This window comes from Pongo pygmaeus, chromosome X (assembly GCF_028885625.2).
Source record: "Pongo pygmaeus isolate AG05252 chromosome X, NHGRI_mPonPyg2-v2.0_pri, whole genome shotgun sequence".
Lineage (NCBI taxonomy): Eukaryota > Metazoa > Chordata > Mammalia > Primates > Hominidae > Pongo > Pongo pygmaeus.
Window position 1 is genome coordinate 58,589,504 of NC_072396.2, and position 72,089 is coordinate 58,661,592.

Sequence of the window (72,089 nt, forward strand, 5' to 3'; positions counted from 1 at the left end):
TTGGGCAACAGAGACTCCTTCTCCCTTCCCAAAAAAAAAAAAAAAAAAAAAAAAAAATGTTTTTGAGCGCTACTGCCATCTCGTGGTCATGTCTTCTTCATTGGTCAGCCCAGAAATCTTGGAACTCACCACAAGTGTTGAAGAGGATGGGATTTTCGTGAACAAGAAATTGGCATAGCGTCTACCCAATCAGTAGGACAATCAATTGAGGAATCAGTCCTAGGCAGCCTTAAGTGTTTAGACTCTACATTTAGAATGCCTCTGTAGCAGTTTTGCGCAGCATCGCTCATTGCTGTACTGCAACAATATACTTTTTGCAGTCTCCTTCTATACCTCATTGACCTGGCCCAGAGGTAGTACCAGTAGTTGAGTGAACCCATACCACTAGAACTGGCTTTTGGGGTCTGAGATGCCAAGGTTCTTGGGAAGGAGGTCAGCCCACTTACCTGGGTCCCCCCCTCAGTTGACATTGGACATTGTGCACCTGTGCACCTGAATAGAAAAAGAGGGAGTGCATGCCTCTGGAATAAGGGTGAACCACCCTGGACTGCATAACAAGCTATGGTGGGAAGTGTTCTCTTTGGCTGGGTTGAGGATTTGGGGTAGTCTGAGATGTGAGGATGTCCTCCTTCCTGGAGACAGCTAGGCAAGCAAATGAGCCAATAAGGCAGAGACATCAGGCCAAGGCTGGTCTCCTAAGGGCAGCTGGTGGAGAGGCCTTTGAAAGCAGGTAGCATGCCTCTACTGTTGTTATACTCAATGATGATGTTGCAGTTGTCATCATGCTGTCCCCTCTCCAGAGGGATATTAATATCTCCACCTTTGGGCTGAGCTAGCTAGAGTGTTACTTAAAGTGACTGAAGGCAAAAAAGTTTATATTCCTGCCCCTCCTGGAACTCTACAGGAGGTTGCTGTCAGGTCGAACAGGCATTCCTAACCATGAGGCATGTGCTGACATTGCTGGCAGCAATTTATCACCAGGATGCCACCTGGAGAAGAGGTAAGAGCCCAAACTCTTGGGAGAGACAGTTTGGACAAGAGATCCCTGGAGAGGAGAATAGGTGCTCTCCAGAAGAAAAGGCAGCACAGTGTCACCACGGTAGGGACTGGGGAAACTTAACCTCTGCTTTGCCTGTAGCCACCCAGAAAGTAATAAAAATGGAAAAGACAAAAAGGGAGAGCCAAGAAGGAAGGGTCTGTTCCTCCTCGGAGGAGGAGTCCCATCCTCTTTCTTACCCAAGCCCCAGTCTCTCCTTAAGTACCCAGGCCAAGAACCAAATAAACAAGGGGCTGCTTGGCTCTATAGAATGCATCTGGCAAGGAACAGATTCCACCTAATGGGGAATGAAATTAAACAATTAGGAGCGATAGTACATGATGGAAAAATTGTGTCCCCACTAAAGGAACCTGTATAATTAGAGCAGAATTTGGGAAGAAGCCACACAGAGGCATTGGACCTCTGTTCACATCTTTATTGCTGATGTGTATTTTTGTGGATTAGAAGGCTGCCCACCATTAGACCTCATAATGGCCTGGGAAGACTGTCCAGAGAAAAGGTTAGCCAAGGCTAAACATCTCCTCCACCAGTTGGACATGTTGGAGTGGAGGCAACAAATGAGGTGGGGCAGGATGACTTGACAAGACTGGAGGAGTCTGAATCGAGTCCTGAGTCCACTCAATTATTCCACAGGGGGCGGAGCTCCTGGGAAAATCTTCTTTACTGGGCATGGTGGCTACTGCTAAAACAATTCAAGAGGCCATAGCTGCACTGGATTTAATAGAAACTCATGAAAGACAAACTCAGAGTCAGGTGCTGCCTGCTAACACTATAATACCCTACCTGGCCTAAATCAAAGTTACTATCACCACTCAGGCTGCCCCCTCCTGGGCCAAACAAACCACCTGTGGCCAGGCTCCCATGTATGCATCAACCATGAGATGAAGAAAAGAGGTTATGTTAGACCCTAAGGCACAAGAAGGTCCCAAATTGGATGATCTCTGGTGAATGTTTGGAGCAATTGCAATACTTACTAGGATTAGATTACGACCCCCTCCCACCCCAGCTGGCTTTCCCTTTGGAGGTAACCTTATCTTCCACACCTGTCTCTGATGCCTGCCAAATGGCTAAGAATCTTCTCTCACACAGGGATCCTGCAGTGTCGGAAGGCCCCTTCTGACGGACAGTTGCCCTTTTACCATATTAACTGTGGCTTGGGCACTGACAAACAACACTGGCTAACTCTGTCAGTCAGGGGTGCCCAAATCTCCCTAATGCCAACACACACACATGCTTTAAAAGGAACCCCCTCCCGGCAAGTAGGTTACCTGCTTGGGAGGGGGTTAATTAAAGGAATTAATTAAAGGGATAATTCCCCTCTTAACTATTAAAATTGGCTCAGTTTTGCTAAAAATATGCTTCTGTCCTACTTGCCTCGCCTCCAAGATTATCCATTTCCCCATTATTGGAACAGACCTCCTCAGGCCTCAGATAAACTCATGACATAAGACTAAGGTTTTTACGCTACTGGTGGCACTTCCTGGTGGGAACAAGTTAACCTGCCCCTCCTGGTTCAGGTGGTTCATATACCACAGCAGAAACTGAAGCAGGATACTGAAGGATTATGGCCTGTCACAGGTGACATAGATTAACAAGGAGCACTGACTCCTACTACCTCACCTATCAATTCCCCATATGGCCTGCACTAAGAGACACTACTAATCAGTGGAGACGATAGACCATACAGAGTTCCACAGGGCTGTTTCCTTTATTAGAGCACCTCTATAGGACATTGTTGCCTTAATGGGTGTCATTCAAAACATCAGTGGTAAGTTTATATTAATACAGGGCATCTAAGGCCCCCAGAATTTGAATCTGGAGTTGTAGACTTGGCTAACATGTTCTGTTTAGTAAAAATTTCACAGTTGAGTCAAACACATTTCACTTCCACCTTTGAGAGTCAATAGTACACCTTTACCCACTTGCTTTTGGGGTATTCATTTCCCCTCATCTTCATTGTGATGCTAGCTTTTTGGGGGATACTTAATAGCCCTCCAATTGCACAGTCATTGCCAACAGGACATAGACACCTGCCCCTCAATTTCAGCAGAAACTATGCTTTGGCATTACATTGATGACATCCTCCTCGCAGAACCTGACCAAGACTCTGTTTCACAGTTGATCACAACCCTCAGTAAACCACCTCTCACTGAGAGTGGATTGGCAATTACACCACGTAAGGTATAAGTCTGTAAAATTTGAAGGCTACACTAGGAACTCGGAAGGGTGTTTTTCCACTCCTGCCTGTTCAGACCTCAGAATACTACACTTTCCTCCTGCCTGTTCCCAAGCCAAGGACCGAGGACTACAGGCCAGTACAGGACTTGTGCTTGGTTAATCAAGCTACAGTGACTTTATATCCAACAGTGCCTAACCGTACATGTTTTTAGGGTTGCTGTCAGCTGAGGACAGCTGGTTCACCTGCTTGGACCTGAAAGACTCTTTCTTTAGCATCAGACTAGCCCCTGAGAGCCAGAAACTGTTTGTCTTTCAGTGGGAAGATCCGGGGTCAGGTGTCACCACTCAGTACACTTGAACCCGGCTTCCCCAAAGGTTCAAGAACTCCCCTACCATCTTCGAGGAAGCATTGTTTCGGGACTTCCAGAAGTTTCCTGCCAGAGACCCAGGGTGCATGTTGCTCCAGTACATCGAGGACCTTCTGCTAGGACACCCCACAGCAGTCGGGTTTGCCAAGGGAATGGATGCCCTACTTCGGCACCTGGAGGACTGTGGGTATAATGTGTCCAAGAAGAAAGCCTAGATCTGCTGACAGCAGGTACATCACCTGGGATTTACTATCTGACAGGGGGAGCACAGCCTGAGTTATCCGGTCTTGGTCTTGCCTCCTAAGTTTCAGGCGCTGCAGGTTTTACACGGGTGTGGTGGATCCAGGCCGGGATTCCTTCTACCTTCACAGCAGTGAGAGTGGTCAGGATGATGGGCTGGGGTCCTTCCCACCGTGCATGCAAAGGGGCTATGTTTCAGTCCTTGATCCACACTCGGTCACCTTTCCAAAACTTTGCGGTCGGTAGGCAGCATGCAGTTTCCATGTGATCCTCAATACCTTTGCTGTTTTCTGTACCAAGTCAGCCACAAACTGAGCCGATTCGTAAGGGCAGTCTAAATCTAGGAATAAGATCTCTACGCTTTGACAGGACAGAAATAGTGTTCAGACTATTTCCAATCTGATAAAAGACAAGCTCCTCATGCTTAAACTGCCCACATCAGTAAAGAACCCCCAACATTCATTAGGAATGATAGCACAATGCATTCCTCACCTCCAATATTTGCTGACCCTTGCTGAATTGTCTATTGAGACACCTGTAAAGCTTCCCTTTTTCAGTAGGGACCTGAACAACTACAGGCACTGGGTGAGCTACAGGAGGCTAGTACTTTGGCTCTCCCTCTAGTGCTCCCAAGGACAAGACTTGCAATTATAAGTTTCCATTGCTCCAAAATTTGCTTCCTGGAGCCTCTGGAACAAATGGACAAGTAAATGCCTACCCATGGGCTTTTGGTGTAAGTAGCTCTCAGCCTCAGCCTAAAGTATTCACTAGACAGACACCCACTGGCAGCATACGGGGCACTTATCAAAACTGAAGCCCTGGTGGGGCAGAGAAAATTACCCTGTGGACCGAGATTCCTATTATGCCCTGGGTAATGGGCAGAGCTGCCCGTAAAATTGGATCAGCAACAGAAGCTTCTTTATTAAAATGAAAATGGTATCTACAGGATTGAACTACACCTGGCCCTCCTGGAGTGTCACTACTGTGTGAGGAAATGGCCACATACTCTGTCAATGAGGTTAACTTGCCAAAACCCCTGGAAATGCCCCTGGCTCTTGCTCATTGGGGAATGGAGGGAGGACGGCCAGCACTCTCACAACAAGAAAATTAATGTTTTTCTTTACCAATGGAGTGAGCACAGGGTATAAGGGAGTCAGATAAAGGACAGCAACAGCCTACTACCCTTATTCAAATACTCCAACTTCCATATGGGGACGGGCCAAAGTGCCCAATGGGCCAGGCTGTGTGCAACATCCCTAGAAATAAAGAAGGCCTTCGACAAACATTTTATTAAGCTTCACATTTTTGGCAACTCCTGGTCAGTGGCTAATGGGCTATTGGGTTGGGACTTGGACAAAATCAGGGCTGGAACATACAAGGCTGACACATTTGGGGTAAGGAGATGTGGGGGAAAATATCAGCACATTGGCCTCCACTCTGCGCATCTTTGTACAACATACCTCAGCTCACAGCAAACAATACAACCTGGAAGCTGACAAACTAGCTAAACTACCAAAGTAGTTAATCCTTTTGAAAAGAAGGGAGACAGCAGAACTTTGGTAAGAGCTACCCTACACCCTACACAGGAGAGGTCAGGGCATTTGGGCATCATGAGACCATGAAAATCAATCTGTTAATGAGAAATAGACCCAGCAGAGAGACATTTACACGAAGCAGATAGACCATAAATCTGGAGACTTGGACCTACTGCACAGGAGGAGAAGGGCTATATTAGAGCTGGCAAATCCAGTCAATTTCATTGGGCCTCTCTCTGAAGCAGCAGGAACTATTACATATGCCACAACAATGTAGTAATTCCTACACAGGCTTACTCTTGGCTTACCCACGAAAGGCACCAAGCTCTGCTAATGTTATTGAGGAACTGATAAAATAGTTTGTATGGCCTTTGGGAGTACAAAAGTTACACAAAGTTATCCAGTCAGATCAAGACTCTCACTTCTCTGCAAAGAAGATTCAACCGTAGGCGTTACCAAAGAACACTGGTTGGATTTCTCATTTATTCTCTGGTCCTACAGTAGTAGGTGTCACAGAATGACACAATGGGCTTTTTAAAACAAGGGATATTGAAAGAACATGCAGGACAATAGCATTCCCAGTAGCCAAAAATACTGCCCATAGTCATGCTTACATTAAATCCATACCTCTCTGGCATAACTACACTATATTTTAATTCACAGCAAATGAGGAGACCACCAACAGAGATGCTGCAACCTCTGGTGATGTATGTACCCACTGGACACAACGTGATTTACCAGTATTCACAAACATGGGGGCCCCGAAGTGACAGCCCACAGCAAAGGAACTTGGCTCTTTCACCTCTTCCTTCTTCCTTATAGAAAATCCAGAGTCTGGTCATTTCTTTTCCCCTCAATCCTGAAAAGGATCTGGCATGGACCACTCATTCTGGGTGCATTCTCAGTCTTAGTCTGTTCATTACCCAGAATAAACCTAGTAAACCACCCACCACTATCTGGAGAGGGAAGCATCCTCATTTTCTGCCCATGTACTTTGCTTCACTAAGGGCACTATGGAACAAACCTTGACCTGCTCTGGACACCCAGGAGATTGAACCAACAACCCTTGTATCCGGTAACACCATTTGGGTGACTCCCAGAGGACAATCAGATTCCCTACTGCTGGCTGCAAATGACCTCCAACATTTATGCCTATGCTGATGTTCCGCCCTTCCTTACCTGAGAAAGTTCCTACCCTTATCAATGTCAATTATACCTCAATTGGTGGATCACCCTATCCCTGGTAATCCACACCCTACTGCTGTCAGAGTATGTATGGAAACAGCATGCCACATACACACCACAGGGAGACCCAACATAGGTCAGAGTGGGAACAAAGGGAACCATGCTCCCATTTCACTGGGTCAGTCCACAGACATCAGCACTGAGGTTAGGACTTCTCCTTCTCTCTCTACTACCACTTAGTAACATCCTTCCAGCTAAGTCAGATTGTACAATTTCACTTGTGACTCATAGATGCCTTCTAAGCTCTGTGGGCTGCCTTTTCCTTCACATCAGATGAAACCCACTATTATTAACTCATGTGCCATTAAACAAATGGAGCAATGGACCACTATCTATGGAGCCTCATTTAAGGAATGCCCAGAGATAGTATGCACCAAATATTACAACCAGGATGCTTGTGATTGGTGTTGTTATTAATGCTATAATCCAGATACAATACCCACAAGCCTTACGGGATTGCATAGATAAAACGATAGCTTTTTCTTATCCCTGGAATTATAATAAGTGCAATCGACACCCACAGTGTATACCTTTACAATTATTGGCTTCTAAGGCAATGCATACTACACGACATTACCTGGGCCAAGACATTTCTTAAAAAAAAAAAATCACACACACACACACACACACACACACACACACACACACACTACAACCAGCTTGGGAATCCTTCCCTAACCTAATTTCAATATACTAACTGCAAGTTTTACATAACACTCAATGGAAGTGAACTCTACAGCAATTGCAATGCTGGCTACCCACAGTGAACAAATCATAGCTTGTGGCGTCACAGCACAGGCAGTTCTTACAAAAAACATATTTGATCTCAGGGAGAAATCTAACTACTGTTTGCATGGGAGTTTCTCCACCCACACTGATAACTCTTTGCTTATAGCTATTGTGAAATTTGTCCAAAACCACAGTTATTAAAAACTTAGAAAATGTTTGAGGGCAGTTGTTGCCCAATGTTACTTTTCTGAGGGCTCCTTAAAAATCCATACACACTCCAAACCTACAGAAGATATAAACGATAATGAGAAGACATGTAATGAAACTAACTTAGGAGGAATGTTTTCATCTTCATTAAAACATTTTTATGCCTTGTCATTTATTTTTCAACTTTTATTTTAGATTCAGTCGGCACATGTGCAGGTTTGTTACCTGGGTATATTGCATGATGCTGAGGTTTGGGATACAAATGATCCCATCACCCAGGTATTGAGCATAGTACCCAACAGTTTGTTTTTCAACCCTTGCTCCCCCTCCCCCAGTCCCCCTCTAGTCATCTCCAGTGTCTCAGTAGACACTTTATGTCCATGAGTACTTGGGAGGAAATTTATTGGTGTAGTCACACTGCCACCTCCCAAGGGGCCACTCCTGAGGTTATTAAAGGTATACAAACCTCTTCCCTATGAAAGTTTCCCCTAAAATGGAGTCCATAAAGCATTTGGTCCCCCACTGAAACACAATAATGTTGCAATACAATGGAACATAAGAGGGACCTATGTCTTGATACAACTGATATCTTTTTTTTTCTTTTGAGACAGAGTCTGGATCTGTCGCCCAGGCTGGAGTGCAGTAACGCGATCTCGGCTCACTGAAACCTCTGCCTCCTGGGTTCAAGTGATTCTCCTGCCTCAGCCTCCCAAGTAGCTGGGACTACAGGAGCATGCGACCACACCCGGGTAATCTTTTTTTTTTTTTCGTATTTTTAGTAGAGACGGGGTTTCACCATATTGGCCAGGCTGGTATGGAACTCCTGACCTCGTGATCTGCCCACTTCGGCCTCCCAAAGTGCTGGGATTTCAGGCATGAGCCACCGTGCCCGGCCGATATCTATTTAAAAAAAAAAATACTTGGTTCACCTGTTTTGTTCACTCATATGCGAGTGCCTCATAATTCAGGATCTAATTTGGTGTGTGGCTAGACTAACAACGTTCTTCTTGGACTGCCAATAACACCTGCAAAACCTATCCCACACTCATGGGAACACATCAATGCTATTTACTATTTGCAATCAGCAGGAAACTCAAGCACAATGCACAACAGTCACAGCAAGGAGGAACATACAATTGCCGACTACACCAAACGTGCCTATAGCCTTAGCCACAGCAACATATAAAATGGTAAATCTAACCTAATGCAGGGCTTGCTTCTGCCAACCTGATTTTAGAAAATATAGTGTAATACTTCTTCCCTGGCAATGCTGCATCATATACCTCACTTATTTAGATGAGCCGATTCCCCTAACCATTGACATTCAACAACCTTATCCAGAGGCTTATCTCACGTAAATGTATAGACAATGGTAGGCTGAACCCACAACAAATTTAGTTTACCCAGGTGCTGAATGCAAGGTGGATAACACAAGCTTGTTTGACTATACCACTTTCTGCTCCTATTAACACAACCTGGAACTTCTGGAACTTCATGAAGCCATGTGAACTTCCCTTCAGTGGAACACAGAGAATTCAGGCAGCAGAGGGAGCCTGGTGGTCCTGTAAAGGAATCAAATGGCTTCCCTATCATAATCTTCTCCTCATCCAACCCTGAAGGATATTTCCTGCACTTGGGATTGGTGCAAAATTCCAGTAGAATTTTATTCAACAGTGGAACCCCCTCCCCCAAGTACTTGCCGCCACCAAACCACACTAGCTGCGACTCCCCAATGTCACAAGTGAGTTTTCCAAATAGTTCCTCATGGTACTAACTTCCCTAGGATCACTAATTTTGGAGGCAGTAGGAATAGCATATGTGTGGAACAGCACACCACAATTAAGAGAAACACATAGCCATGTTGCAGGAATTACCCACAGAAATTAGATAAACAGCCCAAGGACCGAAACTCTTTGCTGAATCTCACTGTACTTTAGGGGCCATGGTGTGAGATAACTGCATAGCCCTAGGTCAGGCTGCTGGAGGGGTCGCAGGGCACAGGGGCTGTGTGCTTGCTAAAATTATCTTGCTGCATGTGCGTAGATAACACCAAGTTTTACAGATAGCTGGGGTCATGTACCAAAGGGGATATAAATGCCACTCTATTGACTAAATGGATTTGTCAAAACAAAATTGTCTCCTTTCAAATTTATTCTACTGGCTGCCCAAGTGGGCAGACTGGCTGAGAACTGGCTTTAAAATCCTAATTTGTAGCCTTATAGCATTCTGGGTCTTGAGGATGCTTCATCGCTGGCTCCCAACTGAGACTCCATGAAATAGCATACAACTTAGATTGTAAAACAACATGGGGCCAAGGCATGGACTGTTAAATAAGTGGGTTAATATCTTTAGATAGTGCCTTGTATCTTGTTCCCTATATTCAGAGATGGCTAAGACCATTAGCTCAAAGCTCATTGGAACTAAAATCAAATGTTTACACACCCAATTGCTTTAAATATGGCCCCCAATAAGCACATTTTTGGCCCTTTAGAACCCACCCACATTGCACCCTCTGTAAAACTAGACTCAACATCTGCTACCCATAGATAGAACATACTCTGGGGCTGGACAAAAGCCCCAAGCCTCTGATGCCCATGGGAACTCTCTGACACAGAGACTCCACACCTGGCTGCTTAGTAACATCCCATAGACACATAAGCCTCCTGTCCAATTCTTCTGTCCCTTGGAAGTTGCCTTGAACTCTTCCTCTTCTGGGTGGTGGCCTCTTGCTGCTGCCTCTGGAAGGTCTCCTGCTGTGAGGGAAGTTCCACTCTCCTGAAACCTTTCAAAGGGCCACCCAAATAAAGCACGTTGTGTGCTACTGCCATCTCATGGTCATGACTTTTTCCTTGCTCAGCCCTGATATCCAGAAAATCACCACACATACTTAATGGCAAACTTTGTCAGAAGCCAAGATAGTGGAGAAACAATGGTCAGATATTGTTGAGATAATTGTCCATGGCCTTTCTACATTTATTGTAACAGCTTTTGTCTCTAACTGTAGTTTGAAGAATACTTGTATGTCAACATTTGACTGGCTGCTCCTCATTTCTCCTGTGGGATTTGGGGCAGGGGGCAAGGGGAACTAATGCAAACATGAACCAAAACAAACTCTGACCCAAGAATCTCATATATTCTTCCAACATCTGTGAAACTGAGGTATGCTAGTTTGTGAGCTTACAAGTAGGGTACAGTCTCAAACTCTTCACATTTCTTGCCAATTTTGGTAATGAAGATGAAACATAGCGTTCTGGAAAGTGATAAAACAAGGGTGCTTCACTGGCCTGGTTAGGGGATATGAGAAGACTCCTCGGGATTGGAGAGCAAATGCTTTTTCCCAAATGGATTGGCACTAAGTGCATTAAGGGCCCTTCCCCGCTCACTCTCCTACCTATTAATGAAGCTGAGGGGCAGGATGCAGAATTAAACCAAGCTGTTTGAATCATGGTTTGGTTGTTGTTCACTCTCCTGTGGGTGGGAGGAAGAAGGGATGATGTCATGGTGCTGAGTCAATGACTTGCCAAACCTGAATAAGTGGTGTCAGCAGTGAAGATATAGAGTTTTCAGTGGAACAAAACCATCTGAAGTTTGTTTGGTTGAACCACACTGCTGGCTACTGTAAACCAAATGCAAACATGCCTTGCTTACTAGTATAGACAGAGTTTTCTCTCTCTCTCTCTCTGCATTTCCTAACTCCTGGTTCTCTTCCTTTTCTCACTTCAGGTGCTATAAGAAGAAAGACAATTAGTGGTGAGCCAGAAGTCTCTCTGTCCTCAAGACAGACTAAAAGGCATATGCATGGTAGGGTACTTCAGGAAAGGGAGGTACTCACATGTTCACAGAACTGTTAGATATAAGCTCCCATGACACTATCTTGTCTGATTTTCTGGGTAGTGGAGGGAAGGGGTAATAGATATGAGGTAGATGAAAGCACCAAGACTGTGGAGCAGAGCTGCTGGGGAAATCAAGGGACAGAATGGAAGACTACCTGAGCCGTTACAGTTCTGCACAAATATAGGTACACAGGAGAGGATTTAGCATACAAGCTGGGGCAAAGAGCCAGAGGGATTACAAAAAAGGCTTACAGTCCTCCCCCACTGCCTCATCCCAAGACTCCCCTGCAATCCCTACATTCTGGCCTGGACATAGGGAAATCTCCTAACAGCTCTTGCTGTAACCCCTGAAATTCCTGTAGTGAACTCTAGGTCTGAGTTCATTTAAGGGAAAAAAGTCCAGAAAAGCAATTGTTGGGGTTTGGGCATGGTTCACAGTGGGGTTTGGAAGCCAATATGACTTTGTATGGGGGCGCCCTTGGGAAAGTTGAATAAACTGTTCTTGTTGCTTCTACCTATAAATGGCAGGACTTGATGGGTCATATGCTGGTAATTTCTCATTCTACAGGTCTCATATAAAGTCATCCCCATTGCAGAGAGACAGAGGTAGAGGGAAGTGTTAGTGGAACAAACTCCAACGAGATTTGTCACCAGTGGTTGGCTCAGGATTTAGCATTAGTGTCTCTACCTTCTAATGTTCAACATTTTCACTATATAAATAATAATTGTGTCAGCTGGCCGGCTAGAAGTCTCAGTCTCAAGGGTCCTCAATGCAGTGTTATTACTTATCTGTCAGCAAGGGTGGCTGATTTATGCTCCCAAATACAGGGGCCTGCTTGCCAAGTAATCTCTTGGGACTAAGTAGGCAAATTCACAACATTAGATCCCTCTAACAGGAAAAATTTGATGTCTCTTCATACAACCTGCCACCGAAAAAGAGGCTCAGAACCTCAATCAACTCCTTGGATATTACATACAGGACAAATCTGTGTAACTGATGATTTTGCCGATGGGGGCAGCTGGCAAGGGTAAGCAGTCAACACCCAGAGAGATCCCTCGGGGAACTGGACTTGTTGCCTCCCTGATATGGCTACAGGGTACATCCCTTTTGAAAAGCAGCTAATGGCTTGCAATTTGGATTCTGTCAAAACTGAACAATTGATTCATGGAGAATTTTTTACCATCTGGCTCGATATTTCCATCTTTGAGTTGGTCAACTCAGACTCAATGACTAGCAGATAGGAAGGGGTCAATAAGCTTGGCTTATGAAATGGAAACAGTAAAATCAAGTACAGTCATCTGATCCCACAGACATTTCTTTTTTATTTTATTATATTTATTTTCTGCATATTTGGGAAATATTTTATGTCAAGATGTCCCAGAAGGCAACATTTTAAAATTGGGCAATCAATAATACAAAATTTCAGATAAACTTGCCTTTCAAAATAAATCAGACCCTTGAAACAGAAGAAGCACCCAAGGGTTTCTTTTTTTTCTTTTACAAAACAGTTAACTCCACTTTGCAAAATGCGTACAAAAATACAATATATTAAAAAGACTACCCCAACATAATACCCAACAGCAGCTTATAAAACCAAGCTATTCATGTAAGACATTAGTAACCTACACCTGGTCTGTTCTCCCTCCATAGACAGTTCCAGAAGTCAGTTGGTTCCTGTAAACTACCATGCTCCTGAAGGGTAGAGAGGCTATTTCAAAACATCCTCTGGGATTCTCTGAGGCCACGAAGCAACCTCAGAAAGAAACCATTATGGAAAATAGATCTGAATGTAGCAGCTGGTTTTCCAGAGCCACAGATAGTACTTATCACCCCCTATCCCTTTCCAAATTCAGGACCATCAAGCACCTGCTATTTTGGGCAGAGTTCTGGAGGGGCTTGTCCTTTTTCCAGGACAGGGTTAGGGGTTCCTGAGGTTACCCACATGACAACTGCTGGGCTGGATGTCTTTCCCAGAATGGAGGCTGCACCTGGATTCTCCTTGGACATGCAGAGTCCATCTGGGGCAAAAATCCATCATGGTTGGCTAAGCAGAGCTTCTGCAGGCTCCTTTAAAACATACCAGGAAGCAAGTCCACCTTCTGGAAAAGAAATATGACTCATGGCAGGCTGGTAGGGAGCCAAGTATGCTGCAGACCCCACAGGTTCCTTGGAGATGCACAAGGTGGACGTGTTTGCATGGTTCTGGTAGAATTTCACACTCATCAGTAAAAGATTGAGACGAGAGCTTCATGGAAAAGAGGAAGTGGTACAGTTCTCCCTTCAGAGGTGCCTTACATCTGCCTTGAGAAGAGATTATAAGATGAGTGGCCTCAAGTGCCACTTGGACAGGGAACAAGTTCAGGAGCCAGGACTCCAAGATTTCCTCAGGCCCCAGGCTAGGATCCCCACTTCCCTGTAACTTGGGGAAATATTTCTAACCTGTGGGAAAGGATGCTGTAAAGCCCATTGCACAACAAAGGCAAAATGAAACAAAAGTCTCTCATGAGGATAGAAAGGTCCCTTCATCAGAGAAGGCCCAGAGAGTTCTGAGACAACGAACCTGGAGTGCAAGCTCTTTAAATGTTCTCAGGGTCTCAGCATTGAAACTGGAAGGAGAGGTGTCAGCTAATATCACAATGTATACGTTAAAGGTTTCCAACTCCTCAGATACTGTAAAGTGTCTGACAGTGAAGCAATGGTCATGTTGATCAAATCTTCAAGCTTGTCATCACCCTAGACAGCTTATGTGTCTCCTGGAAAAAAAAGCCACAGGGAGAGCGCTGTCCAGGCCCAGCTGTCCTTGCATGACTCCAGAGATAACAGGGAGCATTCTTGCATCACCCCAGAGATACCAGGGAGCATTCTTTCCTAGCCTAAGGCTCACGCAGAGTGTGAGATTTCATGCAGACTGGAGCCCCCGACAACATACACCAACCTGTTGCATAGTATCTGTCAGCCTTTTCTTCGGAGCTAGTGAGGTAAACAGACCCCAAATCTCCTCAGTCAGCTACCTGCTGAGAAGCCAAAGGCGCCAGAGAAGACACAGCATGAGTCAGGAGAGAAAAAGCTGGGTTTCAAGGTTTCCAAGAATGCAAGCCCTTATACTGTGTGTACCGGCTGCAATGCATTCTGGGACCTACTGCAGAGACTGTCCCGTCATAACCAAAATGTGAAAATTACTAAAGGGGAGGGGGAGGTCAAAAAATAAACTTGTGTCTTTGTAAGATGGAACAGTCAGGCTTTTTGGTCAGTTAGTAGCCACTGAGGTACGCAATTCATTTCTGCAATTGCTGTTGCTGGCCTCCGAGCTGCCTTTTCTCCATAGACATCTTTTTCTCGGTTCACGCCAGGTCTTGCAAGTATCCCAAGGCCTTGCTTAGGATCACTACCGTGGGGACCTTAGAGCAGCTGGCCAAGGTGGGTAGCTGGTCCCTCAGGGCCAAGAACTGAGAACGCGCAGCTCATTCCACCTCTTGTGCTGCAGGAAGTTGTGGCCCTTCCTCTTGGTCACATCCTCAGTGTCAGAACTGGCAGCACTGGGCAGCCTTGCTTTCTATAGGTGAGGGGCTCACAATCCCCTCATCCTCCTCATCTTCTGTTTCCCCTGGAGGATCTCCCTCCAGAGCCTCTTCTTGGAGACCCCTCTCTGGAGCCTCTTCTTGGAGACCCCTCTCTGGAGCCTCTTCTTGGGAGCAGCTTTCTGGAGAAATATGGGCAGCGCAGTTGTGTTGTTGCTGGTGGATGGAGGTGTGGAAGTGTTTCATGCAGGTGTTCAGACTGTCGACCGGAACCATGATGGTGATCAACTTCTGTATACCCAGTCTGCCTCTTCTCTACTGTCACAAGGTCAATTTCCTCACCCTCTGAGTTGTTTGGGCTCTCAAACCTGGAGCAGGCCTGAATCTTGGCCTTGCCCAGAGTCCAGGGAGCAGTGGGCGCTGGGTTGCCGTCTTCGAGGCTGGGAGGGCAGTCTGGGGAGGAGGGCACCTTGGGCGGGTTCCCCCAGGGCTCGCCAGTGGCGAACCAGTCGCTCCCCTCTCTCTACAGCTGTTCCCAGGCCATATAGCTGCTCCACATGCAGTCACGATGGACAATGGATGCATGGTTCCTACCCCAAGCTCTCGAGTGGCCCCGAGATTCCGTCTCATCCCCGGCGCACTCTCCGGATCACGGCTCTGTGCGATCAATCCCAGGGTCTGGGTCCCTGGCGCTGGGATCCTAGTCTCAGGGCGGAAATGCGGAGGTGGGTTGGTGGGTGGGCGATGGCATCAACTCGAATTTCTTCTGCATCTCTGCTTTATATGTAAGAGTGGCAACTATCTCTCTGGGGGAAACTTAACCTTTTACTCTCCTGCTTGAAACAACACTACTAGTTCAATTGGACCCTGTTTACAGAGGTTTCCCTAAATATCTGGGCTTGCCTCAGTGAAGGATCGGCTAAGCTGAAAACTGATGGTGTTCACTGGCTCCTGTGTCTGTTCAGCCTCTGAACCAGCTATGCAGAAATAAAAAGAGGACTTGGTTTCTCTGCTCAATGGTCAGAACTCAATTCTTGGGACACTACCAATGGTCCAGCCTTTTGGTATGCAACTTGGAAAACTAGTCTGGCAGATTAAAGACTCTTCTTTGGGACCGCATGTGGAAACAAATCTTGACTACTTATTGAACTGCCTGGATTCCTCATATACAGACCCATGGCAAGGGCTCATTCTCTGATAAGACTAACTAATCAAGGGGATGATTGAGCCTGACTTTATATATCTAATGCAGAATCTCCTGCTGCATGCCAGATCTGTGACTCCTGACAAAAGCTGACACATGTGTTTCATGGCGTGGAGATGTCATTACATAAGTTGTGGCAACCTCTCAACTCTGATTGATCTGACTGTTGACTCTCCTCTTGGGGCTTTTGAATATGCCTCACAACTGTTGAGCTTTTTTCAGATTACAATGTTGCTATTCCAGTCTGATCAAGCACACCATTGTGCCCCTTAAAAATAATTCATGCTATGTTTTTGCATTAGAGAATATTTTTATTCTGCCAATGGTGTATTTTATTGCAAAAGCCACTCAGTAATGACCTAATAATAAAGATGGACCATCGATGAGTCTTACTGTCCATGGGCATCTAATATTACTGAGCAATAGCATGGTGGCCTTCTCATAATTGATTCAAAAATATCACTGACTCTACTTTGCTCACCATCTCTTGGTCCACACACATTAGTAAGGCAGTTTGTTTACTGAATGTTGCTGTTCTTAGAAAAGGATCATCTCCTCTAGACTGCTTCCTGGGTAGGGACCAGGATGAAAGGAATACAGAGACTTTATTGGAAAATTTAGGATTCCTTCCAGATCTGTTCATTCCAAGTCCGGATGTTTCTTTCTTTCCTCTAACAGCAGCCCCAGGCCAGCCTGATTGGTATACACTGTAGGGCTGACCAAAACTGGGAATAGGAGATTCAAACTTGCTGGTTGAAGTTTTAAAATTTTTATAAAATACATTTTATTTTGTTTTAAATTGATGTATAATTGTACATATTAATGGGATACAGTGTGATGTTTTGATACATATATATTGTGTAATGATCAAATCAGCATAATTAGCATATATCTATCACCTGAAACATTTGTCATTTCTTGGTGGTGAGAATGTCCAAAATCCTCTCTTCTAACTATTTTAAAGTACACAATACATTATTGTTGACTACGCTCAACCTACTGTGCAGTCGATCATCAGAAATTATTTGTCCTATATAAGTGTAACTTTGTAGCTGTTGAGCAACCTGTTCCCCTCCCCCTTGCAACTACTCTCCTCAGTTTCTGATAGCCACTACTAAACTCTCTCTGAGGTCAACTTTTTTAGATGCCACATGTGCCTGAGATCATGTGGTAGTTCTCGTTCTGTGCTTGGTTTATTTCACTTAACATAAAGTCCTCTAGGTTTGTCCACATTGTTGCAAATAACAGGGTTTCATTCTTTTTAAAGATTGAATAGCATTCCATTGCATATATATACCATTTTTAATTCCTGTTTCATCTGTTAATGAGCACTAAGTTGATTCCATATTTTGGCTGTTGCAAATAGTGTTGCAATAAACATGGGGATCTGAACTCTTTGATATGTTGATTTCATTTTTTGGGGGGAGGGGGATCCAGCAGTGGGATTGCTGGATAATATAGTAGTACACCAAGTGTATAGCAGTGTATAACAGTTCACTTTTCTCCACATCCTTACCAGCATATGTTATTTCTTGTCTTTTATTTTTTTTTTTTTGTTTTTTTTTATTTTTGGCAGAGCCTTGCTCTGGCACCCAGGCTGGAGTGTAGTGGTGCGATCTCGGCTCACTGCAACCTCTGCCTCCCCAGTTCAAGCAATTCTCGTGCCTCAGCCTCCTGAGTAGCTGGGACCACAGGCATGCGCCATCATGCCCAGCTAATTTTTTGTATTTTTAGTAGAGATGGGGTTTCGTCATGTTGGCCAGGCTGTTCTTGAACTCCTGGCATTAAGTGATCTGCCCTTCTTGGCCTCCAAAATGTTGGGATTACAGGCATGAGCCACCATGACTGGCCAATTTCTTGTCTTTTTATTTTATTTTTTTAAATAATAACTATTCTAACTGGGATGAGTGGATAACTCACTGTGGTGTTGATTTGCATTTCCCTGGTGCTTAGTGATGTTGAGCCTTTTTTCATATACTTGCTGCCTGTTTGTGTGACTCCTTTTAAGAAATATCTATTCGAATCCTTTGCCCATGTTTTGATTGGATTATTTGTGTGTTTCCTATTGAGTTGCTTGCATTGATTACATAGTTTCATATTAATCTCTTGTCAGATGCATAGTTTGTGAATATTTCCTCATTCTGTAGGTTATTTCTTCATTCTATTGTTTCCTTTAAGATGTAAAAGCTTTTTGGCTTGATATTATCCCATTCATCTATTTTAGTTTTGGTTGTTTGTGCTTTTGAGGTCCTATTTGAAAAATTCTTTCCCAGACCAATATCATGAATTGCTTCCCCTGTGTTTTCTTCAAGGATCTTTTTAGTTTCATGTTTTATATTCAAGTCTTTAATCCATTTTGAGTTGATTTTTATATGTTGGGAGAGAGAAGCACCTAGTTTCTTTCCCCTGCTTGTGGATATTCAGTTTTTCCGGCACCATTTATTGCAGAGACTTTCCATTCCCCAATGTGTGTTATTGGTACATATGTCAAAAACTAGTTGGCTATAATTGTATGGATTCATTTTTGGGGTCTCTATTCTCCTCCATCAGTCTATGGATCTGTTTTCATGTTAGTACTATGCTATTTTGTTTACTATTGCTTCATAGAAAATTTAAAAGCAAGGTAATATAATGCATCTGGCTTTGTTCTTTGTGCTCGAGATTGTTTTGGCTGTTTGGAATCATGTGGTTCTGTACAAATTTAGGATATATATATTTTATATATATTATATATGGTATATATATTATATGTATACTATATAAATATATAGTATATATAATATATATTTATGTACAATATATAATAATATAGTATATAAATATATAATAATATATAATATATTATTAATAATATTAATACTATATAATCATATATAATATTATAATCATATATAATATACATATTATATATTATATTTATATGTACATTTTATATATTAAAAAATATATATATTTTACTTCTGTGAGGAAAGTCCTTAGTATTTTGATAGAGATTGCATTGTATCTGTATATTGCTTTGGGTTGTACGGACATTTTAACAACAATAACTCTACAAATCTATGAGCATGGGTTAACTTTACATTTATTAGTATCCTCTTCAATTTCTTTCATCCATGTTTTATTATTTTTTTACTGTAGAGATCTTTCACCTCCTTGGTTAAATTTATTTCTAAGTATTTTTTGAAATTTTTTGAAATTTTTGTAGCTATTGTAAAAGGGATAGATTTCTTGATTTCTTTTTCAGATAGTTTGCTGTTGCTGTTGCTACTAATTTTTGTATATTAGATTTGTAACTTGAGGTTTTACTGAATTCATTTATCAATACTACCAATTATTTTTCTTTGGTTGAGTCTACAGGGTTTTATACATATAAGATCATGTTATTGTAGAAAAGGACTTCCTCCTGTCCAATTTGAATGACCTTTATTTCTTTCTCTTGTGTAATGATTCTACCTACGACTCCCAGTACCATGTTGAGCAGAAGAGAGAATGGACATCCTTGTCTTCTCTTGGATTTTAGAAAAAAAAGCATTCAACTTTTCCTTATTCAACATGATGTTAGCCGTGGGTCTGTCATTTTATTTATTTACTTATTTATATTTGAATATTTTAACTTTTATTTTAGGTTCAGGTTTTTTATATGGGTAAACTCATGACTTGGAGTTTTAGTGTACGGATTTTTTTTTTATTATACTTTAAGTTTTAGGGTACATGTGCACAATGTGCAGGTTTGTTACATATGTATACATGTGCCATGTTGGTGTGCCGCACCCATTAACTTGTCTTTTAATATTAGGTATATCTCCTAATGCTATCCCTCCCCCCTCCCCCTACCCCACAACAGGCCCCAGTGTGTGATGTTCCCCTTCCTGTGTCCATGTGTTCTCACTGTTCAATTCCCACCTATGAGTGAGAACATGTGGTGTATGGTTGTTTGTCCTTGTGATAGTTTGCTGAGAATGATGGTTTCCAGCTTCATCCATGCCCCTACAAAGGACATGAACTCATCACTTTTTATGGCTGCATAGTATTCCATGGTGTATATGTGTCACATTTTCTTAATCCAGTCTATCATTGTTGGACATTTGGGTTGGTTCCAAGTCTTTGCTATTGTGAATAGTGCCGCAATAAACATACGTGTGCACATGTCTTTATAGCAGCATGACTTATGATCCTTTGGGTATATACCCAGTAATGGGATGGCTGGGTCAAATGGTATTTCTAGTTCTAGATCCCTGAGGAATCGCCACACTGACTTCCACAATGGTTGAACTAGTTTCCAGTCCCACCAACAGTGTAAAAGTGTTCCTCTTTCTCCACATCCTCTCCAGCACCTGTTGTTTCCTGACATTTTAATGATCACCATTCTAACTGGTGTGAGATGGTATCTCATTGTGGTTTTGATTTGCATTTCTCTGATGGCCAGTGATGATGAGCATTTTTTCATGTGTCTTTTGGCTTCATAAATGTCTTCTTCTGAGAAGTGTCTGTTCATATCCTTCGCCCACTTATTGATTGGGTTGTTTGTTTGTTTCTTGTAAATTTGTTGGAGTTCATTGTAGATTCTGGATATTAGCCTTTTGTCAGATGAGTAGATTGCAAAAATTTTCTCCCATTTTGTAGGTTGCCTGTTCACTCTGATGGTAGTTTGTTTTGCTGTGAAGAAGCTCTTTAGTTTAATTAGATCCCATTTGTCAATTTTGGCTTTTGTTGCCATTGCTTTTGGTGTTTTAGACATGAAGTCCTTGCCCATGCCTATGTCCTGAGTGGTATTGCCTAGGTTTTCTTCTAGGGTTTTTATGATTTCAAGTCTAACATTTAAGTCTTAATCCATCTTGAATTAATTTTTGTATAAGGTGTAAAGAAAGGACCCAGTTTCAGCTTTCTACATATGGCTAGCCAGTTTTCCAACACCATTTATTAAATAGGGAATCCTTTCCCAATTTCTTGGTTTTGTCAGGTTTGTCAAAGATCAGATGGCTGTAGATATGTGGCATTATTTCTTAGGGCTCTGTTCTGTTCCATTGGTCTATATCTCTGTTTTGGTACCAGTACCATGCTGTTTTGGCTACTGTAGCCTTGTCGTATAGTTTGAAGTCAGGTAGCATGATGCCTCCAGCTTTGTTCTTTTGGCTTAGGATTGACTTGGCAATGCGGGCTCTTTTTTGGTTCTATATGAACTTTAAAGTAGTTTTTTCCAATTCTGTGAAGAAAGTCATTGATAGCTTGCTGGGGATGGCATTGAATCTATAAATTACCTTGGGCAGTATGGCCGTTTTCACGATATTGATTCTTCCTATCCGTGAGCATGGAATGTTCTTCCATTTGTTTGTGTCCTCTTTTATTTCCTTGAGCAGTGGTTTGTAGTTCTCCTTGAAGAGGTCCTTCACATCCCTTGTAAGTTGGATTCCTAGGTATTTTCTTCTCTTTGAAGCAATTGTGAATGGGAGTTCACTCATGATTTGGCTCTCTGTCTGTTATTGTATAAGAATGCTTGTGATTTTTGCAGATTGATTTTGTATCCTGAGACTTTGCTGAAGTTGCTTATCAGCTGAAGGAGATTTGGGGCTGAGATGATGGAGTTTTCTAAATATGCAATCATGTCATCTGCAAACAGGGACAATTTGACTTCCTCTTTTCCTAATTGAATACCCTTTATTTCTTTCTCCTGCCTGATTGCCCTGGCCAGAACTTCCAACACTGTGTTGAATAAGAGTGGTGAGAGAAGGCATCCTTGTCTTGTGCCAGTTTTCAAAGGGAATGCTTCCAGTTTGTGCCCATTCAGTATGATATTGGCTGTGTGTTTGTCATAGATGGTCCTTATTATTTTGAGATACGTCCCATCAATGTGTACAGATTATTTTGTTGTCTGGGTGCTAAGCACAGTACCCAAAGTTTTTTTCCCCTGGACCTCTTTCTCCTCCCACCCTCCTCCTTCAATCAGGCCTCACAGTGTGTTGTTCCCCTCTTTCTGCCCATGGGTTATTATTATTTAGCTCCCAATTATAAGTGAAAACATAGGTTTGGTTTTCTGTTCCTGTATTAGTTTGCTAAGGATAATGTCCTCTGATTCCATTCATGTTCCTGAAAAGGACATGATTTCATTTTTTTTTAATGGATGCTTAGTATTCCATCGTGTGTATGTACCACATTTTCTTTATCCAGTCTGCAGTAGATGAGCATTTAGGCTGATTTCATGCCTTTGCTATTGTGAATAGAGCTACAATCAACATATGCTTGCATGTGTTTTCGTGGTGGAAAGATTTATATTTATTTGGGTTTATATCCAGTAGTGGGATTGCTGGGTCAAATGGTAGTTCTGTTTTTCATTCCTTGAAGAATCACCACACTGCTTTCCACAATGGTTGAACTAATTTACACTCCCACCAGCAGTGTATAAGCGTTCCCTTTTGTCCACAACCTCACCAGCATCTGTGATTTTTTAACTTTTTAATAATAGCTATTCTGACTAGTGTGAGATGGTACCTCATTGCTGCTTTGATTTGCATTTCTCTAATGATTAGTCATGATGAGCATTTTTTCATATGCTTGTTGGCTTGTATGTATATGCTTGTATGTCTTCTTTTGAAACGTGTCGGTTTATGTCCTTTTCCCACTTTTTAGTGAGGTGGGTTGTTTGATTTTTGCTTGTACGTTTAAGTTCCTTGTAGATTTTGTATATTAGGCCTTTGTCACATATATAGTTTGCAAATATTTTCTTCCATTCTGCAGGTTTCCTATTTACTCTGTTGATAGCTTCTTTTGCTGTGCAGAAGTTCTTTAGTTTAATTAGGTCTTATTTGTCTACTTTTGCTTTTGGTGTTTTTTTCAAAAAATTGTTGTCAGTTCCTATGTCCAAAATAGTATTTCCTAGGGTATCTTCCAGGGTTTTTATAGTTTTAGAGTTTTACGTTTTGGTCTTTAATCCACCTTGAGTTGGTATTTATTTATTTATTTATTTATTTTTGCAACGGAGTCTCACTCTGTTGCTAGGCTGGAGTGCAGTAGTGTGATCTCGGCTCACTGCAACCTCCACCTCCCGGGTTCAAGTGATTCTCCTGCCTCACCTTTCCGGCATATGGATTTTATGTATGGCATAAGTCTAGTTTCAGTCTTCTTCATATAGCTAACCAGTTATCACAGCACCATTAATTTAATAGGGAGTCTTTTCCCTCTTGCTGGTTTCTGTCAGATTTATCAAAGATCCAATGGTTGTAGGTATGTGGCTTTATTTCTGTGCTCACTATTCTGTTCCATTGGTCTATGTGTCTGTTTTGGTATCAGTTCCATGCTGTTTTGATTACTGTATCCTTGTAGTACAATTTGAAGTCGGTCAATGTGATTCCTTCAGCTTTGCTCTTTTTGCCTAGGATTGCCTTGTGTATTCAGGCTCTTTTATTAGCTCCATATGAATTTTTGAGTAGTTATTTCCATTTCTGTGTAGAATGTCATTGGTAGTTTGATAGGAATAAAATTGAATCTGTAAATCGTTTTGAGGTGTATGGCCAGTTTACCAATATTGATTCTTCCCTTCCATGAACATGGAATGTTCTTCCAATTGTTTGGGTCATCTCTGATTTCTTTGAGGAATGTTTTTTAATTCTCATAGTAGAGATCTCTCACCTTGCTAGTTAGCTGTATTCCTAAGTTTTTTATTATTTTGTGGCAATTGTGAATGGGATTGTGTTCCTGATTTACCTCTTAGCTTGGGTGCTGTTAGTGTATAGGAATGCTACTAATTTTTGTACATTGATCTTGTATCCTGAAACTTTGCTGAAGTTGATTATCAACTCAAGGAGTTTCAGTGCAGAGACTATGGAGTTTTCTAGATACAGAATCATATTGTCTGCAAACAGGGTAGTTTGACCTTCTCTCTTCTTGTTTGGATGCCTGTTGTTTCTCTCTCATGCCTAATTGCTCTGGCCAGGAAATCGAATACTATGTTGAATAGGTGTGGTGGGAGTAGGCATCCTTGCCTTGTTCCAGTTTTCAAGGAAAATACTTCCAACTATTCCCCATTCAGTATAATGTTGGCTGTGGGTTTGTTGTAGGTGGCTCTTATTATTTTAGAGTATGTTCCTTCAAAGCTTAGTTTATTGAGGTCTTTTAAATATGAAGGGATGTTGAATTTTTATCAAAAGCCTTTTCTGCAACTATTGAGATAATCATCTGGTTTTGTTTTTAGTCCTGTTTGTGTGATGAATCATATTTAATGATGTGCATATGGTGAACCAATCTTGCATGCTCAGGGGTAAAGACTACCTGATTATGGTGGATTAGCTTTCTGATGCACTGCTAGATTCGGTTGCTAGTATTATGTTGAAGATTTTTGCATCTATATTCATCAAGATTGTCAGCCTGAAGTTGTCTTTTTTGTTGTGTCTCTGCCAGGTTTTGGTATCAGGATGATGCTGGCCTCATAGAATGAGTTGGGGAGGAGTCACTTCTCCTCAACATTATTTTGAATAGCTTCAGTAGGAATGTTATCAGCTCTTCTTTGTAAATGTGGTAGAATTTGGCTGTGTATCTATTTGGTCCTGGGCTTTTTTTTTTGATTGGTAGGCCATTTATTACTGATTAAATTTAGAGATCATTCTTGGTCTTTTCAGGGATTCAGTTTCTTCCTGGTTCAGTCTTGTGAGGATATATGTGTCCAGAAATGTATACATTTCTTCTAGATTTTCAAGTTTGTGTGCATAGAGGTGTTTATTATAGTCTCTGGTGTTTATTTGTGCATCTGTGGGGTCAGTGGTAATGTCACCTTTGTAATTTTTAACTGTGTTTATTTGAATCTTCTGTGTTTTCTTCTTTATTAGTCTAGCTAGTGGCCATTTATTTCATTATTTTTTTTTCAAAAACACCAACCCCTGGATTCATTATTCTTTTGTATAGTTTTTCATATCTCTATCTCCTTTAGTTCAGCTCTGATTTTGGTTATTTCTTATCTTTTGCTGGCTTTGGGGTTGGTTTCCTCTTGTTCTCTAGTTCTGCTAGTTGTGATGTTAAGTTGTGAATTTGAGATCTCTCTAAATTTTTGATGTGGGCATTTAGTGCTATAAATTTACATCTTAACACTGCTTTAGCTGTGTCCCAGAAATTCTGGTGTGTTGTGCCTTTGTTCTCATTACTTTCAAAGAACATCTTAATTTCCACCTTACTTTCATTATTTACCCAAGAGTCGTTCAGGAGCAGGTTGCTTTATTTCCATGTAATTGTATGATTTGTATCTTACTTTTGGCCTTGATTTTTATTTTCATTGCACTGTGATCCAACAGTGTGGTTGGTATGATTTGATTTTTTGTTTGTTTTTTAATTTGCTGAGGATTGTCTTATGTCCAATTGCATGGCTGATTTTAGAGTATATACCATGTTGCCATGAAGAGAATGTATATTCTGTTGTCTTTGCAGATATTTCTGTATGTGTCTATCAGGTCCATTTGGTCAAGTGTTAAGTTCAGGTCCTGAATCTCTTTGTTAATTTCCTGCCCCAGTGATCTACCAATTACTGTCTGTGGGGTGTTGAAGTCTCCCGCTATTATTGTGTGTGAATCTAAGTCTCTTCACAGATCCCAAAGAGTTTGTTTTATGAATCTGGGTCCACCTGTGTTGGGTATATATATATGTATATATATATACACACATATATATACGTATATATATATATACACACATATATATACATATATATGTGTGTATATATATATATAATTCCCTTATTTGCCTTTTATAATCTGTTTGGTCTGAAATTAAGATTGCAAACCCTGTTTTTTTTATTTTTTTTTTCTGTTATCCATTTGTTTGGTAGATTTTTCTCTATCTCTTTATTTTGAGCTTATGGGTGTCATTGCATGTGAGATGGGTCTTTTGAAGACAGCATATCATTGGGTATTGCTTCTTTATTTGGCTTGATGCCTTGTGCCTTTTAATTAGGACATTTGGCCCATTTTTATTCAAGGTTAGTATTGATATGTGTGGATTTGATCCTGTCATCATGTTGTTAGCTTCTTATTATGCAGACTTGTTTGGATGATTACTTTATAGTGTCTCTGGTCCGTGTACTTAAGTGTGTTTATGTAGAGGTTGGTAATGGTCTTTCCTTTCTACATTTAGACCTTCTTTCAGGAGCTCTTACACTGCAGGTCTGACAGTAATGAATTCCCTCAACATTTGCTTGCCTAAAAAGTATCTAATTTGTTGGGTGTGGTGGCTCACACCTGTAATCCCAGCACTTTGGGAGGCTGAGGTGGGCAGATCACGAAGTCAGGAGATGGAGACCATCCTGGCTAACATGGTGAAACCCTGTCTCTACTAAAAATACAAAAAAATTAGCCAGGCATAGTGGCGGGAGCCTGTAGTCCCAGCTACTAGGAAGGCTGAGGCATGAGAATGGCGTGAACCCAGGAGGTGGAGATTGTAGTGAGCTGAGATCACGCCAATGCACTCCAGCCTGGGCGACAGAGCCAGACTCCCTCTCCAAAAAAAAAAAAAAAAAAAAGGATCTTATTTCACCTTCAGTTATGAAGCTTAGTTTGGCTAAATAAGAAGTTCTTGCTTGATGCCATTGCTTTTGGTGCTTCAGACATGAAGTCCTTGCCCATGCCTAGGTCCTGAATGGTATTGCCTCGGTTTTCTTCTAGGATTTTTATGGTTTTAGGTCTAACATTTAAGTCTTTATTCCATCTTGAATTAATTTTTGTATAAGGTGTAAAGAAGGGACCCAGTTTCAGCTTTCTACATATGGCTAGCCAGTTTTCCAACACCATTTATTAAATAGGGAATCCTTTCCCAATTTCTTGGTTTTGTCAGGTTTGTCAAAGATCAGATGGTTGTAGATATGCAGCATTATTTCTTAGGGCTCTGTTCTGTTCCATTGGTCTATATCTCTGTTTTGGTACCAGTACCATGCTGTTTTGGTTACTGTAGCCTTGCAGTATAGTTTGAAGTCAGGTAGCATGATGCCTCCAGCTTTGTTCTTTTGGCTTAGGATTGACTTGGCAATGTGGGCTCTTTTTTGGTTCCATATGAACTTTAAAGTAGTTTTTTCCAATTCTGTGAAGAAAGTCATTGGTAGCTTGATGGGGATGGCATTGAATTTATAAATTAGCTTGGCAGCATGGCCATTTTCATGATATTGATTCTTCCTATCCATGAGCAGCTGAAGGAGATTTGGGGCTGAGATGATGGGGTTTTCTAAATATACAATCACGTCATCTGCAAACAGGGACAATTTGACTTCCCCTTTTCCTAATTGAATACCTTTTATTTCTTTCTCCTGCCTGATTGCCCTGACCAGAACTTCCAACACTATGTTGAATAGGAGTGGTGAGAGAGGACATCCCTGTCTTGTGCCCGTTTTCAAAGGGAATGCTTCCAGTTTGTGCCCATTCAGTATGATATTGGCTGTGGGTTTGTCATAAGTAGCTCTTAGTATTTTGAGATACGTCCCATCAATATCTAATTTATTGAGAGTTTTTAGCATGAAGGGCTGTTGAATTTTTTCAAAGACGTTTTCTGCATCTATTGAGATAATCATGTGGTTTTCATCTTTGTTTCTGTTTATATGTTGGATTGCATTTATTGATTTGTGTACGTTGAACCAGGCTTGCATCCTAGGGATGAAGCCCACTTGATCATGGTGGATAAGCTTTTTGATGTGCTGCTGGATTCAGTTTGCCAGTGTTTTATTGAGGACTTTTGCATTGATATTCATCAGGGATATCGATCTAAAATTCTCTTTTTTTTTGTTGTGTCTCTGCCAGGCTTTGGTATCAGGATGATGCTGGCCTCATAAAATGAGTTAGGGAGGATTCCCTCTTTTTCTATTGATTGGAATAGTTTCAGAAGGAATGGTACCAGCTCCTCCTTCTACCTCTGGTAGATTTTGGCTGTGAATCCATCTGCTCCTGGACTTTTTTTGGTTGGTAAGCTATTAATTGTTGTTTCAATTTCAGAGGCTGTTATTGGTCTATTAAGAGATTCAACTTCTTCCTGGTTTAGTCTTGGGAGGGTGTATGTGTCGAGGAATTTATCCATTTCTTCTAGAACTTTTAGTTTATTGGTGTAGAGGTGTTTATAGTATTCTCTGATGGTAGTTTGTATTTCTGTGAGATCGGTGGTGATATCCCCTTTATCATTTTTTATTGCATCTATTTGATTCTCCTTTCTTTTCTTCTTTATTTGTCTTGCCAGCTGTCTATCAATTTCATTGATCTTTTCAAAAAATTGACAAATGGGATGTAATTAAACTAAAGAGCTTCTGCACAGCAAAAGAAACTACCATCAGAGTGAACAGGCAACCTACAAAATGGGAGAAAATCTTTGCAACCTACTCATCCGACAAATGGCTTATATCCAGAATCTACAAAGAACTCAAACAAATTTACAAGAAAAAAACAAACAACCCCATCAACAACTGGATGAAGGATATGAACAGACACTTCTCAAAAGAAGACATTTATGCAACCAAAAGACACAAGAAAGAATGCTCATCATCACTGGCCATCCGAGAAATGCAAATCAAAACCACAATGAGATACCATCTCACACCAGTTAGAATGGTGATGATTAAAAAGTCAGGAAACAATAGGTGCTGGAGAGGAAGTGGAGAAAGAAGAACACTTTTACACTGTTGGTGGGACTGTAAACTAGTTCAACCATTGTGGAAGTTAGTGTGGCAATTCTTCAAGGATCTAGAACTGGAAATACCATTTGACCCAGCCATCCCATTACTGGGTATATACCCAAAGGATTATAAGTCATGCTGCTATAAAGACACGTGCACACCTATGTTTGTTGCAGCACTATTCACAATAGCAAAGACTTGGAACCAACCCAAATGTCCAACAATGATAGACTGGATTAAGAAAATGTGGCACATATACACCATGGAATACTATGCAGCCATTAAAAATGATGAATTCATGTCCTTTGTAGGGACATGGGTGAAGCTGGAAACCATCATTCTCAGCAAACTATCGCAAGGACAAGAAACCAAACACCGCATATTCTCACTCATAGGTGGGAATTGAGCAATGAGAACACATGGACACAGGAAGGGGAACATCACACACTGGGGCTTGTCGTTGGGTGGGGAGAGGGGGGAGAGATAGCATTAAGAGATATACCTAATGTAAATGACGAGTTAATGGTTGCAGCACACCAACATGGCACATGTATACATACGTAACAAACCTGCACATTGTGCACATGTACCCTAGAAATTAAAGTATATTAATAAAAAAAAGAAAAAAAAAGAAATTCTTACTTGAAATTTCTTTCAGTTAAGAATGTTCAATATAGGCCCTCAATCTCCTATGGCCTGTAATGTTTTTTCTGAGAGGTCCACTGTTATTCCAATGTGCTTTGTAGGTAACTTTCTTTTCTCTCTAACTGCCTTTAACATTTTTTTAAAATTTCTTATTTGAAGAATATGATGATTATGTGTCTTGCGAATGATCTTTTTGTGAAGTATCTTGTGGGGGTTCTCTGCATTTCCCGAATTTGAATGTTGGCCTCTTTATTTAGGTTGGGAACGTTCTCAAGGATGATGTCCTGTAATATGTATTCAAAGTTGCTACCCTTATCCCTATCTCTTTCAGCAATGCCAGTGATTCGTGTATTTGGTCTCTATACATACTTCTATATTTTTTGAAAATTTTGTTCATTCCTTTTCTTTCTTTTTTTCTTTATTCTTGTCTGACTATCTTATTTCAGAAAACCACTCTTCAAGCTCTGAGAGCCTTTACTCAGCCTGGTCTATTCTGCTGATAATACTTGTGGTTGCATCATGAAATTCTTCTTGTGTTTTTTCAGCTCTATCAGGTGAGTTATTTTCTTTTCTCTACTGGTTGTTTTGCCTGTGAGCTCTTGTATCCTTTTATTGTGATTCTTAGCTTCCTTGGACTGGGTTTTAATGTTCTGAATCTTGATAATCTTTGTTCCTATCCATATTCTGAATTCTATTTCTGTCATGTTAGTTGTATCAGCCCAGTTACAAAGCCTCATTGGAGAATTAGTAGGATCATTCGGAGAAGAGAAGGTACTCTGTCTTTTTGAGTTGCCAGAGTTTTTGTGCTGGTTTTTTTTTTTTTTTTCATTTCTGTGGACTGATGTTTCTTCAGTCTTTGAAATTGCTGTCCTTTAGATGAATTGTTTTGCTTCTTTCTTATTTGATGTCCTTGGTGTTTGATTATGGTATAAGGTGGGTTTTGTTGACTGGCTATGATTCTAGTTTTCTCCTGGGTCTTTGAGAAGCCCCCTCCAATTACTATCTTTGTATCCATGTTTATTTTGCTGGGTATTTTGGTCCACAAGACTCCCTTAGGCTGAGGCTGCAGTTGGCCAAGAAGATGTGTCCTCACCAGGTCGGCCCTAATCTGCTGTCTGTGTGCTTTCTGGGAAAGTATAGGGTTGCATCCATCCATGGAGTTCAGGTGGTAGTGGAACAGCTGGTTTGGGAATTCTAGAGAGTGTGATCCATCTGGCTACAGGGGATGGGGTGGGTGGGGTTGCCAGCCCTGCTGTCTGGATGTTTCCAGGGCAACAGGAGACAGTGCCCCTTGGCAAAATTAAGGCAGACTGCTGGGCTAGAAGCTCTAACAGTTTTTCCCTGCTTGGTTATCAGTGGCAGGAGTGGGAAGGGTCATCCACCCTGCCATCTAGATGTTTTCCAGAATAACAGGAGGCTGTGTCCCCCACCTGAGTTCACACAGAATTGGGGCCATTTAGTGGGAAGCTGCAACAAGTGTTCCCCACCTGGCTACCAGAGGCGGGGGAAGGTGGAAACTTGTGCTCCACTGTCTGGGTGTTTCCTGGGAACACAGAAAGCTGCACCTTGCAGCTGAGCTCCCACCAAACAAGGCTTCTGGGCTAGGTATTCTGGCAGGTATTATCTGCCTGGCTATCAGTGGTAGGGGTGGGTGGCATCTTGTGCTGATTTTGGGGTGTTTACTGTGACAACAGGGAGCTGCACCCTCCCCGCCACCCAACAGCTGAGTTCACACAGAAACAAGGCTGCTTGGCTAGAAGCTTCAGCAGGTATTGCCTACCTGGCCATCAGTAGTGGGGGCAGGTGGGGTCACTTGCTCTTCTCCCTGCTAAGCCCAAACACCCTGCTGTCAGGGTGTTTCCTGTGACAATAGGAAGCTGCACCCTCCAGCTGAGTTCACAAAGAAGCAAGGCCACTGGGCTGGAAGCTCTAGCAGGAATTGCCTGCCTGGCTACTAGTGGTGGGAGTGGGTGAGGTCTCTCCCTCTGCCATCTGGTGTTTCCTGTGACACAGGAAACTGCACCCTCCTGCTGAATTCACACAGAAACAAGGAAGCTGGGCCAGAGACTCTAGCAGGCCCGCCAGCCTGGCTACAAGTGGCAGGCACAGGTGAAGTCATGTGCTCTGATCTCCAGGTTTTTCCCATGACAACAGGAAGCTGCTCCCTCCAGCTGAGCTCACATAGAAGCAAGGCTTCTGGACTAGAAGGTCTAGCAGGCATTGCCCCCACTGGCTACAAGGGGCAGGGGCAAGTAGTCTTGTGCTTTGCTGTCCAGATGCTTCCTGTTACAACGGGAAGCTATGACCTCCAGCTGAGCTCACACAGCAGCCAGTCCACTGAGCCAGAGGGTCTAGTAGGCTTTGCCCATCTGGCTACCAGTGGTGAGGGTGGATGGGGTCTCATGCTCTGCCATCGGGGTGTTTCTTGCAAAAACAGGAAGCTGCATCCTCCAGGTGGGCTCACACAGCAGTGGAGCTGCTTGGCCAGAGGCTTTAACAGATACCAGCCACCTGGTTACCAATGGCAGGAGTGGCTAGGGTCTCAGGCTCTGCTGTTCAGGGTGGGTTTCCCATGGCAACAGGAAGTTGTGCCCTCCAGCTGAGTTCACACAAATGTGGGACTGCTGGCTGGCTGGCTACCAGTGCCAGAGATGGAAGTCGTGGCTGGCTGAGTTCATGCTGAATCAGGACTACTGGTCCAGAAGCTGGCACTGAGCACTGGCCAGGAAGCTGTGTTGGAGCAATGTCAGTGCTCTCCAGCACTGCAACTGGAGCCTTTATTGTGGCTGTGGCACTTATGCTGGTCTGCTCTGGGACCCAAGGCTTGTGGGCATCCCCTTGGACTTGGGAATTGCCTCCTTAAAATTTTAGGGTGGCTCTCTGCCTGAGTCTAGAAGTGTGTTGGGGGAGGGTACAGGGTGTTCAGGGTTATTCTCCCTTTCCCCTTCTTTCACAGTCCCTGTGGGGAGCGTGAATCCCCCTGGGGGCTCTCACTTATTCTTTCCCATGTTGGGGAGGTTCCTTTGGCTCCCTACTGAGCCCAGACAGGCTGGTGCCAAGCTTCACTCCTCAGTGTTCTCTGTGTTCCCCTGCTGCCCTGATGGATCCTGATATAGTTTCTCAGATGAGTGGCCTGCAAAGTCTATGTGCACTAGCCCTTTTGTTTCCTCTCCGTGACAGTGGCACAAATGAGGTGCTTGTTATCCATCTTCTTAGCCATGCCTCTGACTTTGTCATTTATGGCCTTTACCGCAAGGAAGTGTGTTCTTTCTAGACCTAATTTCTTTTGTATTTTTCTAAAAACGGGATATAAAATTATATTGAATGTTCTTTCTGTATCTATTGAGAACACCATATATTTTTCCCTTCATTCTATTAATGTAATGTATCATGTATTCTGATTTGCATATGTTGAACTATTCTTATATCCTTGTGATGAATACATATGGTCATGGTGAATTACTTTTTGATGTGCTGTTAAATTTGCTTTTATGGTGATTGCATGAGGAATTTTTTGTCTATGGTCATTGAGGATATTGACATGCAGTTTTTGCTGTGTTTTTGAAGAGTTTGGTGAAGAGGATGATGCTGCAATTGGAGCATGAGTTTGGAAAATTTTCCACCACATCAATTGTTTGAAACAGCTAAACTGTCTCTCAGAGAACAGTGCAATCGAACTAGAACTCAGGATTAAGAAACTCACTCAAAACTGCTCAACTACATGGAAACAGAATAACCTGCTCCTGAATGACTACCGGGTACATAATGAAATGAAGGCAGAAAGAAAGATTTTCTTTGAAACCAATGAGAACAAAGACACAACATACCAGAATCTCTGGGGCACATTCAAAGCAGTGTGTAGAGGGAAATATATAGCACTAAATGCCCACAAGAGAAAGCAGGAAAGATCTGAAATTGACACCCTAACATCACAAAAGAACTAGAGAAGCAAGACAAAACACATTCAAAAGCTAGCAGAAGGCAAGAAATAACTAAGATCAGAGAAGAACTGAAGGAGATAGAGACACAAAAAACCCTTCAAAAAATCAATGAATCCAGGAGCTAGTTTTTTGAAAAGACCAACAAAATTGACAGACCACTATCAAGACTAATAAAGAAGAAAAGAGAGAAGAATCAAATAGATGCAATAAAAACTGATAAAGGGGATATCACCACCGATCTCACAGAAATGCAAACTACCATCAGAGAATACTATAAATACCTCTATGCAAATAAACTAGAAAATCTAGAAGAAATGGATAAATTCCTCAACACATACAGCCTCCAAAGACTAAACAAGGAAGAATTTGAATCTCTTAATAGACCAATAACAGGCTCTGAAATTGAAGCAATAATTAATAGCTTACCAACTGAAAAAAGTCCAGGACCAGAAGGATTCACAGCCGAATTCCACCAGAGGTACAAGGAGGAGATTGTATCATTCCTTCTGAAACTATTCCACTCAATAGAAAAAGAGGGAATCCTCCCTAACTCATTTTATGAGGCCAACATCATCCTGATACCAAAGCCTGGCAGAGACACACAAAAAAAGAGAATTTTAGACCAATATCCCTGATGAGCATCGATACAGAAAATCTCAATAAAGTACTGGCAAACCGAATCCAGCAGCACATCAAAAAGCTTATCTGCCATGATCAAGTGGGCTTCATCCCTGGGATGCAGGGCTGGTTCAACATAAGCAAATCAATAAAGATAATCCAACGTATAAACAGAACCAAAGACAAAAACCACATGATTATCTCAATAGATGCAGAAAAGGCCTTTGACAAAATTCAACAACCCTTCCTGCTAAAAACTCTCGATAAATTAGGTATTGATGGGAAGTATCTCAAAATAACAAGAGCTATCTATGAGAAACCCACAGCCAATATCACACTGAATGGACAAGAACTGGAAGCTTTCCCTTTGAAAACTGGCACAAGACATGGATGCCCTCTCTCACCACTCCTACTCAACATAGTGTTGGAAGTTCTGGCCAGGGCAATCAGGCAGGAGAAGGAAATAAAGGATATTCAATTAGGAAAAGGGGAAGTCAAATTGTTCCTCTTTGTAGATGACATGATTGTATATCTAGAAAACCCCATTGTCTCAGCCCAAAATCTCCTTAAGCTGATAAGCAACTTCAGCAAAGTCTCAGGATACAAAATCAATGCACAAAGATCACAAGCATTCTTATATACCAATAACAGACAAACAGAGAGCCAAATCATGAGTGAACTCCCATTCACAATTGCTTCAAAGAGAATAAAATACCTAGGAATCCAACTTACAAGGGATGTGAAGGACCTCTCCAAGGAGAATTACAAACCACTGCTCAATGAAATAAAAGAGGACACAAACAAATGGAATAACATTCCATGCTCATGGATAGGAAGAATCAATATCGTGAAAATGGCCATACTGCCCAAGGTAATTTATAAATTCAGTGCCATCCCCATCAAGCTACCAATGACTTTCTTCACAGAATTGGAAAAAAACTACTTTAAAGTTCATATGGAACCAAAAAAGAGCCCACATTGCCAAGTCAATCTTAAGCCAAAAGAACAAAGCTGGAGGCATCATGCTACCTGACTTCAAACTATATGACAAGGCTACAGTAGCCAAAACAGCATGGTACTGGTACCAAAACAGAGATATAGACCAATGGAACAGAACAGAGCCCTCAGAAACAATGCTGCATATCTACAACTATCTGATCTTTGACAAACCTGACAAAACCAAGAAATGGGGAAAGCATTCCCTATTTAATAAATGGTGCTGGGAAAACTGGCTAGCCATATGGAGAAAGCTGAAACTGGATCCCTTCCTTACACCTTATACAAAAATTAATTCAAGATGGATTAGAGACTTAAATGTTAGACCTGAAACCATAAAAACCCTAGAAGAAAACCTAGGCAATACCATTCAGGACGTTGGCATGGGCAAGGACTTCATGTCTAAAACACCAAAAACAATGGCAACAAAAGCCAAAATTGACTAATGGGATCTAACTAAACTAAAGAACTTCTGCACAGCAAAAGAAACTACCATCAGAGTGAACAGGCAACCTACAGAATGGGAGAAAATTTTTGCAATCTACTCATCTGACAAAAGGCTAATATCCAGAATCTACAATGAACTCCAATAAATGTACAAGAAAAAAACGAAAAACCGTGTCAAAAAGTGGGCGAAGGATATGAACAGACACTTCTCAAAAGAAGACATTTATGCAGCCAAAAGACATATGAAAAAATGCTCATCATCACTGGTCATCAGAGAAATGCAAATCAAAAGCACAATGAGATACCATCTCCTACCAGTTAGAATGGTGATCATGAAAAAGTCAGGAAATAACAGATGCTGGAGAGGATGTGGAGAAAGAGGAACACTTTTACACTGCTGGTGGGACTGTAAACTAGTTCAACCATTGTGGAAGTCAGTGTGGCGATTCCTCAGGGATCTAAAACTAGAAACACCATTTGATCCAGCCATCCCATTACTGGGTATATACCCAAAGGATTATAAATCATGCTGCTATAAAGACACGTGGACACATATGTTTATTGTAGCACTATTCACAATAGTAAAGACTTGGATCCAACCCAAATGTCCAACAATGATAGACTGGATTAAAAAAATTTGGGACATATACACCATGGAATACTATGTAACCATAAAATAGGATGAGTTCATGTCCTTTGTAGGGACATGGATGAAGCTGGAAACCATCATTCTCAGCAAACTATCGCAAGGACAAAAAACCAAACACCGCATGTTCTCACTCATAGGTGGGAATTTAACAATGAGAACACATGGACACAGGAAGGGGAACATCACACCCCGGGGCTTGTTGTGGGGTGGGGGTAGGGAGGGATAGCATTAGGAGATATACCTAATGCTAAATGACAAGTTAATGGGTGCAGCACACCATCATGGCACATGTGTACATATGTAACAAACCTGCACGTTGTGCACATGCACCCTGAAACTTAAAGTATAAAAAAAATTATAAAAAACAATTGGTATTAATTTCTGCATAAATATTTGGTAGAATTTAGTAGTGAAATAATCAGGTACTTGGCTTTTGTCTAGTGAGAGTCTTTTTGTTACTGTTTCAATCTTAGTACTCATTATCATTTTCTTCAGGTTTTCAATTTCTTCATGATTAAATCTTGATAGGTTGTATGCTTCCAGGAATTCATTTCTACAGCGTTTTCTAGTTTGTTAGCATGTAGTCTCTAATGATGCTTTTTATTTCTGTGATATTAGTTATGGTGTGTCGTTCATCTCTGATTTCATTCAAGTTATTTCTATTTTAGTGTAGCTAAAGGATTTTTAAAATTATGTTATATTTTCAAAAAAAGAACTATTCTTGTTGATCTTTTGTGTGGTTTCGATAGTCTGTACTTTTTAAAATTTCTGTTGTGATCCTTATTATTTCTTTTCTTTTGCTGACTTTTGACTTAGTTTGCCTTTTGTTTGTTTTTCTAGCTCCTTGAAGTAGAATGCTAGGTTATTTATTTGAAAACTTGAACAAAACAAATACTGTTCATTGCTGAATATGGAGGTGTTGAAAACCCCTACTATTATTGTATAAAGTACATCTCTGCCTTTAAGTCTATTAATATTTGCTTTATAAATTCAGCTGCTTTTATTTGGGGTGCATACATATTTGTAATTGTTATATCCTCCTGCTCTATTGACATCTTTATCATTCTATAATGGCCTTTTTTGTTTCCTTATACAGCTTTTTGGTTAAGGGCTATTTTATCTGACATAAGTATAGCTACTCCTGCTCTTTTTTGATTTCTATTTGCATGGAATATTTATTTTCATCCCTTCACTTTTAGTTTGTGAATTTTCTTACAGATGAAGTGAGGCTCTTGTAGCAGTATATATTTGGGTCTTGGGTCCTATTTATTCTTTTTTCCCAATTCAGCCACTCCATGATTTTAATTGGAGAATTTCATTAATTCATATTCAAGGTAATTATTGATAAGTAAGGGCTTACTACTGCCATTTTGTTGTTTTCTATTTGTTTTGTAGGTTATTTCTTTTTCTCTTACGATTTTTATTTGTGGTTAAATGCTTTCCTTTAGTAGTATGTTTTGATGTCTTGCATTTTATTTTTGGTGTCATTACTATAGTTTTTTTGATTCACAGTTACCATGAGGCTTACAAAAAATGCCTTATAAGGAGTTATTTTAAACTGATAACATCACAGAAGAAAAACTGTCACAGAACAACTTATCACAGAGGAAAAGCTTTCTTTTCTTATCACAAATAAACGAACAAAAATGCTGCACATTTTGACTCCATTCTCCCCCACATATTTTGAATTTGATATTAAAATTTCCATGCTTATAGTACCCTTCTCAACAAATTACTGAAGTAACATTATTTTATTTATTTATTTTTATACTTTAGGTTTTATGGTACATGTGCGCAATGTGCAGGTAAGTTACATATGTATACATGTGCCATGCTGGTGCGCTGCACCCACCAACTCGTCATCTAACATTACGTATATCTCCCAATGCTATCCCTCCCCCCTCTCCCCACCCCGCAACAGTCCCCGAAGTGTGATGTTCCCCTTTCTGTGTCCATGTGTTCTCATTGTTCAATTCCCACCTATGAGTGAGAATATGCGGTGTTTGGTTTTTTGTTCTTGCGATAGTTTACTGAGAATGATGATTTCCAATTTCATCCATGTCCCTACAAAGGACATGAACTCATCATTTTTTATGGCTGTATAGTATTCCATGGTGTATATGTGCCACATTTTCTTAATCCAGTCTATCATTGTTGGACATTAGGGTTGGTTCCAAGTCTTTGCTATTGTGAATAATGCCGCAATAAACATACGTGTGCATGTGTCTTTATAGCAGCATGATTTATAGTCCTTTGGGTATATACCCAGTAATGGGATGGCTGGGTCGAATGGAATTTCTAGTTTAGATCCCTGAGGAATCGCCACACTGACTTCCACAAGGGTTGAACTAGTTTACAGTCCCACCAACAGTGTAAAAGTGTTCCTCTTTCTCCACATCCTCTCCAGCAGCTGTTGTTTCCTGACTTTTGAATGATTGCCATTCTAACTGGTGTGAGATGGTATCTCATTGTGGTTTTGATTTACATTTCTCTGATGGCCAGTGATGGTGAGCATTTTTTCATGTGTTTTTTGGCTGCATAAATGTCTTCTTTTGAGAAGTGTCTGTTCATGTCCTTTGCCCACTTTTTGATGGGGTTGTTTGTTTTTTTCTTGTAAATTTGTTGGAGTTCATTGTAGATTCTGGATATTAGCCCTTTGTCAGATGAGTAGGTTGCGAAAATTTTCTCCCGTTTTGTAGGTTGCCTGTTCACTCTGATGATAGTTTCTTTTGCTGTGCAGAAGCTCTTTAGTTTAATTAGATCCCATTTGTCAATTTTGGCTTTTGTTGCCATTGCTTTTGGTGTTTTAGACATGAAGTCCTTGCCCATGCCTATGTCCTGAATGGTAATGCCTAGGTTTTCTTCTAGGGTTTTTATGGTTTTAGGTCTAACGTTTAAGTCTTTAGTCCATCTTGAATTAATTTTTGTATAAGGTGTAAGGAAGGGATCCAGTTTCCACTTTCTCCATATGGCTAGCCAGTTTTCCCAGCACCATTTATTAAATAGGGAATCCTTTCCCCATTGCTTGTTTTTCTCAGGTTTGTCAAAGATGAGATAGTTGTAGATATGTGGCATTATTACTGACGACTCTGTTCTGTTTCATTGATCTATATCTCTGTTTTGGTACCAGTACCATGCTGTTTTGGTTACTGTAGCCTTGTAGTATAGTTTGAAGTCAGGTAGTGTGATGCCTCCAGCTTTGTTCTTTTGGCTTAGGATTGACTTGGTGATGCGGGCTCTTTTTTAGTTCCATATGAACTTTAAAGTAGCTTTTTCCAATTCTGTGAAGAAAGTCATTGGTAGCTTGATGGGGATGGCATTGAATTTATAAATTACCTTGGGAAGTAAGGCCATTTTCACGATACTGATTCTTCCTACCCATGAGCATGGAATGTTCTTCCATTTGTTTGTATCCTCTTTTATTTCCTTGAGCAGTGGTTTGTAGTTCTCCTTGAAGAGGTCCTTCACATCCCTTGTAAGTTGGATTCCTAGGTATTTTATTCTCTTTGAAGCAATTGTGAATGGGAGTTCACTCATGATTTGGCACTCTGTTTGTCTGTTATTGGTGTATAAGAATGCTTGTGATTTTTGTACATTGATTTTGTATCCTGAGACTTTGCTGAAGTTGCTTATCAGCTTAAGGAGACTTTGGGCTGAGACAATGGGGTTTTCTAGATATACAATCATGTCATCTGCACAGAGACAATTTGAGTTCCTCTTTTCCTAATTGAATACCCTTGATTTCCTTCTCCTGCCTAATTGCCCTGGCCAGAACTTCCAACACTATGTTGAGTAGGAGTGGTGAGAGAGGGCATCCGTGTCTTGTGCCAGTTTTCAAAAGGAATGATTCCAGTTTTTGCCCATTCAGTATGATATTGGCTGTGGGTTTGTCATAGATAGCTCTTATTATTTTGAGATATGTCACATTAATACCTAATTTATTGAGAGTTTTTAGCATGAAGCGTTGTTTAATTTTGTCAAGGGCATTTTCTGCATCTGTTGAGATAATCATGTGGTTTTTGTCTTTGGTTCTGTTTATATGTTGGATTACATTTATTGATTTGCGTGTATTGAACCAGCCTTGCATCCCAGGGATGAAGCCCACTTGATCATGGTGGGTAAGCTTTTTGATGTGCTGCTGGATTCTGTTTGCAAGTGTTTTATTGAGGATTTTTGTGTCAATGTTCAGCAAGGATATTGGTCTAAAATTCTCTTTTTTGGTTGTGTCTCTGCCAGGCTTTGGCATCAGGATGATGCTGGCCTCATAAAATGAGTTAGGGAGGATTCCCTCTTTTTCTATTGATTGGAATAGTTTCAGAATCAATGGTACCTATTCCTCCTTGTACCTCTGGTAGAATTCGGCTGTGAACCCATCTGGTCCTGGACTCTTTTTGGTTCGTAAGCTATTGATTATTGCCACAATTTCAGCTCCTGTTATTGGTCTATTCAGAGATTCAACTTCTTCCTGGTTTAGTCTTGGGAGGGTGTATGTGTTGAGGAATTTATCCATTTCTTCTAGATTTTCTAGTTTATTTGCATAGAGGTGTTTGTAGTATTCTCTGATGGTAGTTTGTATTTCTGTGGGATCGGTGGTGATATCCCCTTTATCATTTTTTATTGCATCTATTTGATTCTTCTCCCTTTTTTTCTTTATTAATCTTGCTAGCGGTCTATCAATTTTGTTGATCCTTTCAAAAAACCAGCTCCTGGATTCATTTATTTTTTGAAGGGTTTTTTGTGTCTCTATTTCCTTCAGTTCTGCTCTGATTTTAGTTATTTCTTGCCTTCTGCTAGCTTTTGAATGTGTTTGCTCTTGCTTTTCTAGTTATTTTAATTGTGATGTTAGGGTGTCAATTTTGGATCTTTCCTGCTTTCTCTTATGGGCATTTAGTGCTATAAATTTCCCTCTACACTCTGCTTTGAGTGTTCCCAGAGATTCTGGTATGTTGTGTCTTGGTTCTCGTTGGTTTCAAAGAACATCTTTATTTCTGCCTTCATTTCGTTATGTACCCAGTAGTCATTCAGGAGCAGGTTGTTCAGTTTCCATGTAGTTGAACGGTTTTGAGCGAGATTCTTAATCGTGAGTTCTAGCTTGATTGCACTGTGATCTGGGAGATAGTTTGTTATAATTTCTGTTCTTTTACATTTATTGAGGATAGCTTTACTTCCAAGTATGTGCTCAACTTTGGAATAGGTGTGGTGTGGTGCTGAAAAAAATGTATATTCTGTTGATTTGGGGTGGAGGGTTCTGTAGATGTCTATTAGGTCCGCCTGGTGCAGAGCTGAGTTCAATTCCCGGGTATCCTTGTTGACTTTCTGTCTCATTGATCTGTCTAATGTTGACAGTGGGGTGTTGAAGTCTCCCATTATTAATGTGTGGGAGTCTAAGTCTCTTTGTAGGTCACTCAGGACTTGCTTTATGAATCTGGGTGCTCCTGTATTGGGTGCATATATACTTAGGATAGTTAGCTCTTCTTGTTGAATTAATCCCTTTACCATTATGTAATGGCCTTCTTTGTCTCTTTTGATCTTTGTTGATTTAAAGTCTGTTTTATCAGAGACTAGGATTGCAACTCCTGCCTTTTTTTGCTTTCCATTTGCTTGGTAGATCTTCCTCCATCCTTTTATTTTGAGCCTACTTGTGTCTCTGCACGGGAGATGGGTTTCCTGAATACAGCACACTGATGCGTCTTGAGTCTTTATCCAATTTGTCAGTCTGTGTCTTTTAATTGGAGCATTTAGTCCATTTACATTTAAAGTTAATATTGTTATGTGTGAATTTGATCCTGTCATTTTGATGTTAGCTGGTTATTTTGCTCGTTAGTTGATGCAGTCTCTTCCTAGTCTCGATGGTCTTTACATTTTGGCATGATTTTGCAGTGGCTGGTACCGGTTGTGCCTTTCCATGTTTAGCGCTTCCTTCAGGAGCTCTTTTAGGGCAGGCCTGGTGGTGACAAAATCTCTCAGCATTTGCTTGTCTGTAAAGTATTTTATTTCTCCTTCACTTATGAAGTTTAGTTTGGCTGGATATGAAATTCTGTGTTGAAAATTATTTTCTTTAAGAATGTTGAATATTGGCCCCCACTCTCTTTTGGCTCGTACGGTTTCTGCCGAGAGATCCGCTGTTAGTCTGATGGGCTTCCCTTTGAATGCAACCCAACCTTTCTCTCTGGCAGCCCTTAATATTTTTTCCTTCTTTTCAACTTTGGTGAATCTGACAATTATGTGTCTTGGAGTTGCTCTTCTTCAGGAGTATCTTTGTGGCGTTCTCTGTATTTCCTGAATCTGTATGTTGGCCTGCCTTGCTAGATTGGGGAAGTTCTCCTGGATAATATCCTGCAGAGTGTTTTCCAACTTGTTTCCATTCTCCCCGTCACTTTCAGGTACACCTGTCAGACGTAGATTTGGTCTTTTCACATAGTCCCACATTTCTTGGAGGCTTTGCTGTTTCTTTTTATTCTTTTTTCTCTAAACTTCCCTTCTCGCTTCATTTCATTCATTTCATCTTCCAGTGCTGATACCCTTTCTTCCATTTGATCGCATCGGCTCCTGAGGCTTCTGCATTCTTCACGTAGTTCTCGAGCCTTGGTTTTCAGCTCCATCAGCTCCTTTAAGCACTTCTCTGTATTGGTTATTCTAGTTATACATTCTTCTACATTTTTTTCAAAGTTTTCAACTTCTTTGCCTTTGGTTTGAATATCCTCCCGTAGCTCGGAGTAATTTGATCGTCTGAAGCCTTCTTCTCTCAGCTCATCAAAGTCATTCTCCGTCCAGCTTTGTTCCATTGCTGGTGAGGAACTGCTTTCCTTCGGAGGAGGAGAGGTACTCTGCTTTTTAGATTTTCCAGTTTTTGTGCTCTGTTTTTTCCCCATCTTTGTGGTTGTATCTACTTTTGGTCTTTGATGATGGTGATGTACAGATGGGTTTTTGGTGTGGATGTCCTTTCTGTTAGTTTTCCTTCTAACAGACAGGACCCTCAGCTGCAGGTCTGTTGGAGTACCTGGCCAGCCATGTGAGGTGTCAGTCTGCCCCTTCTGGGTGGTGCCTCCCAGTTAGGCTGCTCGGGGGTCAGGGGCCAGGGACCCACTGGAGGGGGCAGTCAGCCCGTTCTCAGATCTCCAGCTGAGTGCTGGGAGAACCACTGCTCTCCTCAAAGCTGTCAGACAGGGACATTTAAGTCTGCAGAGGTTTCTGCTGTCTTTTTGTTTGTCTGTGCCCTGCCCCCAGAGGTGGAGCCTACAGAGGCAGGCAGGCCTTCTTGAGCTGTGGTGGGCTCCACCCAGTTCAAGCTTCCTGGCTGCTTTGTTTACCTAAGCGAGCCTGGGCAATGGCGGGCGCCTCTCCCCCAGCCTCGCTGCTGACTTGCTGTTTGATCTCAGACTGTTGTGCTAGCAATCAGCGAGACTCCGTGGGTGTAGGACCCTCTGTGCCAGGTGTTGGCTATACTCTCCTGGGGCACCGTTTCCTAAGCCCGTTGGAAAAGCACAGTATTCGGGTGGGAGTGGCCCGATTTTCCAGGTGCCGCCTGTCACCCCTGGAAAGGGAACTCCCTGACCTCTTGCGCTTCCCAAGTGAGGCAGTGCCTCGCCCCTGCTTAGGCTGTTGCATGGTGCACTCACCCACTGACCTGCGCCCACTGTCTGGCACTCCCTAGTGAGATGAACACAGTACCTCAGATGGAAATGCAGAAATCACCGTCTTCTGCGTCGCTCGCGCTGGGAGCTGTAGACCGGAGCTGTTCCTATTTGGCCATCTTGGCTCCTCCCCCATGAGATTACTTTTTATTTCTTTTCCATACTGATTACTTTTGTCATATACAAATGCTACTTATTGCCATATGTTGATTTTGTATCTTGCCACTTTAGTGAATGTGCTCACAAGTTCTAATACTTTCTAGCTGTGTCATTAGGTTTTTCCAAATATAAGATTATATCAACTGCAAACAGTGATAATTTGACTTCTTCCTTTCTACTTTAGATGCCATTCATTTCTTTCTTTTGTCTGATTGCTCTAGCTAGGTCTTCCAATACTATTTGAATAACAGTGGTAAAAGGGGACATCCTTTCCGTGTTCCAGATCTTAGAGGAAAGGGTTTCAGTATTTCCCCATTCAATATGATACTAGCTGTGCATTGGTGGTATATGACTTGTATTATGTTGAGATATGTTCCTTCTCTACTTAGGTGTTTCTTTAAACATTTTTATTATGAAGAAATATTGAACTTTGAACTTTATCAAATGTTTTTTAAGAATGAATTGAAATGATCATATGGTTTTATTCTTTATTCTGTTGATGTGATGTATCACACTGATTGATTTGCATATGTTGAACAATTATTTTATCTCAGAGATAAATCTCATTGGCCATGAAGAATTATTTGTGTAATATATTCTTGATTTGGTTTCCTAGTATTTTGTTGAGGATTTTTTGCAACAATATTCCTCAGCCATAATGGCCTGTAGTGATGATGATGATGATGATGATGATGATGATGATTATGCTTTCAGTTCTGGGGTACATGTGCAGAACGTGCAGCTTTGTTACATAGGTATACATGTGCCATCGTGGTTTGCTGCACCTATCAACCCATCATCTACATTAGGTATTTTTCCTAATGTTATCCCTCCTCCAGCCCCCCACTCCCTGAAAAGCTCCAGTGTGTGATGTTCCCCTCCCTGTGTACATGTATTCTCATTGTTCAAGTCCCACTTATGAGTGAGAAGATGCAGTGTTTGGTTTTCTGTTCTTGTGTTAGTTTGCTGAGAATGATGGTTTCCAGCTTCATCCATGTCCCTGCAAAGGACATGAACTCATTTTTTTTTATGGCTGCATAGTATCCCATGGTGTATATGTGTAAAATTTTCTTTATGCAATCTATCATTAATGGGCATTTGGGTTGGTTCCAAGTCTTTGCTATTGTGAACAGTGCTGCAATAAACACATGTTCATGTGTCTTTGTACTATAAAAATTTATAATCCTTCTGGTATATACCCAGTAATGGCATTGCTGGGTCAAATAGTATTTCTAGCTCTAGATCCTTGAGGAATTGCCACGCTGTCTTCCACAATGGTTGAACTAATTTACACTCTCACCAACAGTGTAAAAGCTTTCCAATTTCTCCATATCCTCTCCAGCATCTGTCGTTTCCTGACTTTTTAATGATTGCCATTCTAACTGGTGTGAGATGGTATCTCATTGTTATTTTGATTTGCATTTCTCTAATGACAAGTTATGATGAGTTTTTTTCATATGTTTGTTGGCTGCATAAATGTCTTCTTTTGAGAAGTGTCTGTTTATATCCTTTGCCACCATTTTGATGGGGTTCTTTGTTTTTTTTCTTGTAAATTTGTTTGAGTTCATTGTAGATTCTGGATATTAGCCCTTTGTCAGATGGATAGATTGCAAAAAATTTTCTCCCATTCTGTAGGTTGCCTGTTCACTCTGATGATAGTTTCTTTTGCTGTGCAGTAGCTCTTTAGTGTAGTTAGATCTCATTTGTCAATTTTGGCTTTTGTCGCCATTACTTTTGGTGTTTTAATCATGAAGTCTTTGCCCATGCCTATGTTGTGAATGGTATTGCCTAGGTTTTCTTCTAGGGTTTTAATGATTCAGGTCTTATGTTTAAGTCTTTAATCCATCTTGAGTTAATTTTTGTATAAGGTGTAAGGAAGGGATCCAGTTTCAGTTTTCAGCATATGGCTAGCCAGATTTCCCAACACCATTTATTAAGCAGGGAATCCTATTCTCTTTTTGTCAGGTTGGTCGAAAATCAGATGGCTGTAGATGTGTGATGTTATCCCTGAGGCCTCTGTTCTGTTCCATTAGTCTATATAGACTGTTTTGGTACCAGTACCATGCTGTTTTTGTTACTATAGCCTCATAGTATAGTTTGAAGTCAGGTAGCATGATGCCTTCAGCTTTGTTCTTTTTGTGTAGGATTGTCTTGGCTATACGGGCTCTTTTTTGGTTCCATATTAAATTTAAAGTAGGTTTTTCCAATTTGTGAAGGAAATAAATGGTAGCTTGATGGGGATAGCATTGAATCTATAAATTACTTTGGGTAGTATGGCCATTTTTGCAATACTGATTCTTTCTATCCATGAGCATGGAATGTTTTTCCGTTTTTTTGCATCCTCTCTTATTTCCTTGAGCAGTGGTTTGTAGTTCTCCTTGAAGAGGTCCTTCACATCTCTTGTAAGTTGTATTCCTAGCTATTTTATTTTCTTTGTAGCAATTGTGAATGGGAGTTCACTCATAATTTGGCTCTCTGTATGTCTCTTATTGGTGTATAAGAATGCTTGTGACTTTTGAACACTGATTTTGTATCCTGAGAGTTTGATGAAGTTGCTTATCTGCTTAAGGAGATTTGGGGCTGAGACGTTGGGGTTTTCTAAATATACAATCATGTCATCTGCAAACAGGCAATTTGACTTTCTCTTTTCCTAATTGAATACCCTTCATTTCTTTCTATTGCCTGGTTGCCCTTGCCAGAACTTCCAATACTGTGTAGAATAGGAGTGGTGAGGGAGGGCATCCCTGCCTTGTGCCAGTTTTCAAAGGGAATGCTTCCAGTTTGTGCCCATTCATTGTTATATTGGCTGTGGGTTTGTCATAAATAGCTCTTATTTTTTTGAGATATGTTCCACCAGCACCTAGTTATTGAGAGTTTTTAGCATGAAGTGTTGTTGAATTTTGTCGAAGGCTTTTTCTACATCTATTGAGATAATCATGAGGTTTTTGTCATTGGTTCTGTTTATGTGATGATTATGTTTATTGATTTCTATAAATTGAACCTGTCTTGCATCCCAGGGATGAAGCCGTCCTGATCGTGATGGATAAGCTTTTTGAGGTGGTGCTGGATTCTGTTTGCCAGTATTTTATTGAGGATTTTCGCATCGATGTTCATCAGGGATATTGGCCTGAAATTTTCTTTTTTTTTGTAGTGTCTCTGCCAGGTTTTTGTATCAGGATGATGTTAGGCTCATAAAATGAGTTAGGGAGTGGTCTCTCCTTCTCTATTGTTTGGAATAGTTTCAGAAGGAATGGTACCAGCTCCTTTTTGTACCTCTGGTAGAATTCAGCTGTGAATTCGTCTGGTCCTGGACTTTTTTTGGTTGGTAGGGTATTAATTACTACCTCGTTTTCACATCTTGTTATTGGTCTATTCAAGGATTCGAGTTCTTCCTGGTTCAGTCTTGGGAGAGTGTATGTGTCCAGGAATTTATTCATTTCTTCTATATTTTCTATTTTATTTCTGTAGAGGTGTTTATAGTACTCTCTTTTGGTAGTTCGTATTTTTGTGGGATTGGTGGTGATATTCCCTTTATCATTTTCTACTGTGTCTACTTGATTCTTCTCTTTTTCTTCTTTATTATTCTGGCTAGAAGTCTATATATTTTGTTGTTCTTTAAAAAAAAAACAAAACAGCTCCTGGATTCATTGATTTTTGGAAGGGTGTTTCGTGTCTCTGTCTCCTTCAGTTCCGCTCTGATCTTAGTTATTTTTTATCTTCTGCTAGCTTTTGAATTTGTTTGCTCTTGCTTCTCTAGTTCTTTTCATTGTGATGTTAAGGTGTCAATTTTAGATCTTTCTTGCTTTCTCTTGTGGGCATTTAGTGCTATAAATTTCCCTCTATGCACTGCTTTAAATGTGTCCCAGAGATTCTGTTATGCTGTGTCTTTTTTCTCATTGGTTTAAAAAAACATGTTTATTTCTGCCTTCATTTCGTTATTTACCCAGCAGTCATTCAGGAGCACATTGTGCAGTTTCCATATAGTTGTGTGAGGTTTTGAGTGAATTTCTTAATCTTGAGTTCTAATTTGATTGCACTGTGGTCTGAGAGACTGTTCGTTATGATTTACATTCTTTTTCATTTGCTGAGAAGTGTTTTATTCCCAATTATTTGGTCAATTTTAAAATAAGTGCAACGTGGTTCTGAGAAGAATGTATATTCTGTTGATTTGTGTTGGAGAGTTCTGTAGGTGTTTATTAGGTCCACTTGGTCCCAAGCTGAGTTTAAGTCCTGGATATCCTTGTTAATTTTCTGTCTCATTGATCTGTCTAATATTGACAGTGGGTTGATTTTTCCTGGTAGTATAATTTAGATTTTTGCTTATTATTTTTTGTTTACCCTTATATGTTTTCTGGTTTGAGGTTATCATAAGGCTTGCAAATATTATCTTATAATCTATTATTTTAAAATGATCACTACTTAACAATCTTTTCATAAACTAACACACAAGCAAATAGAAAACTAATTAAAAAGTCTGTGCCTTAATTTTATCCCCCTGCTTTTTAAGTTTTTTGTTTCTATTTACATCTTATTAAACTATATTAAAAAGTTGTAGTTAGTATTTTTTATTGGTTAATTATTTAGTCTTTCTACTTAAGATAAGAGTAGCTGAAAAACCACAGTTACAGTGTTAAAATATTTTGTGACTTTCTATGTAGTTACTATTACCAGTAAGTTTTGTACCTTTAAGGTACAAATATTAATTGTCCATTAATGCCCTTTTATCTAATTGAAGTACTCCCTTTGCCATTACTGATAGGACAGGACTAGATTTAATGAAATCATTTAGCTTCTGTTTGTCTCGGAAAGTGCTGGCTTCTCATTTAGGTTTGAAGAATATTTTCTCCAGATATACTATTCTAGAGGAAAAGGCTTTTTTTTTCTTTTCTTCAGCACTTTAATATGTCATTCCACTCTCTCCTGGCCTGTAAGGTTTCCCCTGAAAAGTCTGGTGCCAGACATATTAGAGTTTCATTTTATGTTATTTGTTTCTTTTTGTTGCTTTTATAATTTTTAATTTATTCTTGACATTTGGGAATTTTATTTAAACTCCTTGAGGCAGTTGCCATTGGATTACATCTGCTCAGTATTCTGTAACCTTCTTGGATATTGAATTTTTTTTGTTGTTGTTTAGGTTTCAGAAGTTATCTATTATTATACCCTTGAATAAACTTTCTACCTCTATCTTTTTCTCTACCTTCTCTTTAAGGCCCAATAAGTAATAGACTTGCCCTTTGAGGTTATTTTTAGATCCTGTAGGCATGCTTCACTGTTTTATATATATTTTTGTCTTCTATAATTGTGTATTTTCAAATAAACTGTCTTCAAGCTCACTAATTCTTTTTTCTGCTTGATCAATTCTGCTATTAAAGGATTCTGATGCATTCTGCAATATGCCACTTGCATTTTTAGCTGGAAAATTTACATTTGATTGTTTTAAATTATTTCAATCTTTTTTTAAAAAACATTTATAAAAAAACATTTTATAAAATGTTGAATTCCTTTTCTGTGTTGTCTCATATTTGAGTTTTCTCAACACAGGTATTTTGAATTTTCTGTCTGAAAGGTCACATATCTCTGTTTCTCCAGCATTGGTTTCTTTTACCTTATTTAGTTTATTTGATGAAGTCATGTTTCCTTGTAAGGTGTTGATGATAGTAGATGTTCTTTGTTGTCCGTGCATTGAACATTTAGGTATTTATAATAGTCTTAACTGTCTGTGCTTTATTTACACCCATCCTTCTTGGGAAGGCTTTACAGAGATTTGAAAGGACTCAGGTATTCTGATCTAAGCTGTATCTACTTTTGGATGCACTCAAAGCCCAGTAATGCTGAGGTTTTTGCAAGCTGGTAGAGTTACCACCTTGATGTTATTGGACAAGATCTGGGAGGTTTCTCTGGATTACCAAGCAGAGACTCTTTTTCTCTTCTCTGAATTTCTCCTAAACGAGGATAGGCACTCTCTCACTTTTTTCTGAGTCACCTAAAGCTGGGGGCAGAGGGACGTAAGCACCCCTGTGGTCACCAACAGTATGACAGTTTTTGGTTAGACCTGAAGCCACCACTGCACTGAGTATTATGTAAGGCCTGTTGTAATCATCTCTGGCTACTACCTATGTTTGCTCGAGGCCCTAGGGCTCCACAATCAGCTGGTGGTAATGCCACCCAGGCCTGCGACCTTCCCTTCTGGGCAGTGAGATTTTCTAGGCGCTGAGTGGTTCCAAAGGTGCCATATGTGAGTCAGGAACTAGAATAAAAAACCTGGTGTTCTATTGTACCACGGCTAAGCTGGCATTCAGACCACAAGACACAGTTCTTGCCACCATTCCCTTCCCTTTGCAAAGGCAGAGGAGGCTTACCTTATAACCACTGCCACTTCAGACCATGAGGAATACTGCCAGACTACCGTTGATTTTCCTTTAAGTCTAAAGGGCTTTTAAGTCAACTTATGATGAATGTTCTTGGCCTATAACTCACATTTCAGGGAATTGGACTGCCCTTAGGCCCAGGGTGGTTCAAAATTGCTGTCCAAGAGTCAAGTTCTATAACTGGAAACCACGAGAGTCCTTGGTGCTCCACACCCCTGTGGCTATGCTGGTTCCTCAAGATAGCAAGTGGTATCTAATGTAATACCTGTTTATTGCTGCTGGTTATTCAGGGCTGAAGGGCTTTTCAGTTAACAGATGAGAAATCCTGCCAGGACTGTTGTTGTTGTTGCTGTTGTTATTATTTTCAAGGCAGCAGGTTTTCTTATAGCCCAGGGTGTGTCTAGAAACTTCATGTAGAAACTAGGGTACTAAATGTGGACCTCATCACTCTGGCTGCTGCCCTATCCTGCTGTGGCTGAGCTGGTATCCAAAATGCAAGACAAAATCTTTTTCACTCATTTCTTTCTTCTCCTCAAACAGAAGAATGTATTTCATTTGGAGCTATAAACTGCAGCCTGGTGTTAGGGGAAGGGTAATGCCAGCACTCCCATAGCCATCCCAGCTGGTGTCTCAGTAGATCACATCCCCCCTCCCCGAGTTCACTGTCTCAGCCTAGTTAAGCATTAGGTCTTGCCTAAGGGTTTCAGTCCTTACGGTGTAGACAGCCTTTATTTTATTTTGAAACTTTCCCCAAAGAGATTTTATTTATTTTTATTTTATTATTATTTTTTAATTTCAATAGGTTTTTGGGGGAACAAATGCTGTTTGGTTAGATGGATAAGTTATTTATTGGTGATTTCTGAGATTTTGGTGCACCCATTACCTGAGCTGTGTACACTGTACCCAATGTGGAATATTTTCTCATTCACCCCCTCCCACCCTTTCCCCTGAGCCCCCCAAATACGTTGTATTATTCTAATGCCTTGTGTCCTCATAGCTTAGCTCCCACTTATTAGTGGGAACATGCTGTGTTTTTTTTTTTTTTAATTTCTTCTTTAAAAAATCCCTGGATACATGTGCAGAACGTGCAGGTTTGTTACATAGATACACGTGTGCCATTGTGGTTGCTGCACCTACTGACTCATCCTATAAGTTCCCTATTCTCACTCCCCTACTCCCCCAACAGGGCCTGCTGTGTGCTTTCTCCTCTCTGTGTCCATGGGTTCTCATTGTTCAACTCCCATTTGTGAGTGAGAACATGTGGTGTTTGGTTTTCTGTTCCTGTGTTAGTTTGCTGAGGATTTTGGTTTCCAGCTTCATCCAGGTCCCTGCAAAGGACATGATCTCATTCCTTTTTATGGGTGCATAGTACTCCATGGTGTATCTGTACAACATTTTCTTTATCCAGTCTATTATTTATGAACATTTGGATTGGTTCCATGTCTTTGCTATTGTAAATAGTGCTGCAATAAACATATGTGTACATGTGTCTTTATAGTAGAATAATTTATATTCTTATGGGTATATACCAAGTAATGGGATTGCTGGGTCAAATGGTATTTCCGGTTCTAGATCCTCAAGGACTCACCATACTGTCTTCCACAATGGTTGAACTAATTTACATTTCCACCACCTGTGTAAAAGTGTTCCTGTTTCTTCACAGCCTCACCAGCATCTATAGTGATGGATTAAAGACTGAAATGTAAAACCCCAAACCATAAAAACCCTAGAAGAAAACCTAGGCAATGCTGTTCAGGACATAGGCATGGACAAAGACTTCAAGGCAAAAATGCCAAAAGCAATTGAGACAAAACCAAAATTGACAAATGGGATCTAATTAAATGAAAGCGCTTCTGCAGAGCAAAATAAACTATCATCAGAGTAAACAGGCAACCTACAGAATGGGGGAAAATTTTTGCAATCTATCCATTGGACAAAGGTCTAATATCCAGAATTTCTAAGGAACTTAAACAAATTTACAAGAAAATAAAAACAGCCCCATTGAAAAATGGGCAAAGGATAAGAACAGACACTTCTCAAAAGAAGACATTTATGCAGCCAGCAAACATAAGAAGAAATGCTCAACATCACTGATCATCACAGAAATGCAAATCAAAACCACAATGAGATACCATCTCACACCAGTCAGAATGGTGATTATGAAAAAATTGTGTTTGGTTTTTCATTTCTGAGCTATTCCACTCACAATAATTGTCTCTAGTTTTATTCAGGTTGCCGAAAATGCCATTATTTTGTTCCTTTTTATGACTGAGTAGGATTCCATGGTATATACAACACATTTTCTTTATCCACTTGTTTATTGATGGGCATTTGGGCTGCCTCCATATTTTTGCCATTGAAAATTGTGCTGCTACAAACTTTCATGTGCAAGTATCTTCTTTTGGTAATGACTTATTTTCCTCTGGGTAGATACCCAAAAGTGGGCTATATATAAATATACACATATATATACGTATATACGTATATATGTCTGTATATACGTATATATGCGTATATATATGTCTATACGTGTATATATGTCTATATATACTTATATATAGGTATATATAGGTATATACGTATCTATAGGTACATATAGGTATATATGAATATATATATAGGTATGTGTATATATATGTATACACACACATTATATACTTTTAGTTCTTTAAGGTATCTCTACACTTTTTTCCTTAGTTGTATTAGTTTACATTCCCACGTGCAGTGTAAAAATCTTCTTTTTTACCACATCAATGCCAATTTCTATTAGTTTTTTATTTTTTGATTATGGATATTCTTGCATGAGTGAGATAGTAATGCATTGTGGTTTAAATTTGCATTTCCTTGATATTCAGTGATGCAGAGCATTTTTTCAAATGTTTTTGGACATTTGCATATCTTTTTAAAAAAATATTTTAAGGTTCAGGATACCATGTGCGTACTGTGCATGCTTGTTACATAGGTAAACATGTGTCCTCATAGTTTGCTGCACCTATTAAACCATCACCTAGGTATTAAGTTCCATATACATGAACTTTTTATCCTGATGTTCTCCTTCCCCAGCTATCCACCTGACAAATGTCTAATATCAAGGATCTACAGGAAACTTAAACAAATTTATGAGAAAACAAACAACACAATTAAAAAGTGGGCAAATGAACACAAACAGACATTTCTCAAAAGGAGACATTTATGCAACCAACAAATATATACAAAAAGCTCTACATTACTGATCACTAGAGAAATGCAAATTGAAACCAAAATTAGATGACATCTCAATAATTGTCAGAATGACAATTATTGAAAAGTCAAGAAACAACAGATGCTGGTGAGGCTGTGGAGAAATAGAAATGCTTTTACACTGTTGGTGAAATGCAAATTAGTTCAACCATGTGGAAGACAATGTGGTGATTTTTCCAAGATCAAGAATATAAAATACCATTTGCCCCAGCAATCCCGTTGCTGGGTATATACCCCTCAAAAGTCTTACATTTGTAATAAATTATTCTATTATAAAGATACATGCACAGGTATGTTCATTGCAGCACTATTCAGAATAGCAAAGTCATGGAACCAACCAAAATGCTTATCAGTGATAGACTGTGAAAAGAAAATGTGGTACATATACACCATGGAATACTATGCAGCCATAAAAAGGAATGAGATCATGTCCTTAGCAGGGACACGGATGGAGCTTGAAGCCATTATTCTCAGCAAACTAATGCAGGAACAGAAAACCAAATATCACATGTTCTCACACATAAGTGGGAGGTGAACAATGAGAACACATGGACACAGATATGGGAACAACACGCACTGGGGCATTGTACATCTTTTGAGAATTGAGTATTCATGTCTTTAGCACACTTTATGAGGGGATTGTTTGATTTTTTTTTCTTGCTGATTTGTTTGAGTTTCTTCTAGATTCTGGTTATTAGTCCTTTTTTGTATGTATAGATTGTAAAGATTTTCTCCCACTCTGTGGGTTGTCTGTATACTCTGCTGATTATTTCTTTTGCTGTGCAGAAGCTTTTTAGTTTATTTAAGACGCATCTATTTACTTTGTTTTTGTTGCATTTGCTTTAGGGTTCTGGTCATGAAGTCTTTGACTAAGCCATTGTCTAGAAGGGTTTTTCCAATGTTATCTTCTAAATTTTTTATAGTTTCCAGTCTTAGAATTAAGTCTTTGATCCATCTTGAGTTTATTTTCGTATGAGCTGAGAGATGAGGATCCAGTTTTATTCTTTAACATGTGGCTTGCCAATTATCCCATCACCATTTGTTTTTGTTTGGTTTGTCAAAGATCAGTTAGCTGTATGTATTTGGCTTTATTTCTGGGTTCTCTATTCTGTTCCACTGGTTTATGTGCCTATTCACATACCAGTACCAGGCTGTTTTGTAAACTATAGCCTTGCAGTATATTTTGAGGTTGGGTAACGTGATGCATCCAGATTCGTCCTTTTTGCTTAGTCTTGCTTTGGCTATGTGGGATCTTTTTGGGTTCCATGTGAATTTTGGGATTGTTTTTTCCTAGTTCTACAAAGAATAATCATGGTATTTTATGAGAATTGTATTGAATTTGTAGATTGCATATGGAAATGTGGTCATTTTCAAAATGTTGATTCTACCCATCCAAGAGCATGGGATGTGTTTCCATTTGTTTGTGTAGTCTATAATTCCTTTCAACAGTATATTGTAGTTTCTATTGTAGAGGTCTTTCACTCTTTCACTTCCTTTGTTAGGTATATTGCTAAGTATTTTTTTTTTTTGCAGCAATTTTAAAAGGGGTTGAGTTCTTAATTTGATTCTCAGCTTGGTTGCTGTTGGTGTATAGCAGTGCTACTCATTTGTGTACATTAATTCAGTATTCTGAAAATTTACAGAATTACTTTTTCAGTTCTGTGAACTTTTTGGATGAGTCTTCAGGATTTTCTAGGTATACGATGATATAATTGGCAAACAGCACCAGTTTGACTTCCTCTTTACTGACTTGGATGTCATTCATTTCTTTCTCTTGTTGATTGCTTTGATTAGGACTTCCAGTCTTCTGTTGAATACAAGTGGTGAAAGTGGGCATCCTTGTCTTTTTCCAGTTCTCAGTGAGAATGCTTTCAACTTTTCTCTGTTCAGTATAATGTCGACTATCAGTTTTTCATAGATGGCTTTTATTACCTTGAGGTATGTCCCTCTATGCCAATTTTGCTGTTGGTTTTACTCATAATGGTATGCTGGTTTTTGTCAAATGCTTTCTTCTGCATATATTGAGATAGTCATGTAATTGTTCTCTTTAATTCTGTTTATGTGGTTTAGCACATTTATTGACTTGGATATACTAAACCATTCCTGCATCCCTGGTATGAAACCTACTTGATCATTATAGGTTATATTTTTGATATGCTGTTGGATTTGGTTAGCTAGTATTTTGTTGAAGAATTTTGCATTTATTTATCAGGGATATTGGTTTGTGGTTTTATTTTTGTGTTATGTCCTTTCCTGGTTTTGGTATTAGGATGATACTGGCTTCATAGAATGATTTAGTGAGAATTGCCTCTTTCTCTAACTTTTGGAATAGTTTCAATAGGATTGGTACCAATTCTTCTTTGAATGTCTGATACAATTCAGCTGTGAATCCTTTTGACTCTGTACTTTTATCTATTGGCATTCTTTAAATGACCATTTTCATCTAACTGGTTGTTATTGGTCTGTTCATAGTATCTATTCTTCCTGGCTGAATATAGGAGGGTTGTATATTTCTAGCAATTTATCCATCTTCTCTAGGTTTTCTAGTTTGTGCACACAAAGTTGTTCATAGTAGCTTTGAATGATTTTTTGTATTTCTGTGATATCAGTAATAATATCCTCATTTCATTTCTAATTGAGCTTATTTGGCTCTTCTCTCTTGTTTTCTTGGTTAATCTTGTGAATAATCTATCAGGTGTTTTTTAGTCTTTTCAAAGAGCATGATTTTTGTTTCACTTTATTTAATTGTTTTTCTTTGTTTCAATTTTATTTAGTTCTGCTCTGATATTTTTTGTTTATTTTCTTTTTTTGTCATCTAATTTTTTTAATTTCAATAGCTTTTAGAGTACAAGTGTTTTTTTGTTACATGGATAAATTATATAGCAGTGAATTCTGAGATTTTAGTGCACCTGCCACCTGAGGAGTACACATTGCACCTAATGTGTAGTTTTTTTTATCTCTATCCCCACCTCTCACCATCCCTCTTCTGAGTTTCTGAAGTCCATTATATAACTCTGTATGCCTTTGCATACCACAGCTAATCTCCTACTTATAAGTGAGAACATACAGTTTTTTGTTTTCTATTCCTGTGTTCCTTCACTTAAAATAATGACTGCTAGCTCCATCTAAAGTTGCTGCCAAAGACACTATTTCATTGCTTTTAATGGATGAGTAGTACTCCATGGTGCATATATACCACATTGTCTTTATCCACTCATTAATCAATGGGTACTTACGTTGGTTCCACATCTTTGCAAATATGAATTGTGCTGCTATAAACATATGTGCGCAAGTGTCTTTTTCACATAATGACTTATTTTCCTTTGGATAGATACCCAGTAGCAGGATTACTGGATCAAATGGTAGATCTACTTTTAGTTCTTTAAGTGATCTTCCACGGAGGTTGTACTAATTTACATTTCTACCAGCAGTGTGCAAGTGTTCCCTTTTCCCCACATCCACGCAATATCTATTTTTTTTTTTCCTTTAATAATGGCCATTCTTGCAGGAATAAGATGGTATCTCATTGTAATTTTAATTTTCATTTCCCTGATGATTAGTGATGCTGAGCATTTTTTCATGTTTGTTGACCATTTGTACATTTTCTTTATGAAACATCTATTCATATATTTTGCCCACTTTTTAAAGGTGTTAGCAAATGTCATTTTGAGGCAAAACATTCAGGATAAAGGTATTCTTTTCTTATTATTATTATTGTTATTATTTTATTATTCTTATACTTTAGGTGTTATGGTACATGTGCGCAATGTGCAGGTTAGTTACATATGTATACATGTGCCATGCTGGTGCGCTGCACCCACTAACTCGTCATCTAGCATTAGGTATATCTCCCAATACTATCCCTCCCCTCTCCCCCCACCCCACAACAGTCCCAGAAGTGTGATGTTCCCCTTCCTGTGTCCATGTGTTCTCATTGTTCAATTCCCACCTATGAGTGAGAATATGCAGTGTTTGGTTTTTTGTTCTTGCGATAGTTTACTGAGAATGATGATTTCCAATTTCATCCATGTCCCTACAAAGGACATGAACTCATCATTTTTTATGGCTGCATAGTAATCCATGGTGTATATGTGCCACATTTTCTTAATCCAGTCTATCATTGTTGGACATTGGGGTTGGTTCCAAGTCTTTGCTATTGTGAATAATGCCGCAATAAACATACGTGTGCATGTGTCTTTATAGCAGCATGATTTATAGTCCTTTGGGTATATACCCAGAAATGGGATGGTTGGGTCAAATGGAATTTCTAGTTCTAGATCCCTGAGGCATCGCCACACTGACTTCCACAAGGGTTGAATTAGTTTACAGTCCCACCAACAGTGTAAAAGTGTTCCTATTTCTCCACATCCTCTGCAGCACCTGTTGTTTCCTGACTTTTTAATGATTGCCATTCTAACTGGTGTGAGATGGTATCTCACTGTGGTTTTGATTTACATTTCTCTGATGGCCAGTGCTGGTGAGCATTTTTTCATGTGTTTTTTGGCTGCATAAATGTCTTCTTTTGAGAAGTGTCTGCTCATGTCCTTCACCCACTTTTTGATGGGGTTGTTTGTTTTTTCTTGTAAATTTGTTGGAGATCATTGTAGATTCTGGATATTAGCCCTTTGTCAGATGAGTAGGTTGCGAAAATTTTCTCCCATTTTGTAGGTTGCCTGTTCACTCTGATGGTAGTTTCTTTTGCTGTGCAGAAGCTCTTTAGTTTAATTAGATCCCATTTGTCAATTTTGGCTTTTGTTGCCATTGCTTTTGGTGTTTTAGACATGAAGTCCTTGCACATGCCTATGTCCTGAATGGTAATGACTAGGTTTTCTTCTAGGGATTTTATGGTTTTAGGTCTAACATGTAAGTCTTTAATCCATCTTGAATTGATTTTTGTATAAGGTGTAAGGAAGGGATCCAGTTTCAGCTTTCTCCATATGGCTAGCCAGTTTTCCCAGCACCATTTATTAAATAGGGAATCATTTCCCCCATTTCTTGTTTTTGTCAGGTTTGTCAAAGATCAGATAGTTGTAGATATGTGGGGTTATTTCTGACGGCTCTGTTCTGTTCCTTTGATCTATATCTTTGTTTTGGTACCAGTACCATGCTGTTTTGGTAACTGTACCTTGTAGTATAGTTTGAAGTCAGGTAGTGTGATGCCTCCAGCTTTGTTCTTTTGACTTAGGATTGACTTGGTGATGCGGGCTCTTTTTTGTTTCCATAAGAACTTTCAAGTAGTTTTTTCCAATTCTGTGAAGAAAGTCATTGGTAACATGATGGGGATGGCATTGAATCTATAATTACCTTGGGCAGTATGGCCATTTTCACGATATTGATTCTTCCTATCCATGAGCATGGAATGTTCTTCCATGTGTTTGTATCCTCTTTTACTTCCTTGAGCAGTGGTTTGTAGTTCTCCTTGAAGAGGTCCTTCACATCCCTTGTAAGTTGGATTCCTAGGTATTTTATTCTCTTTGAAGCAATTGTGAATGGGAGTTCACTCATGATTTGCCTCTCTGTTTGTCTGTTTTTGGTGTATAAGAATGCTTGTGATTTTTGCACATTGATTTTGTATCCTGAGACTTTGCTGAAGTTGCTTATCAGCTTAAGGAGAATTTGGGCTGAGACAAGGGGGTTTTCTAGATATACAATCATGTCGTCTGCAAACAGGGACAATTTGACTTCCTCTTTTCCTAATTGAATACCCTTGATTTCCTTCTCCTGCCTAATTGCCCTGGCCAGAACTTCCAACACTATGTTGAATAGAAGTGGTGAAAGAGGGCATCCCTGTCTTGTGCCAGTTTTCAAAGAGAAAGCTTCCAGTTTTTGCCCATTCAGTATGATATTGGCTGTGGGTTTGTCATAGATAGCTCTTACTATTTTGAGACACGTCCCATCAATACCGAATTTATTGAGAGTTTTTAGCATGAAGTGATGTTGAATTTTGTCAAAGGCCTTTTCTGCATCTATTGAGATAATCATGTGGTTTTTGTCTTTGGTTCTGTTTATATGCTGGATTACATTTATTGATTTGCATATATTGAACCAGCCTTGCATCCCAGGGATGAAGCCCACTTGATCATGGTGGATAAGCTTTTTGATGTGCTGCTGGATTCTCTTTGCCAGTATTTTATTGAGGATTTTTGCATCAATGTTCATCAAGGATATTGGTCTAAAATTCTCTTTTTTGGTTGTGTCTCTGCCAGGCTTTGGTATCAGGATGATGCTGGCCTCACAAAATGAGTTAGGGAGGATTCCCTATTTTTCTATTGATTGGAATAGTTTCAGAAAGAATGGTACCAGTTCCTCCTTGTACCTCTGGTAGAATTCGGCTGTGAACCCATCAGGTCCTGGACTTTTTTTGATTGGTAAGCTATTGATTATTGCCACAATTTCAGCTCCTGTTATTGTTATATTCAGAGATTTAACTTCTTCCTGGTTTAGTTTTGGGAGGGTGTATGTGTTGAGGAATGTATCGATTTCTTCTAGATTTTCTAGTTTATTTGCATAGAGGTGTTTGTAGTATTCTCTGATGGTAGTTTGTATTTCTGTGGCATCGGTGGTGATATCCCCTTTATCATTTTTTATTGCATCTATTTGACTCTTCTCTCTTTTTTTCTTTATTAATCTTGCTAGCGGTCTATCAATTTTGTTGATCCTTTCAAAAAACCAGCTCCTGGATTCATTAATTTTTTGAAGGGTTTTTTGTGTCTCTATTTCCTTCAGTTCTGCTCTGATTTTAGTTATTTCTTGCCTTCTGCTAGCTTTTCAATGTGTTTACTCTTGCTTTTCTAGTTATTTTAATTGTGATGTTAGGGTGTTAATTTTGGATCTTTCCTGCTTTCTCTTATGGTCATTTAGTGCCATAAATTTCCCTCTACACACTGCTTTGAATGCATCCCAGAGATTCTGGTATGTTGTGTCTTGGTTCTCGTTGGTTTCAAAGAACATCTTTATTTCTGCCTTCATTTCATTATGTACCCAGTACTCATTCAGGAGCAGGTTTTTCAGTTTCCATGTAGTTGAGCGGTTTTGAGTGAGATTCTTAATCCTGAGTTCTAGCTTGATTGCCCTGTGATCTGACAGATAGTTTGTTATAATTTCTGTTCTTTTACATTTACTGAGGAGAGCTTTACTTCCAAGTATGTGGTCAATTTTGGAATAGGTGTGGTGTGGTGCTGAAAAAAATGTATATTCTGTTGATTTGGGGTGGAGAGTTCTGTAGATGTCTATTAGGTCCGCTTGGTGCAGAGCTGAGTTCAACTCCTGGGTATCCTTGTTGACTTTCTGTCTCCTTGATCTGTCTAATGTTGACAGTGAGGTGTTAAAATCTCCCATTATTAATGTGTGGGAGTCTAAGTCTCTTTGTAGGTCACTCAGGACTTGCTTTATGAATCTGGGTGCTCCTGTATTGGGTGCATATATATTTAGGACAGTTAGCTCTTCTTGTTGAATTAATCCCTTTACCATTATGTAATGGCCTTCTTTGTCTCTTTTGATCCTTGTTGATTTAATGTCTGTTTTATCAGAGACTAGGATTGCAACCCCTGCCTTTTTTTGTTTTCCATTTCCTTGGTAGATCTTCCTCCATCCTTTTAATTTGAGCCTATGTGTGTCTCTGCATGTGAGATGGGTTTCCTGAATACAGCACACTGATGTGTCTTGAGTCTTTATCCAATTTGCCAGTCTGTGTCTTTTAATTGGAGCATTTAGTCCATTTACATTTAAAGTTAATATTGTTATGTGTGAAGTTGATCCTGTCATTATGATGTTAGCTGGTTATTTTGCTCGTTAATTGATGCAATCTCTTCCCAGTCTCGATGGTCTTTACATTTTGGCATGATTTTGCAGTGGCTGGTACCGGTTTTGCCTTTCCATGTTTAGTGCTTCCTTCAGGAGCTCTTTTAGGGCAGGCCTGGTGGTGACAAAATCTCTCAGCATTTGCTTGTCTGTAAAGTATTTTATTTCTCCTTCACTTATGAAAGTTAGTTTGGCTGGATATGAAATTCTGGGTTGAAAATTCTTTTCTTTAATAATGTTGAGTATTGGTGCCCACTCTCTTCTGGCTTGTAGGGTTTCTGCTGAGAGATCTGCTGTTAGTCTGATGGGCTTCTCTTTGAGGGCAACTCGACCTTTCTCTCTGGCTGCCCTTAACATTTTTTCCTTAATTTCAACTTTGGTGAATCTGATAATTTTGTTTCTTCGAGTTGCTCTTCTCAAGGTGTATCTTTGTGGCGTTCTCTGTATTTCCTGAATCTGAATGTTGGCCTGCCTTGCTAGATTGGGGAAGTTCTCCTGGATAATATCCTGCAGAGTGTTTTCCAACTTGGTTCCATTCTCCCCATCACTTTCAGGTACAGCAATCAGACGTAGATTTGGTCTTTTCACATAGTCCCACATTTCTTGGAGGCTATGCTTGTTTCTTTTTATTCTTTTTTCTCTGAACTTCCCTTCTCACTTCATTTCATTCATTTCATCTTCCAGGGCTGATACCCTTTCTTCCATTTGATCACATCAGCTCCTGAGGCTTCTGCATTCTTCACGTAGTTCTCGAGCCTTTGTTTTCAGCTCCATCAGCTCCTTTAAGCACTTCTCTGTATTGGTTATTCTAGTTATACATTCTTCTACATTTTTTTCAAAGTTTTCAACTTCTTTGCCTTTGGTTTGAATATCCTCCCATAGCTCGGAGTAATTTGATCTTCTGAAGCCTTCTTCTCTCAGCTCGTCAAAGTCATTCTCCGTCCAGCTTTGCTCCGTTGCTGTTGAGGAACTGCTTTCCTTTGGAGGAGGAGAGGCACTCTGCTTTTTAGAGTTTCCAGTTTTTGTGCTCTGTTTTTTCCCCATCTTTGTGGTTGTATCTACTTTTGGTCTTTGATGATGGTGATGTACAGATGGGTTTTTGGTGTGGATGTCCTTTCTGTTAGTTTTCCTTCTAACAGACAGGACCCTCAGCTGCAGGTCTGTTGGAGTACCTGGCCGGCCATGTGAGGTGTCAGTCTGCCCCTGCTGGGGGGTGCCTCCCAGTTAGGCTGCTCGGGGGTCAGGGGTCAGGGACCCACTTGAGGAGGCAGTCTGCCCATTCCCAGATCTCCAGCTGCGTGCTGGGAGAACCACTGCTCTCCTCAAAGCTGTCAGACAGGGACATTTAAGCCTGCAGAGGTTACTACTGTCTTTTTGTTTGTCTGTGCCCTGCCCCCAGAGGTGGAGCCTACAGAGGCAGGCAGGCCTCCTTGAGCTGTGGTGGTCTCCACCCAGTTCAAGCTTTTTGGCTGCTTTGTTTACCTAAGCAAGCCTGGGAGATGGCGGGTGCCCCTCCCCCAGCCTTGCTGCCACCTTGCTGTTTGATCTCAGACTGCTGTGTTAGCAACCAGTGAGACTCCGTGGGCGTAGGACCCTCTGAGCCAGGTGCGGGATATAATCTCCTGGTGCACCGTTTCCTAAGCCCGTCGGAAAAGCACAGTATTTGGGTGGGAATGGCCCGATTTTCCAGGTGCCGTCGGTCACCCCTGGAATGGGAACTCCCTGACCCCTTGCACTTCCCGAGTGAGGCAATGCCTCGCCTCTGCTTCGGCTGGCGCATGGTGCACTCACCCACTGACCTGCTCCTACTGTCTGGCACTCCATAGTGAGATGAACACGGTATCTCAGATGGAAATGCAGAAATCACCCGTCTTCTGCGTCACTCACTGTGGGAGGTATAGACCGGTGCTGTTCCTATTCGGCCATCTTGGCTTCTCCCATTATTATTATTATTATACTTTAAGTTTTAGGGTACATGTGCACAATGTGCAGGTTAGTTACATATGTATACATGTGCCATGCTGGTGTGCTGCACCCATTAACTCGTCATTTAGCATTAGGTATAATCTCCTAATGCTATCCTTCCCCCCTCCCCCCACCCCACAATAGTCCCCAGAGGTGATGGTCCCCTTCCTGTGTCCATGTGTTCTCACTGTTCAATTCCCATCTATGAGTGAGAACATGGCGGTGTTTGGTTTTTTGTCCTTGTGATACTTTACTGAGAATGATGATTTCCAATTTCATCCATGTTCCTACAAAGGACATGAACTCATCATTTTTTATGGCTGCAGAGTATTCCATGGTGTATATGTGCCATATTTTCTCAATCCAATCTATCATTGTTGGACATTTGGGTTGGTTCCAAGTCTTTGCTATTGTGAATAGTGCTGCAATAAGCATCATGCATGTGTCTTTATAGCAACATGATTTATAATCCTTTGGGTATATACCCAGCAATGGGATGGCCGGGTCAAATGGTATTTCTAGTTCTAGATCCCTGAGGAATTGCCACACTGACTTCCACAATGGTTGAACTAGTTTCCAGTCCCACCAACAGTGTAAAAGTGTTCCTATTTCTCCACATCCTCTCCAGCACCTGTTGTTTCCTGACTTTTGAATGATTGGCATTCTAACTGGTGTGAGATGGTATCTCATTGTGGTTTTCCTCACCAGCAATGGAACAAAGCTGGACGGAGAATGACTTTGATGAATTGCGAGAAGAAGGCTTCAGATGATCAGACTACTCCGAGCTACAGGAGGAAATTCAAACCAAAGGCAAAGAAGTTGAAAACTTTGAAAAAAATTTAGAAGAATGTATAACTAGAATAACCAACACAGGGAAGTGCTTAAAGGAGCTGATGGAGCTGAAAGCCAAGGCTCAAGAACTGTGTGAAGAATGCAGAAGCCTCAGGAGCCAATGTGATCAACTGGAAGAAAGGGTATCAGTGATGGAAGATTAAATGAATGAAATGAAGCGAGAAGGGAAGTTTAGAGAAAAAAGAATAAAAGGAAACAAACAAAGCCTCCAAGAAATATAGGACTATGTTACAAGACCAAATCTGTGTCTGATTGGTGTACCTGAAAGTGACAGGGAGAAGGGAACCAAGTTGGAAAACACTCTGCAGGATATTATCCAGGAGAACTTCCCCAATCTAGCAAAGTAGGCCAACATTCAGATTCAGGAAATACAGAGAATGCCACAAAGATACTCCTTGAGAAGAGCAACTCCGATACACATAATTGTCAGATTCACCAAAGTTGAAATTAAGGAAAAAATGTTAAGGGCAGCCAGAGAGAAAGGTCGGGTTACCCACAAAGGGAAGCCCATCAGACTAACAGCGGATCTCTTGGCAGAAACTCTACAAGCCAGAAGAGAGTGGGGGCCAATATTCAACATTCTTAAAGAAAATAATTTTCAACCCAGAATTTCATATCCAGCCAAACTAAACTTCCTAACTGAAGGAGAAATAAAATACTTTACAGACAAGCAAATGCTGAGAGATTTTGTCACCACCAGACCTGCCCTAAAAGAGCTCCTGAAGGAAGCACTAAACATGGAAAGGCACAACCGGTACCAGCTGCTGCAAAATCATGCCAAAATGTAAAGACCATTGAGACTAGGAAGAAACTGCATCAACCAATGAGCAAAATTACCAGCTAACATCATAATGACAGGATCAAATTCACACATAACAATATTAACTTTAAATGTAAATGGACTAAATGCTCCAATTAAAAGACACAGACTAGAAAATTGGATAAAGTCTCAAGACCCATCAGTATGCTGTATTCAGGAAACCCATCTCATGTGCAGAGACACACATAGGCTTAAAATAAAAGGATGGAGGAAGATCTACCAAGGAAATGGAAAGCAAAAAAAGGCAGGGGTTGCAATCCTAGTCTCTGATAAAATAGACTTTAAACCAACAAAGATCAAAAGAGACAAAGAATGCCATTACAGAATGTTAAAGGGATCAATTTAACAAGAAGAGCTAACTATCCTAAATATATATGCACCCAACAGAGGAGCACCCAGATTCATAAAGCAAGTCCTCAGTGATCTACAAAGAGAATTAGACTTCCACACAATAATAATGGGAGACTTTAACACCCCACTGTCAACATTAGACTGATCAATGAGACAGAAAGTTAACAAGGATACCCAGGAATTGAACTCAGCTCTGCACCAAGCGGACCTAATAGACATCTACAGAACTCTCCACCCCAAATCAACAGAATATACATTTTTTTCAGCACCACACCACACCTATTCCAAAATTGACACATACTTAGAAGTAAAACTCTCCTCAGCAAATGTAAAAGAACAGAAATTATAACAAACTGTCTCTCAGACCACAGTGCAATCAAACTAGAACTCAGGATTAAGAATCTCACTCAAAACCACTCAACTACATGGAAACTGAACAACCTGCTCATTTTTATTTATTTTCTTCTGCTGGGTTTGAATTTGCTTCATTCTTATTTCTCTAGTGCCTTGAAATGTGACCTTAGATTGTCTATTTGTGCTCTTACAATCCAATCTATCATTGTTGGACATTTGGCTTGGTTGGACCCCTTGATGTAGGTACTTAATGTTATAAACTTCTTTTAGCATCACTTTTGCTGTATCCTGGAGGTTTTGATGAATTGTGTCACTATTTTCATTCATTTCAAATGATTTTTCAATTTACTTCTTGATTTTATTGTTGACACAATTATTGTTCAGAAGTAGATTATTTAATTTCCATGTATTTGCATGGTTTTGAGGAAAACATCCAAGTATCCATCTTATTTTTGCTGAATACAAAATTCATGGATGATACTTGTTTTACTTAATGAGGGAAGAGATACGACCCCTATCCTTTCCAGCTTGTACAATATCTCCTGAGAAATGTGCTGTTAATCTGACAGGTTTTCCTTTATAGTTTACCTGGTGCTTTTGACTCACAGCTCTTAAGATTCTTTTTATTTTATCTTGACTTTAGATAACCTTGTAACTATCTGTCTAGGCAATAACGTTTTGCAATGAATTTCCAGGGTGCTCTTTGAGCTTCTTGTATTTGAAGCCTTCCTTTGGAACTGATTTCAAATTTCACTCCACGGTGGTCTGAGAGAGTACTTGATATAATTCTGATTTTCTTAAATTTGTTGAAACTTGTTTTGTGTTCTATCACATGGCCTATCTTGGAGAATGCTCTACATGCTGATTAACAGAATGTATATTCTGCATTTGATGGCAAGAATGTTCTGTAAATATCTATTAAGTCTGTTTGTTCTAGGGTAGAGTTTCAGTCCTTTGTTTCATTGTTAACTTTCTGTATTAATGACCTGTCTAGTGCTGTCAGTGGAGTATGAATGTGCTCTACTATTATTGTGTTACTATCTGCCTCATTTCTTATGTCTAGAAGACACTGTTTTATAAATTTGGGAGCTCCATTGCTAGGTGAATATTTATTTGGGATTGCAATATTTTCCTGTTGAACTAGTTTTTTTTTATTATTATATATTGTCCCTCTTTGTCTCTTTTAACTGCGGTTGCTTTAAGGTTTGTTTTGTTTAATATAAGAATAGCTACTCCTACATGCTTTTGGTGTCAATTTGCATAGAATATATTTTCCACCTCTTTACCTTAAATTTATTTGTGTGTTTATGTGTCAGGCTAGTCTCTTGAAGACAGCATATACTTGGTTGGTGGATTTTTATCATTTCTGCCATTCTGTATCTTTTAAGCGGAGCATTTAGGCCATTTACACTCAACATTAGCATTGAGATGTGAGGTACTATTCTATTTATTGTGCTATTTGCTGCTTATATACTTTGTTTTCTTCTGAACTGTGTTATTGTTTCATAGATCCTGTGAGATTTATGCTTTAAGGTGGTTCTATTTTGGTGTATTTTGAGGATTTGTTTCAAGATTTGGAGCTTCTTTTAGTAGTTCTTGTAGGTCTGGGTTGGTAGTGTTGCATCCTCTAAGCATCTGTTTTTCTGAAAAAGACTGTCTTTCCTTCTTTTATGAAGCTCAATTTCACTGGATATAAAATTTGTGGATGGATGATAATTGTTTTGCTTAATGAGGTTAAAAATAGGACCCAAATTCCCTCTAGCTTGTAGGGTTTCTGCTGAGAAATCTTCTGTTAATTTGATAGTTTTTTTTATAGGCTATCTGGTGCTTTTGTGTTACTGCTTTTAAGATTATTTCCTTCAACTTGACTTTAGGTCACTTTATGACTATGTGCCTAGGCAATGATCATTTTGTAATGAATTTCCTGGGTGTTCTATTCACTTCTTTATTTGAATGACTAGCAAGACCAGGAAAATTTTCCTCAATTATTCCCTGAAATATATTTTTCAAACTTTTAGATTTAACTTCTTTCTTGAGAACACCCATTATTCTTAGGTTTGGTCATTTAGCATAATCCCAATCTTCTTGGAGGCTTTGTGTATTGTTTTTTTTTTCTTTTTTCTCTGTGATTTTTGGATTGGATTAATTCAAAAGTTTCATCTTTGAGCTCTGAAGTGCTTTCTTCTACTTGTTTAATTCTATTTTTGAGACTTTCCAGTGTATTTTGCATTTTTAAGTGTGTCCTTCATTTGCAGAAGTTGGGATTGTTTTTTATTTATGCTGTTTCTCTAGAGATGTATCTGTCCATATCTTGTAACTTTATTAAAATTTTTTAAGTTGGTATTCGCCTTTCTCTGGGCCTCCTTGAGTAGCTTGATAATCAACCTTCTGAATTTTGTTTCTGGCAATTCAGCGATTTCTTCCTGGTTTTGATCCATTGCTGGTGAGCTTGTGTGATCTTTTGGGGTTGTTAAAGAACCTCGTCTTGTCATATTACCAGAATTGGTTTTTAGGTTCCTTATCATTTGGGTAGACTATGTCAGAGAGAAGATCTGGGGCTCAAGGACTCCTGTTAAGATTCCTTTTTCCCACAGGGTTCTCCCTTCATGTGGTGCTTCCCCCATCCCCTACAGATGGGTCTTCCTGAGAGCTGAACTGCAGTAATTATTTCTTTTCTGGGTCTAGCTGCCCAGGGGAGCTACCGGGCTCTGGGCTGGTAGCAAAGAGTGTCTGCAGAGAGTCCTGTGATGTGATTTCTCTTCAGGTCTCCCAGCCTTTCTCTGTTGGAAGTAGCAAGGGAATAAAGTAGACTCTGTGAGGGTCCTTAGTTGTATTTTGGTTTAGTGTGCTGGTTTTGTGTTGGTTGGCCTCCTGCCAGGAGGTGACACTTTCAAGAGAGGATCAACTGTGGTAGTATAGGGAGGAAACAAGCTTGCTATTAGGTTGCCTGAATAAATATTCAGGTTTTTCAGGTGGTGGGCTGGGTCATAATCCTTCCAAGAGATTATGTGTTTTGCTTTCTGTCTTTGGCTACCAGGGCATGTAGAGAAAAACCCTCATATGGAGGCAGAGTTAGGTGTGTCTGAGCTCTGACTCTCTTTGAGTGGAGCTTGCTGTGGCTGCTGTGAGGAATGGGAGAGTGGTTCACAGGCCAATGGAGTAATGTTCTCAGGGAGATTATGGCAGCTCTGCTGCATCATACAGGTCGCAAGGGAAGTGGGGAAAAGCTGGCTGTGATAGGCCTCACCCAGCTTCCACAAAGCCTGAATGGCTGGTCTCACTCTCACCATGACCCCTAACAGAACCAAGTTTGTTTCCAGGCAGCTGGTGAGCAGATCTGAGAACTTGTCCCACGCTACAAGCAGCCCCACTGATAAAGCAATTAGGGCTTTCAGGTTTTGTGCCTCCTCGCCTGCCATGGCTTCTGTGCTTGGATCTGCACTCTTCATTCACCCCCTCCCCCGGATTCTGCCCAAGGAACTTTGCATTTGGTTGAAATTGTTGCAGAGTTTATCTGGACGTTTCCTTCCCTTATGGTCTTTCCCCAATTCAACTTGCAGTCCTCCTCAAGGGACCCTGTGAGACAAAGTCAGAAATTGTTTCCCTGGGGCCGACAGTGCCCACAGGGCTCTTTCCACTTCTTCCTCTATCCCTATATTTCACTTGGCTCTCTAAATTTATCTCAGCTCCAGGTAAGATCAAATTGTTTTACTGTTATCTGGACCTTCATGTTCCCCTGTGAGGGTGTGCATTTGGGGTCCCACAGGGCTCTTTCCATTTCTTCTTCTACCCCTGTATTTCACTTGGCTCTGTAAATTTATTTCAATTCCAGGCAAGTTCAAATTGTTTTACTGTTATCTGGACCTTCAAGTTCCCCTGTGTGGATGTGTGTTTTGGGTCAGACATTCCCCTTTTCATACATTGGGCACTCGCAGTTTTTCAGCTGTCTCAAGGAGCCTGCAGCGGCAAGCTACTTTCTTCAAAGGGTCTATGAATTCTCTCAGTTTCCTGGTATGTTCTGGCAGTAGTTCTTGGAACAAGCTTTCATGATGTGAGTCTCCACATGCTGATCTGTCCGCCCAAGTGGGAACTGCAAGTTAATCCTTTCTCCTATCCACCATTTTTCTTCTTAAGGTAGACTGCCTTTCAATTTTACTGTGAATACAGAGGACTTTCACCCTTGATAGCAAGGTTTGAGGGAATTCAAGTTTGGACTACTGGAATCAGTGATCCCCTCTTTCTAGGGCTGCTTTAAATGCTCACTCCGTGGGCGAGTATCGGCTGAGTTGGGCCTGGTTTTCCTTTCCTTTTTAACAGCTCAACATTGACACAATGCCTCACACTTAGGTTATTCATCACCCAGAAGCTGGAGATGCTCTCCGCACCATGCAGCCACTGTTGGGGAATGGAAGAGGGGTGGAGCTGGTGATTTAATACTTTTTTTTCCTATTTCTTCATTACCTTTTTCAGTGTTACAAAGTTAATACCAGGTACTATAATTGCTAAATATATTTGATTCTTATGAAAGGGTTTTTTCTGGGTAGATAGTTGTTAAATTGGTGTTCTTGCAAGGGGAACAATTGGTGCAGCCTTTTATTCAGCCATCTTATTCTACTTCTGGTAGTTGGCCTGCTTCTGGTTATTTATAAATGTACAATAAATTATGGTTAACTGTAATTATCATGTTGCACTATCAACAAATGCTTACTCTACCTAAGTATGTTTTTTACCTATTAACAATTATCACTCTTCCCCCCTCCCCTTTCCAGTCTCTGGTAACCAGGATTCTACTCTCTATTTCAATGAGTTCAATTGCTTTAATTTTTAGCTCCAACAAATGAGTGAAAACATGTGACATTTGTTTTTCTGTGACTGGCTTATTTTACTTCACAGAGTGACCTCCACTTCCATCCAGGTTTTTGAAAATTACAGGATCTCCTTTTTTAAGGTGAAACAGTACTCCATTGTGTATTAATACTATTTTTTTTTTATCCATGCCTCTGTTGATGGACACTTAGGATGATTTCAAATCTTGGCAATTGTCAGAAGTGGTGCAATAAACATGGAAGTGTAGTTATTTCTTAGGTATACTATTTTCTTTCTTTTGGATATATACCTAGAAGTGGCATTGCTGGATCATATGACAATTCTATTTTTAGATTTTGAGAAACCTCCATACTGTTCTTAATAGTGGCTGTACAAATTTATATTCCCACAAACAGGGTATAAAAGTTCCTTTTTTTTCTCCACATCCTCACCAGCATTCATTATTGCCTGTCTTTGGGATAAAATCCTTTTTAACTGTGGTTAGATGATATCTCGTTATAGTTTTGATTTGCATTTCTCTGATAATCAATGATGCTGAGCAAATTTTCATATACATGTTTGCCATTTATATGTCTTCTTTTTAGAAACGTCTATTTAGATCTTTTGCCCATTTTAAAATATATTTTATATATTTATAAAATAATTATATTCATTTTATATTTATAAAATATTATATAAATATAATAATAAAATAAAATATATAATATATAACAATATATTTAATATATTTTACTTTTTTTATATCATTTTGTTAGGCCATGGTTTCCTGGATGGTCTTGATGCTTGTGGATGTTCATTGATGTCTGGGCTTTGAAGAGTTAGGTATTCATTGTAGTCTTCACAATCTGTGCTTGTTTGTATTCATTTTTCTTGGAAAGGCTTTCTAAATTTTCAAAGGGAATTGAGTATTGTGATCAAAGTCTTTAGTCACTGCAGCCCTATGTGCAGGGATGATTATTCTCTTTCTTTACTTCCCCTCCCAAAACAAGTCTTTATTTCCCTGCTGAGCTTCCTGGACCTGGGAAGGAATGACACAAGATCACCTGTGGCCATCACTATTGGGAGTGCACTGGGTCAGACCTGAAGCCAACACAATACTGGGTTTTGCCCAAGGTCTGTGGTCTCTACTGCTTAGCTACCACCTATGTTCACTCAAGGCCCAAGGGCTCTTCAGTCAGCTGTTGATGACTCCAGCCAGGCTTTTGTCCTTCCTCTGAGAACAGTGAGCTCCTCTCTGGCCCAGGGTGGATTCAGAAAAGCCATCTGGTGTGGGGAAAAGAAAGAGAGATCAGATTGTTACTGTGTCTGTGTAGAAAGAAGTAGACATAGGAGACTCCATTTTGTTCTGTACTAAGAAAAATTCTTCTGCCTTGAGATGCTGTTTATCTATTACCTTACCCCCAACACCGTGCTCTCTGAAACATGTGCTGTGTCAGCTCAGGGTTAAGTGGATTAAGGGCTGTGCAAGATGTGCTTTGTTAAACAGATGCTTGAAGACAGCATGCTCCTTAAGAGTCATCACCACTCCCTAATCTCAAGTACCCAGGGACACAAACACTGCGGAAGGCCGCAGGGACCTCTGCCTAGGAAAGCCAGGTATTGTCCAAGGTTTCTCCCCATGTGATAGTCTGAAATATGGCCTCCTGGGAAGGGAAAGACCTGACCGTCCCCCAGCCCGACACCCGT

At 40.2% G+C, this 72,089-nt stretch overlaps 1 pseudogene; it reads right to left on the bottom strand.

Moving 5' to 3' along the window:
* Positions 1-14,644: 14,644 nt before the first annotated feature.
* Positions 14,645-15,683, bottom strand: LOC129025358 (protein L-Myc-like; annotated as a pseudogene).
* Positions 15,684-72,089: the final 56,406 nt, after the last annotated feature.